We start from the raw sequence: 72089 nt of genomic DNA, 5'->3' as shown, positions 1-72089 counted from the left end.
GGTGCAAAGAAAGGTATGATCTTTCTGAAATGGCAACCTGCCATTCTCTTTTCAAATGTATTTGCTCGGGTAGAGTTTTGTAAAAGAACAAAACTTTTACTCGGATAACAATTCAAAGAGGGTTAGACACTAACTCAATAGTAAAAGAATTCATGACAACTGATCGATGGGAACTTAGTTCAGAAAATGATTTACCTTTAATCTGAACATTTTCTAATCTCTTTTTCATAAAACTTTATAAAGTTTTCTTCTTTGTCGAGATCTTTGATGACTTATATAGGAAGCGTCTTTGTAGATATTGCCGAAATTTCATCTGTAAATTGTGGTTTGCATCCTTTTCGAGTAGGAATATTATTCCTTGGAAATTCTCACTCTATCTCCAACTTTGATTTTTAGTTTCTCATACGTTGTTAGAGGTTTATTGTACAGAAATGAAAAGAAATTAGTTTTTTTGACATCTCTAGATGATTTCTCAATAGATCTATTGACGCAAAAATTCATTGTAGATAATTTATTGAGGAAACTTGTGATTGAGTTTTTCGCCATGATCTTCTATATAGCGGTAAATTATGTGTTTTAATGATTGAATGGCTCTCTATGCAAAAACAGCTTTTGTTTCATTAATTAATGAGTATTTTTTAAGGTCTTTCTCCTTGCAAAATTTTTTTAAAGTTCCCCAATATTCTGTTCCTTTATCAACCCAAATATTTTCATGAGTGTTTTTTTTTTTCGAGAAATCATTTTTTTGACATATTTTGTTTTCATTGTTTGAACTCTGACAAATCGTGGAAAAACCTTAACAGCAACCAATAAACATTTGACTCCATTGTTTTGACTCGCTAGTTTGTCCACAAAAGCCAAGTCCAAACACTAAACTTCATTGATATAATTTTAAAATAACTTGATGTCTTCGAAAACATCTGACTGGTGAACCAAATTTTGTACACGGTGTCTTGGTTTGTAAAAATTGTTCTACTTTATTTTTTGGCAAACCGCTTGCTTTAATCAAGTTTCGCAGTGAACCGAACGGAGTTCTAGCCCTAGAATACTTACCTTCAGACTTACCTTTTCAGATTTTGAAAGGGATCCAAGTTCCTCTGTCTTTCGCTTTGGCGTTCTTGTTGATAACCAGTTTGAGTTGCTCCAGTATTGGGTATTGGGAAGGTTTTTAATCAGTTCAAAGTCAACTCCTTGGATAAATTTAAGGTTTTGTCTTTGCATATGTCCGTAAAAAGGTTAATGATCTTGATAGAATTGGAAAAATTTGTCAAATTTGGGTTGAAATGTACCAATTTTTAGACAATCAAAAATAAAATGCGATTTTCCAGATACACTCGGACCAACTAGCAAAATAAAAACTCCTTTTTTTGGTAAAAATTATTTTATTCATAGCTTTGGAGAAGGTAAAATATAACGGATTTTACTTGATAAAACTGTTATTTCTTCACATGTAGTGGATAATATTATTCGAACAATTGCACATTCTAGTCTTAAAACTTTGACAAAAAATTGGCCTAGAAAAAGTAAAATAGAGATCTATTATACGTACGTCCAAAAAACGTCCATGATTTTCGTTCATGATTCTCTTCATCAAAAATAAAATTTCCTAAATTTATTTTCTTGTCACATTCATCACGCATCTCACTTTTGGAATAAAAAATTCTCATTGATTATTTTTCAAAAACACAAGCTAATACAATTTGATTTACAATTTACATAAAGAAGCATCGAGTCCATGTTCCGTATACAAATGCTTTTTTCTCTGCACAACGAAGAGTTTTTGCATGACGAAATATGAAGTTGCTATACGTCCAATCATACTCTTCATCTTTGAAAATCAAATTCTGTACTTTTGAGCAAAATTAATCTTCCAAATTTGTAACCTTTGTTTTGTATAAATTTCTGACAGAATTTTACAATTTTAATAGCTTTTTGTAAAAAACTAAGTTTTTTGTGCTTTTATTTTTTTCAAAACTTTTTCTGTTATGTGTGAAGCATGTTACACTTTTTAATCGGAATACTACGCGAAATTTTTTTTTATATCTGTCTCAGAAAAATCATCGTCACCCAAGACTACTGTGTATCTAACCATTCATCAATCTGCCCAGTGTAAAGTTGCAAGTTTCACTTAGTATTAATCGGATCATCGCTGGATCAAATTTTGCAAAGATTAGATAAATAACATTTCACTTACCAAATTATTGGCTCTATTTATACCATATACAAATACTAATTTGATTTAAATTTTACTTCATCAAAAGAAGAAGTTTTCAATCAATTGAATCATGCAGTCGAATACAAGTGGAACTGTAAATAATCGGAAAAAATAGCCAGTCATGATTCTCCTCATCAAAAACAAAATTTCCTAAATTTAGTTTCTTATCACATTCATCACCCATCTCACTTTTGGAACGAAAAAATTCTTATTGATTAATGTTTAGTTTTTAAAAACACAAGCTAATACAATTTGATTTACAATTTACATAAAGAAGCATCGAGTCCATGTTCCGTATACAAATGCTTTTCTCTCTGCACAACGAAGAGTTTTTGCATGACGAAATGGGTAGTTGCTATACGTGCAATCATGCTCTTCATCTTTGAAAATCAAATTCTGAATCTTTGAGCCTGCGTAGCTTTCCAAGTTTATAACCTTTGTTTCCTAAAATTCCGCAAACTTTTACATTTTTCATAATCTTTTGCAAAAAACTCCCCTTCTGGAGCTTTTTTTTTGTCAATATTTTTTCAAGCTCACTATATTTTTCATAACCACTGCTCCAAATGATTCCATGAAGATGCTTTGTACACCGAGCAGATTGAGATGTTACTTAGAATTTTTTGGGAGAAAGAAAGGAATAACCCCAGTTTGTCAATTTTTACAAAATCCTACTTCTTTCACTATTTTGTTTTACATTACACTCAATATCCAAAACAACCAGACTATTGATGATATCCTTTTTCGCTGAAACTTTTGGTTAAAATGTCTAACAATCGAACAATGAATTTGAAGCAAAAATTTCAATATCTAAACAGAAAAGCAGTCCAGTCACGTGACCAAGAAAATAAAAAGTCCATACAGGAACTTCCGTATTCAATTAGTCCCCCAAAAAAAATTCAAAGGAAAAACTAGTCCATACAGGAATTTCCGTAATCATTTAGTCATCCAAAACGAAACTTTTGATGGATTTTTTTCAAATTTCTCTTAAAGTCCGAAACAATACAGGCACAAAAAAAGTAATGAACTGATGAAAAGTCATGCTCAATCAAATCCAAATTACTGAAAACTTCATTCAATTTCTGAACGTTCATTTTCTACGCTGCAGTCGTAAATAATGATACTAATTTATTTAAATGATACTTCATAAGACAAAAGTGAGGGGATAAAATCAATCAGTTTATGATACTCCTGTTTTTCTGATTTGAATTTTTGATTTTTTTACAAAAATTTTCTTGCTTAGTTTTGAGACTCCAAAACTGTTAGCGGAATTTTCTGTGATTTTTGTACTAAAACGATATGAAAAATTCCCAATTCAATTTGAAGTTTTAAAACAAAATTTAAAACATGTTCCGCTCATAGCAATTTCAAATTTTTTTTCAAGAAGATGAAAGTTTGAATTACAACACTATGATAAAATCACTCAACAAAATGAATGAACTTTGCAGTTCTCAACAAACATAAAAACTCCCAAGACTTGGGCATGTTCTTTGACTTTGTTCAAAATAAATTTGACATGGGCAACTTGCTTCATCACTTCGTTCTCTTTTGCAGTGAAGAGTCGAATCTGAATGTAGGGTGGCTTGCTCACACTGTAATTCTTGATGGTGACACAAACCCTTCTCTTCTTGTACGTTGCTATGTCATACAATGCTTGACAGTTCGCAAGTTCTTGCTCAATGTTTGAATCTTTGTCAGAATAGGGTTCCAATAGAGGAACGATTCCAAGGTTTTCAGCATCTTGAAAAACAGTATTCTCATTGCTGATAACCTTTTTCCATCCTCTTCGCCAAAATAGACTTGCTGGGATTTTTCAATCTCTCACGATTCACTTTAATTTGGCAATTGGAGGCAAGGTTCGAAGTAAAATTTTCCGTTGTAGGGTTTTTGGAACCAAGAAAATCTTCCAATTTTTTTTTGATTTTTAGCAAATTCAATATAGTTGGGACGGATATCTTTTCGTGAACACCTTTTGATTTCAGACTCAGAGCCAACTGATCAATAGTAGATATTTCAATTAATCGATATTTGTAAATTTATGAGAAACTAGGAAATGTAGCTGACTCACTGTAAATTCCAAATAAGGTAGTATTACCCAATATGGAATAGCGAGTAATTGATCGTCCAAATATGGACATTCTGTACGTGCTAGAACTACTACATAAGGAATTTACGGTAGATGAAAATCAATTTCAGCAAATAATCGGTGATGGCATCTGCTCTGTGTCAAGTACGTTCCACTTTTTAATCGGATTACTAGGCGAAATCTGTCTCAGAAAATTCCTCGTCACCCAAGGCTACTGTTTATCTAACCATTCATCAATCTGCCCAGTGTAAAGTTGCAAGTTTCACTTAGTATTAAACGGATCATCGCTGGATCAAAATTTGCAAAGATTAGATAAATAACATTTCACTTACCAAATTATTGGCTCTATTTATACCATATACAAATACTAATTCATTTCAATTTTAATTCATCAAAAGAAGAAGTTTTCAATCAATTGAATCATGCAGTCGAATACAACTTGAATTGTAGATTATCGGAAAAATTAACCAGTGTTGCAAAGAAACGCTTGCTGCGAGAAAAAATCAGAAGACATCATCTCAATTCTGCTCAGAAGCTTGCGACCACTCAGACTCTTGCATCAGCTTTTTTGGAAAGAATTCGAAAAGTTCAAAACTCAAAGTCTGAGTCTGATTTGTTAAAAATTGTTGATTGTTTCATTGAAGGTTATGGTTCTGTAAAAAAAATTTTCTATTAATAATTGGTTATTTGTTTTTTCAATGACTGATATTGTAAACTTTAACACGTGTGCAAAAACTAACTCAGAGTTTTTTGCTAGATACTAATTTTGTTTTGATTTTTTCAACAAGTTAGCAAAAAAATAATTAAGTTTATTTACAAGATGCAAAAATTGTTTTGGCTTTTTTAACAATTGTGCAAAAATTTTCAAAAACTCTTCGTTTGAGATGCTGTTTTTGTTGTTTTTTAGAAAACTAATGCAAAAAGATACTTTTCTTAAACTTATGCATCTGCGTAAAACTCAAACTTTTATTTTCAAAAAATTATTAAAATATTGCTGAAAATTTTTCTTTATTGATGACTTTAAGCGCTCTTCCCTATCTGCTTACATTGTTTTTCTGATGTTTTCGATCAACATACCAGCAAAAAACGGATTTTTTAGCGACCAAAGTAAGAACAAAGAAATACGTAATTTTTTAGTTTTTAACAGTGCGAGAAAATCGTGTTACAATTTTCTTTAAAATGCGAGAAATTTTAAAGACTTTTCCGTAGAATGCGAATTTGTTTTTGATTTTTTTAACATGTGCGCTGAAATTGATGTGAAAGTTTTTGCATTGTGCAAAAATTATTGTTAAGTTTTAAACATGGTTGCAAAAATTGTAATGATTTTTCATCTTGTGTGCAAAAATGTCGTGAAGTTTTTACAAGATGTTAAAATTGATTTAATATTTTAATAGTTTCTGCAAAATTTACCAATCAATTACCAACTGCAAAATTAGTTTGATTTTAAGCAGAGTTTTGTTAAGAAATTTTTAACAAAAATTTGCTTGTGCAAAGTGTTTTTAACAAATATTTCTATGACCTCTTACCTTATCTTTTGTTTCTTTCTGTTTAAAACAAAATTACTAGGTGCAAAAAAAAATAAATTACAAAACTCAAGACAACAACCAAATTATTTACAAATCAAAGAGCTGTCAAGCAGTTGAGATTGAAAATTTTGGAAGTTCTCAATGGAGCGCAAAGCTGGTCTTGCCTCCATCGCCGGTGAGTGTCTTGGTGGTTTGCTGACTGGACTCCTTGGCTCAGAGAACCCCTCATCCTCTTCGATGGTAATTGGGTTCTCCACAGATTCCTCTTCCCAAGGAAAGAGTAAATCGCCGACTGGTTGAGCCATTTATCTAGAGTCAAGAGAGGAGCAGGAGTGTCAGGATAGTTCATTCGCACAAGCTCGGCCACTTTCTACTTCATTTGCATTTCTCCAAGTTGGTTCCCTGTCATGGGTACTTGCGTTGAATGATGATCGCTGAAATCCTTGCGCATCACTTCCACCATGTGCGAGACTTGGATTGGGATGTCTCTTCGTGCCAGAAAAACATCATAGGTTGTTTCTCGCACTCTGAATTGTACTAGATCAGGCGAAAAATCTACCGAGAACATAAGATTGCTGTTTTGCACTGAGAAGATTGTTTTGAGCAATAAATTGAGTATAAGATACATAGTAATAAGAACGATTGATTTACAGTTGATACGGAAGTAGTTGAGGGTAGTCAAGTTGAAATTAAAGTATTTAGAGCTAAGAGAGGAGGGAGTTGACGGTAGTGAAGTTGAGAAAAAAATGATTTTTTTGTTAAGAGAAAGGGGTGCCTTCAACTCGAATGTAAGGGTTTAACCAATCAGAATTCAATTTCCTCATTTGGATTGTAGTCGTGTCAAATCAAATTTTGGTTTCCTTTTATGGATTTCTTATATAAAAGTCGTGTCCAATCGGAAAAAAAATTCATTTTAATTACTTTCTACCCATTGTCGTTTCCAATCCCAAAATTTTTCACTTATCCTAGGTTCTCGTAATCAATCAAAAACAATTCAAGATGTAAATCTTCGAAATAGGTAAAAAAAGGAAATTGCAAAAAGGAACTTAGGTCGTTTGCTGTAAAAATGAGGAATGTCGGCGATATAAGTAACACAAAAAAGAAAAGTCTAACAAGTAGCATCTCTGCAAGTTTTCGCATCAAGTCAATTGAATCTTTTGAATATAATCAATGATAATTTGTTGATTTTTGAATAGATAGTCAAATTCTTTATTTTTGATGTAGATTTGAGAGGATAGCTCAAAATTGATTAGTTTTTCGAAGCACGTCTTTGGAAATCTTATACCAAACCTGATCATGCAGGATTTTGAACTTTGAAAATCTTTAAAGAAAGGAAAAAACAAAGAATTTTGCTGGTGAGTTTTGACAAATTTGTGAATTGGGTAAGAAATAAAAAGAGTCTTTGATATATTATCGTACGACTTTTTCTTCAATTTCAAATTTTTCAAAACAAAAAATGTTTCTTTTCTAGTCAGGTGTAATTCAGCAGTAAAATAAAAGCTTTGATACTCAACACTCGATTCGAAAGTAAACTCTTTGAATGAGTAAGTTTCCCTGAAGAGACCTTTGCTGAGTTGGAGAGTTTTTTTTTGGGACAACATAAACATCCAAAAAATTATGAAAAAAGTAAAAAACTAAATCTGTTTCATCAATAAGGAAAATGCACGGAGTAATTTTTTTCTTGAAGAGTAACTCGAGGAAGTTCAAACGTTTCTTAATTGACATTTTCTAAAAAGGATTAATTTTTATCCAAAGTTGTGTCTAGAAACTGCGGAGTTCTGATTGGTTGAAATTTTTTTCTAGAAAAGTCTAGAATTTTCTCCATAAATTAGAATAATGCGTGGGTGGTGACATCACTTCAATTAAAAGTATGACATCATCACCGAAAACGGAAAATTGCGTCGGTGGTGGCGTCACTTCTAATTGAAGAATTGTGTCATTGCCCTGAAAGGAAAATGCGTGGGCGGTGACGTCACTTCTATTCGAAGAGTGACGCCATGACCTTAAAAGTATAATTGTGTAGGCGATGACGCCATTGTTAGTATAAATACGCATGTTTTATTGGATTGAATCATTAAATTTGTTTGCCAATCAGTAACAGTGTATTGAATTTTATATCAAAGTTTACAGATAGTTCCCAGATTACTATCTCTGTTACAACAGTTACAAGTGACAACAACATCGGACAAAAGAACCTGGAGCTAAGCAACGGAAACCTAGTGATAGGGTGGCTGAACTGAACAAGATTGTGGAGGGAAGGGGAAAATGGAGAGAAACTCAAAGAGGGGTTAAGTGCTTGTCAACACTCAAAGAGGATACGGAGATGGAAAATGGGAGACATAAGGTATTTAACTTCCAAGTAACCAAAATAGATACTAAAATAATCAACGAAAAACTTGAAGAAGTCTTCAACAAGCTCGATTCCGCGGCAAAAATCATCATTGCCCTGGATTTTGGTCTTCAAAATATTGAGATGTGTGCAAAGCGAGACTTTAATGCCAATGAAAATAAAACTTTATTTGAAAAATCCGATTTGCTCTGTACTAAAGAAAACTTGATAACAATTCAAGGGAAAGAAAAGAAAAATTTGATATTGTGGAGCAATGTACCCAGGAACGTCAAAAGACAAAGTGGAGGTTCAAGGTGATTACTAACGTTAAAAATGTTGCTGCTTAGTTCAAAAATATCCCAATGGGATGTCCGGACTCTGTCTTACCAGAACCTTTACTACGACATACGCAAGTGAACTGTCTTTCATCCAACAAAGACAAGAATTCTTACAAAGATCATTTAGTTCTTTTCCGCGCATTGGCCATATACATGAACGGACACAATGATTTCGACTTTCACAATTCTAGATACTTTACTGAATTTCTATCAAAATCACGTCTTGAGCCTAAGAGTTTTCGTGGAGTTTCAGTAAAGGACTTACCTGTTGTCGAGGAAATTGTGCAAAGAAACATCTTTATATACGATTTCGATATCCAAGAAGGAGAACTTGTAGGAGAACTAGCTCGACGAAATTTTGGAAGATTTGATAAAACAGTCAAACTACTGAGCTTTAACAACCATATCATTCATAGAAATGATGTAGATAGCTTCTTCATCCGTTTTCGGTGTCCTAGTTGTGATACTTTTTTCATTAAACCCGAAAATTTTAACAAACATCTTCTGAGATGCAAGGAACGAGCGAGGAATATTTACCCAAAGAACGTGTAAGAACTTCGAGAAACATTGTTTGAAAAACTAGAGGGATTCAATCTTCCCGTTCTGAAGATATCAATTTTTCCAAAAATTTAGCAATTTTCAATTAGAGTTGATTTGTGCTCCTACTGAGGAATTAAAAGAAACACAAACTACAACCTGGATTGAAAAACGTGTCCCAATTGCAGTCTCCATATCATCGAATCTGATTGTTGAACCCATCTTTTTGTACAACAAGGATCCACAGAACTGGATAATTGATTTTGTAACCAACCTCGAGCTGTTGGCTGAGAAAAGTAAGCTGGAGATGAGAAAAAATTTCAAGATATTGAATTAGCTGTCACTGAAAGAATGAAAAAGATCTTTGATTAGCTGAACAAAAGGGGTAAAAACTATTCAAGTAACCAATGTGAGTACGAAGATGAAAGCATTGAATATTCGGAAGAAGCAGATATGTTAATCCAGTTTTTGAGAATTCAGAAAAATCAACTCATTGATTTGACACAATACCCGGAGAGATATGTAAATATTTTACCTCTTTTTGGATTTAACAGCGGCAGATATGATTTGAATTGGATCAAGTCCTACCTTATCCCTTATTTGATTCGCGATAAAGAACAAGAAATATCAGTCATCAAAAAAGCGAATGACTTTATATCTTTCAGGTTTGGAGTGTACCATTTCTTCGTACAATGAATTTTGTGGGTGGGGCAACTACTCTGGAATCTTTTCTCAAAGTCTGTAAAGCTAGACTTCATTGATTCTGAGAAACTGAGAAAAAGTGGACTTGACGAGCAGCAAGCACTGAAAAAGCTTCAAATCAAGACTGTGCCTCCATTTTTTGCATCACAATTACTTACGAGATAGTTGGCAGAAAAACGGAATGACTGTGCTCAAAGACTTTTTGAAGTGGTACAACAACAAGGATCATGTTCCAACCCTGGAAGCAATGCAAAAAATAATTCATTTTCATCATAACAAGGGGGTATATATGTTGAAACTTGGATGTACTCTACCAAATCTAGCAAACATATGTCGACACAAACCTGCAAACTACAAGTTTTTACCATTTTGCGTAAGTGATAAAGATTTGTGTGAACAAAATAGAGAAGACTGGTGGACCTTTCAATGTTTTCACTCGAAAAGCTGTAGTTGATAAAAAATTCATCAGAAGTTCATAAAAAGTTTGTAAATCAACCGTTGGAAATGATACAAGTCAACTTTACCTTTCCTCAATGGGTCAAGATATGCCAACAGGCCTGTATACGAAGTGGGAGTTTGACCCTGATATGCAGAAAATCAAGGCTAGACATAACCGATCTCGCAATTTTGAGAAAAATGGTTATGTCTTTCTAGCAGAAACAAAGAGCAAAACTGAGACCTTTTTCACATCTGGATAACAGCAAAAAAAATCGACTGTTTTAATGTTGACGGTTATTGTGATCACTGTAAAACAGTGTTCGAAGCAATGGGATGCTACTGCCCTTTCTCTTCTTGCCATAAAGCTCGTCACTCCTTAACAGATCGGGACAATTAACAATGAAACAAGAAGAGAAAGATGGTTAAAATGAGACGCGAATTCATAAAAGATAAAGGATAGAAAGTTAACAAAATATGGGAGTGTGAGTGGTGGGAAAGTTTCAAAACCATTGACAAGATCAAAAATCATAACAGAACCCATTTTCCCTAAAAAAGATCTCTTTCTACAGACCCTCTTATAGCAAAAAAGATGGCTCTCTTCTTGGATATGTTCAGTGCGATTTGGTTGTTCCAGATAAACTGAAATCACAATTTGCGAATTTTCTTCCAATTTTCAAAAAAAAAAACGAGGCTGGAAGAAACGATATTGGAGATTAAGTGAAGAATTATGCAACTGAAATCAAATTGTTAAAAAGTCCTCAGCGAATGCTGATATCTAGTGTCAAGCTAGAAAATGGAACAGTTATAACCCCTTTCTTCAGCTTTTATATGGAACTTGGATTGCCGTGCAGTCTTAATACCGTCTTGATACCGTCAATATACTGTTTTGATCAATATGCTCCTCGGAAATGCTATATTAAATTCGTTCAGTCAGTGGTTGATGCTAGAAGAGGATGAGATGAAAACCCTTTAGCTGTAGCAGAAACTATGAAACTTTTAGGCAATTCTTCTTATGGATATCAGATCATGGATAGATCCAGGCATATAATTACGAAGTATCTGAACGATAAAAAAAACTCGTAAAGCGATCAATGAGCCATTGTTCAAAAACTTGAATCATTTGAAAAAGACTTGTATGAGGTGGAGTTGTTGAAATCAACCATTGAATATCGAGAACCCAACATTATTGACTTTTTCATACTTCAGTATGCATAGCTGAGAATGTTGGAACTCTACTATAATTTTTTTGACAAATTCTGTGAAGTAAAAAATTTTGATGAGTTGGAGATGGACACAGACTCACTCTACATAGCACATGCTGAAAAAACTTATTGTATTTTATCCAAACAAAAAAGAGACATTTGGGAAAAATTGAGGGAAAATGACGGCAAAGACTCTTTCACGGCAGATGCATGATATAACTTCTTCCGTGGAACGTGTTCCCTGCAGCATACATGAATAACATGATAATCGGGAACCGGGACTTTTCAAAGAGAAACTAAGATGTACAGAAATGCTTGTTTGTGCTGCAAAACTTATTGTTGCTATGACAACAAATCAAATAAATTGAAATTCAGTAGTAAAGGTTTGAATAAACGAGTTCTAGAAGATTCTGGAGAAGGGCCCATGTCAAAATACAGGAGATTGCTCTAAGGAGCAGTTAACATTTTATCTACTAACAGAGGATTCAGAACAGTACACCAAATGGTGGCCACATATGAGCAAACAATGAAAAACTTATTTATTTTAACCAAAAAGATAAGTTCAAAATTATGGAATTCATACAAAATCATTGATCATTTAAGAACTGATGCAAGGTAGTAAAATAATAACAAGTGATCCATGTATTAATTTTTCTTTGTTGCAGTATTTTGCTGGTGTTTTATTATGAAGTTGCGGTAAATTTAAAACAGGATGCAGTTATATATTTTCTTTGTAATTTAATTTTTTTCTCAGAAAACTCAATTTTTTGAAGTTTCAGTAGGTTTCAGCATAGTTTCAGGTAGATAAAGCACTGTTTCAAAAAATAAGATCATCGAATAAAAAACAGTTAGTAGGTCGAATTATAACAAATCCTATCGTGTTTTGAAATTTCAATAAAAAATTTCAATTTTTTTGAAAAAAAAATGTCCATTTTTAAACTCTTACCATTGACTTACCATGTACCAAAAAACATCAATCCGCAGTCTACACGTAATGAATCAGTGGTAATTAACAATTACCGAACGCGCGCCCAGATTTTTGCGAAAAAACTAGACCTGTCCACGCAAAAATTTGAAAAAAATCGTTTTTCTTATCATTCTCTTATACTCACACAAACCATGAAACCTTACAATTGGTATTCGCAATCCTAGTACCTTGTACACTCTTTACCCAATGCTTAAACCTTGCATGGCGAACCGGAAATCTATCGCGTATCTTAATACATGGGGTCCGCCATGCTCCCGCCTCCCACTTTAGCTCCAACATCTACTACTATTTTTTCCTTCAGGTATGAAAAAGCAAGATTGCTCGCTTGATGTTGAAAGCTTGAATGGTATAATTGGTTTTTAAAAGCTATGAAAAAGTGATATTTCGAAAAATTGATGAAAAGAAAATTTCGGTTTACTTTTTAATTTTTGAAATAGTTATTTTTTTTAAAATTCGTTTTGCTATTTGAAGCAAGCTATGTAAAATACAATGTGATATATTTCGCCTATCGCAAAAAAAAAATTAGATTGCCTAAGGTCAATTTGGAATGTATTTCAATTAAATCTCCGCTTACGCTTTAACAGAACGAAACTGATTATTCAAAATTAGTCATTTAATATCCCAAATTGGCCGAATTGGCAATCTTAAAACATCATAATTTTACGTAAAATGATCACAAAGAAATTGTTCAAGTTTTGCTCAAGGCAACACAACTTTTCGAATGATTTAAGAAAATTTTCATCATCCGTCAATTTTGATAAGCGAACTGTTTATGTTTGATTTTTTTTCTGTGTAAAAGATTACCTGAAAAACCACAGGCAATATCAATCTGCTAAGTGAAGGAAAAAATTCCTCACAAAACAATGCTGACAATGCAAAATCAAAATATGAAGATTTGAATTTTTGCTTGCTTCATAAATTTTTGCTTGGCGCAGTGTATCGATATATTTAGAGTGCAAAAATTATCTCTCTAATGTGTTTTTTACAAAGATTGTCTGAGTGCACAAAACTAAAGCAGTCAAAGTTAGCAGCATTGCAATTTCAACGCATATGAAAGGGGGGCGTTCAACATTGCTGATAAAGGGAGGAAATTTTCAGAATAATTTGAACGCATTTTCTAACATTTTCTAAAGAGCGGGAAATTACTGACGCTAATTAACAAAGAAAATCACTCCAGTTTTGACGCCAAAATGTCTGCAACTGCAAACTAAACCATTATTTTGGCGCCGAAACGTCTAAATTGAAAATTTTCTTGCTCAAAATCTGAAAGTGGCACTTAAGATTTTAAACGTTCGCCGTTTAGTTTTTGATTACCGCACTTATTATGTTAAAATTTGTTCAAATTTTCGGCACTGTTGAACAAAGTTTTCATTCTGGGCACTGTTGAACTAATTTTTATTCGACACTGTTGTACTTCGGCACTGTTATACTGCCCCTATAAACGTGACAAAGAACTGCCTTAATTGAACTTTTTTCTAAATTTTGACGTGTATATTTGTAATTTGAAATGTCTTTCATCAGATCAGTTAGAAAAGGCGGTGAATAACAAGATAAACTCCTTATTGAAGTAAACGTGTCAATCATAAAATTGACTTTGTGATTATTCAAAAGGAACGAAATAATTTAAGACTGAATTATCACCGAGATATAATTGTCTTTTTCAGTTCCATTTTGATTAATCAACAAGTCAAATTAATCATGTGCACGTTCATATAAATCAAGAAGTCGTAAAAATTACTGTGAAAGTTTTTGAGAATTATTTTTCTGAATTATTTATTACAGTAAAATCAGCACAGGAAAAAGTTATCAAGTATGTTTACCAAGATCGAGCTACTCCACTTTCGTTTAGACATTATCGATCAAACTCTTGTGTGTATTTTGTGTATTTTTATTTTATTGACCAAAAAATGGTGTTTTGCTTTGACTGACCAAAGACAAACAGTACGAGGTTATGCTCGGCCTAACTCAGCTATGTTTTGACCAACTCAGCCCAAACTTTGCAAGGCTTTCTCAAACTCGACTTGCTCTTACCAATAATAAACTTGTACGTCCCGAGTAAAAAAAAAACACTTTGTTCCGACCAGAAAAATGAACTTTACTTTTTTCTGTGTTTTTCATTTCAAAGAAAATCAGGTGAAATATTTAATAGGACTAGGCTGAGTTTGTAGGACGCGTCCAATGCGCTCTCTGTGTTCTTTCAGCCTTTTGAAATTTTCTAGTGGCACTAGTTGGCAGTGGCGTATGGAGGACTTTCTCGAGGAAAGGCGGGTTTTCGAAAAAGTTTCGAAGATTTTGTCGACCCTTTTCTTAGGTGGACCAGAATGATGAACCTAAAAGACCCTGTTTTGATCAAATCTTATGCGCCGCAGATAAACTTTTGAAAAAATGGGCCAAAAAACGTCAAATTTTATTTGCCGCGGCAGCCAAAAAACAGGCTCAAAAAAAGCGTTTTTAGACAATTTAAGAGTTGCCATTTTCAGCCCTCGCTTCTCCCTCAAAACTATTAAATATAGGCGCCAAAGGCGCGCTTAGAAAAATTCAGGGTCCGTCATCCGAAAATAGATATCTCAAATTAGTACCTTTGGGTCGCAGGGGTCGAACCACTGAGGAAAGGGGTGCGTCCATCCCCCTCTAAATCCGCCCCTGCTAGTAGAATTGCAAAAAATGAAACATTTAAAAAGCCTGCTGATAAAGGTTTCCATTCAATCGAAAAAATCAGAAAAGACCGTCTCGAGATTGAGAATAGTTGGTCTGATTGTTTTTGTTTTTCCAAAGATATTTTTGACTGCGCTTTTTTCACTGCTCGGCGTATACTTTGATTGTGCTCGGCTTTTGTTGTCAGTACCCTTAGCCTGTGTTTGAGCTATTTTTTGACCAAGCTCGAACTATGTTTTGGCTGTGCGCGAACTATGCTTCGAGTTTCTGAACTTTCTAGAGTAGAAGAACTTTCTAGTCTTAGAATAGAATGATTTGTCATTTTTTCCTTTAGAAGATTTCAAAATCGTTTTATTGATTTTCCCTAAATTAGCAGCAAAATATAAAATTGATCAAAAACTTTTTAATATAACCTATCTAAAACCTCAGTTTGAACCAAAAACTAATTTCCGGACAAGCAAAATTGATTAGATTTCAGATTTTATTGACTTAGGAACGACGTCAATTGTTTTGCAAATTTTTTTTACCAGAATATATAAAAAAAACTACAATAAAAGCAATATAAACAACGGAGTGCGAAGCTCTAGAAAAGTTTGGTTTCGAGAACTAGTTAAAGAAGGAACTTCAAAATAAAAACGGAACTTGACAAAAACTCTGTTCGAAGGCTACAGAACAAAAACTCAGTCGAACTTTTGCAAAACTCATAATGAAAAGTGAAGTGTCCAATGCCATAGAAAAGTGCAGTGGTTGATAAAGCGTTAAGATAATCAAAAATTAGAAAACAGATTTGGCAAAGATTAACTTCTCCGCCTCACCACCATAAAACAAAGAGTATTGAAATATCACTGGTATATTTGAAGACTAGCTAGAGATAAAAGAAAACAAGACTGCCCGTATCAGGGCGAAGCCCTGAATGTTCCGACTGCCTTTTAAGGTTTATGGAGCAGTAATAACATTAAAAAAGTCAATGAAATAAAAAAAAAATGATAAAAAAGTTTCTGAAATTTGAAATTTTTTCAAATAAAAATCATCCCCCCACACGCCATATAGAGTACAAAAGGATAGATTTCGCTCCTTGTAACAAACCAATTATGGCAAATGGGCTTCTTTTAACCAATTTGGAACGATTTCTAAGATGGATTAACTCTCCTTTTAAGGTTTATGGAGCAGTAATAATCTTAAAAAATTGAATGTAATAAAAAATGAAGTTTTTTTTCTAAGATTTGAAATTTTTTGTGAAAATCATCCCCCCCACACGCCATATGTACAAAAGGATAGATTTCGCTCCTTCTAACAAATCAATTATGACATATAAACGTCTTTCAACCAATTTAGAACAATTTTTAAGGCGGATTAACTCTCCGCTTATGCGTTATATATCGCGCGTTAATTGTCCCAAATTGGCCGAAATGGCAATCTTTAAACCCCCTAACTTTACGAAAAATGATCACAGGTGAAATATCTTTTCAAAGTTGAGCTCAGGACAACAATACCTTTCGAATGATAAAAAAAATTCCGTCAAAAATGGCTAGTTAAAAAGTCGAAATTTGTCTGAAGAAAAAAAAACCCACCCCGAGCACAAATATTCCGTTACTTTCGTATCAAAAGTCGGAACAAAAAGAGAGATTTCGTGCCTTGTAACAAATCAATTATGGCAAATAAGCTTTGTTCAACTAATTTGGAACGATTTATAAGACGGATTAAATCTCCGCTTACGCGTTAATAGCGCGAGTTATATCGCGCGTTAATTGTCCCAAATAGGTCAAAATGGCCAACATGGCAATCTTTAAAACCTCATAACTTTAAGAAAAATGATCACAGGTAAAATATCTTTTCAAATTTAAGCTCAAGACAACAATACCTTTTGAATGATATCAAAAAATTCTGTCAAAAATGGCTAGTTAAAAAGTCGAAATTTGTCTGAAGAAAAAAAACCCACCCCGAGCACAAATATTCCGTTACTTTCGTATCGAAAGTCGGAACAAAAAGAGAAGTCTAATTGAATTAAATTTGAATCTTTTCTCTTCAGCTAGAAAATTGTCACAAAATCGACTGGTTATCAAACAGACAACAAATGGCAAGTTAGAATTGAGAAGAGAAGTCAAAATATTTTAGTTAAAAAATTCACAGCATTCTCCGAAGCAGGAAAAACATAAATCTGTCGAAACGAATAAGAGCTAAAATATCACGCATACTCCATTCCCTCTTCACCACACGAGTAACAGAAGTTTGAAACAGAAGTAGCCATTTTCCGATAATTAACATGGAGTTTATAGAAGATATTTTTACAATAAGTAATCAGAGTAGAGGTTTTGTGAACAAAATAGAAACTGACTATTTATACAGATACCTGCTGGGAACATTTACAGAATTGTATAAAATTAATGAAACAAAACTGCTCGTATCAAGGCGAAGCCCTGAAAGTTCCGACTACCTTTTAAGGTCTATGGAGCATTAATAAGATGAAAAATTTCAATGTAATAAAAAAAATAAAAAAAAATTTTTTTGAAAAAATTTGAGATTATATGTAAAAATATACCCCAACACGTCATATTAACTACAAAGTGATACATTTTGCGCCTATTAACAAATCAATTATGGCATATAAGCTTCCTTGAACCAATTTGGAACGATTTCGATTTCTAAGACGGATTAAATATCGCTTACGCGTTAATAGCGCGAAATTTATCGCGCGTTAATTGTCCCAAATTGGCCAAAATGGCAATCTTTAAATCCCAATAACTTTACGAAAAATGATCACAGGTAAAATATCTTTTCAAATTCAAGCTCAAGAAAACAATACCTTTTGAATGATATAAAAAAATTCCGTCAAAAATGGCTAGTTAAAAAGTCGAAATTTGTCTGAAGAAAAAAAACCCACCCCGAGCACAAATATTCCGTTACTTTCGTATCGAAAGTCGGAACAAAAAGAGAAGTCTAATTGAATTAAATTTGGATCTTTTCTATTCAGCTAGAGAAGTGTCACAAAATCGAATGGTTATCAAACAGACAACAAATGGCAAGTTAGAATTGAGAAAAGAAGTCAAAATATTTTAGTTAAAAAATTCACAGCATTCTCCGAAGCAGGAAAAACATAAATTTGTCGAAACGAATAAGAGCTAAAATATCACGCATACTCCATTTCCTCTTCACCACACGAGTAACAGAAGTTTGAAATAGAAGTAGCCATTTTCCGATAATTAACATGGAGTTTATAAAAGATATTTTTACAATAAGTAATCAGAGTAGAGGTTTTGTGAACAAAATAGAAACTGACTATTTATACAGATACCTGCTGGGAACATTTACAGAATTGTATAAAATGAATGAAACAAAACTGCTCGTATCAGGGCAAAGCCCTGAAAGTTCCGACTACCTTTTAAGGTCTATGGAGCATTAATAAGATGAAAAATTTCAATGTAATAAAAAAAATAAAAAAAATTTTTTTTTGAAAAAATTTGAGATTATATGTAAAAACATCCCCCAACACGTCATATTAAGTACAAAGTGATAGATTTTGCGCCTATTAACAAATCAATTATGGCATATAAGCTTCCTTGAACCAATTTGGAACGATTTCGATTTCTAAGACGGATTAAATATCGCTTACGCGTTAATAGCGCGAAATTTATCGCGCGTTAATTGTCCCAAATTGGCCAAAATGGCAATCTTTAAACCCCAATAACTTTACGAAAAATGATCACAGGTAAAATATCTTTTCAAATTCAATCTCAAGAAAACAATACCTTTTGAATGATATAAAAAAATTCCGTCAAAAATGGCTAGTTAAAAAGTCGAAATTGGTCTGAAGAAAAAAAACCCACCCCGAGCACAAATATTCCGTTACTTTCGTATCGAAAGTCGGAACAAAAAGAGAAGTCTAATTGAATTAAATTTGGATCTTTTCTATTCAGCTAGAAAATTGTCACAAAATCGACTGGTTATCAAACAGACAACAAATGGCAAGTTAGAATTGAGAAGAGAAGTCAAAATATTTTAGTTTAAAAATTCAAAGCATTCTCCGAAGCAGGAAAAACATAAATCTGTCGAAACGAATAAGAGCTAAAATATCACGCATACTCCATTCCCTCTTCACCACACGAGTAACAGAAGTTTGACATAGAAGTAGCCATTTTCCGATAATTAACATGGAGTTTATAAAAGATATTTTTACAATAAGTAACCAGAGTAGAGGTTTTGTGAACAAAATAGAAACTGACTATTTATACAGATACCTGCTGGGAACATTTACAGAATTGTATAAAATAAATGAAACAAGACTGCTCGTATCAGGGCGAAGCCCTGAAAGTTCCGACTACCTTTTAAGGTCTATGGAGCATTAATAAGATGAAAATTTTCAATGTAATAAAAAAAATAAAAAAAATTTTTTTTTGAAAAAATTTGGGATTATATGTAAAAACATCCCCCAACACGTCATATCAAGTACAAAGTGATAGATTTTGCGCCTATTAACAAATCAATTATGGCATATAAGCTTCCTTGAACCAATTTGGAACGATTTCTAAGACGGATTAAATATCGCTTACGCGTTAATAGCGCGAAATTTATCGCGCGTTAATTGTCCCAAATTGGCCAAAATGGCAATCTTTAAACCCCAATAACTTTACGAAAAATGATCACAGGTAAAATATCTTTTCAAATTCAAGCTCAGGAAAACAATATCTTTCGAATGATATAAGAAAAATTCCGTCAAAAACGGCTAGTTAAAAAGTCCAAATTTGTCTGAAGAAAAAAAACCCACCCCGAGCACAAATATTCCGTTACTTTCGTATCGAAAGTCGGAACAAAAAGAGAAGTCTAATTGAATTAAATTTGGATCTTTTCTATTCAGCTAGAAAAGTGTCACAAAATCGAATGGTTATCAAACAGACAACAAATGGCAAGTTAGAATTGAGAAGAGAAGTCAAAATATTTTAGTTAAAAAATTCACAGCATTCTCCGAAGCAGGAAAAACATAAATCTGTCGAAACGAATAAGAGCTAAAATATCACGCATACTCCATTCCCTCTTCACCACACGAGTAACAGAAGTTTGAAATAGAAGTAGCCATTTTCCGACAAATAGAATTAGCCCACAAAACGTTTTTCTCAAAGGTTTTTAGAGGTCCTCTTTAGCTTTGAGGTCTGGAGAATCTACCAGTTGAGACAAATGGAGCACTGAATTTCTGGATTTTTCTGAAGACCTCCCTTATATAATTTGCGTGAAAAATTAGCCCAGTGGTGTAACTGCAAGGAAGTTGAAGATGCGAAAGGAAAGGACAAATAACTTTTGGGCAGTTTGATAGAAAGGTCAGTTTGAAAAAAGCCTCAGACTCAACCCTTACAAAGGTCCTTTGTAAGGGTTGAGTCTGAGGCTTTTTTCAAACTGTCATTTTCTTCTTATTATTATTGGACAAATGGAGCAATCTTCACCACAATTGTGTATTTTTTCCCTCACATTCCATATTTTTTGATTAAATATACTTTTCAACAAAAAAAATCTTCCACTTTAAATTTGGATCGGCTTAAACAGGATGAGAAAAACGGTGATTTAAAAAAACCAGTGTTTCTATTTACAGTAAAATTTTTGATTAGTTGAAGAAATTGTCTCTGGGCTATTTCATTTACCTGTTTCGGTAAGTTATCTTTCCCCTGAATGCGAATTTCGTGATCAGAAAAAAAGGTGGGTTTTTTTACGCGTGCACCCATTGGATTGCAATCGAACCACAATTTTCCCAAAAAAACAATTGATTGTGTAAATGACCAAGCCACAATATACAAAACAGTTTCTTTGTCTGCTGGAATTATTTTCAACATTGATTTACTGAGTTTAAGTTAGTGGATATGGTTTTTGTTTAAAAAACTAACTGGCTGACCCCTTCTAGTGGAATATCCACGTTTACAATAGCGTTGCCTCCAAATTCAATTTTACCAGTTTCTTCGTTTGTAGGCCGTTTTCGTCGATGATCGTACTATTGCTCAATATAGATTGATCTTAATGGTCACTAATTCCCTCCTTTGAACATGCATGTATCACTCAACAAAATTTTTTTTCGTCGACCGTCAGTGGTTCCGATTGAAAAAACGAATAGTTTTGTATCTGTACATTTTTTTCTACAACCTCTACGGCAAGTTTTCGTTATTTAGACTTGCACTCTCTTCCAAAAAGCCCTTTGTTCTTAACCACGCTACATACTTTTTCCTTCGCCGTACATATGTTCAACTGACATTTGGTGAAGGCAGTTATTCATTTTCAAAATGGTCAAGCTGGGTTCTCTTCTTACTTATCCAAAATTTCTTTATCATTCACCACTTTTGTGTGATCGAGACATCTTAGTGAGTTTGAAACGGCTAACATATACCTTCTTAGTGAAATGTGTTTTTGCTTTACAGTGTACATGTACGTTGTGTTAAGCATTTCTGTTATGAGTCTATGTTGAGATTACAATTTTTATGTTAAAAATGAAGACGTCGCGTATCCAGTTTTGTTCAGATACTTTTTTGATATCAACTGACTTTGCCAAATCCAAAAACGCTCCCAAAATTGTTCATAGGATTGTCGATGTTATCGTTCGGGACTTTGTATTTTGTAACAGTCATATGTTGTGTTTAAACTTCTACAAAAGCCGTGTATATTATCGAAAACTTCATGTATAAAACTTGCTGTTTATTTTGCGAAAACGCTCTTTTGTCTGCGAAAACACCCAGCGCAAAGCACGGTACTGAAATTGTTTTTTCCCCGCAACTTTTCAAGACATCGGTTTTTCTTTTCGTTTTCGCTATTTTGTTTTCTTTTGCAAATTCATATGTTTGCATTAAATCTCTATTTTTGGCCTCACTTGCTTTCCTCGTTTTTTTTTCTGAATTATGAGTACCTTCCATTATAAGACTGTTGACATATGACTTTCAGACTGTTAATGTTTGAATTTTCCTTGGCAGCAACTGCTAAACGAAATTGGTCCATCCAGTTTATTCATCATTTGGGTGGTTCTAAAGTTTAGCTCGGCCAAAAGGCAGGGACTCCAAGCAGGCTCGAATCAGTTGAATGCGCCATGATAAATATTATTGAACTACTACTGGTAAACTTCAAGACTATTTAGATTTGAAATTAGAAAAAAATGGAAGTGTTTAATTTGAAATGTTTTTTTTTTTCAACTAGAAAACTGTCACAAGTCCGATGGACTTCGAATGTATTAAACTAGAAAACTGTCACAAATCCGATGGACTTCGAATAGACACACAAATGGCAAGTATCTAATTAAGAAGTTCTTTCGCCCCTTTTCGTTCTTTTCGAACTTTTTGTAGTTTGATAACTTTAAATTATACCCCAGCGATTAAAAAAAATTTAGTCGCTGTTTCTAGTCAGCGGTGAGCTTGGACCAAATTACGATCAACTGTGCCGTCTGTTCAAAAAGTTTTGCCAGGGAAATTTCCGCTCTTCGGATCTAATCTTCATTACATGGAAACATGCTTCTGCACTTCAAACAAAATTAGTCTCGTAAACAAAAAAGGACACTACTACATGGAAGCTGATTACTAAGATAACCAATCCGGTCGCTGCAAGCGTTCGCCATTTCTCGTCCAGTTAGAGTGAACTAAATTCCTGTTTTTGTCGCAATCAAGTCGGAGAGTTCATGAGGACAAAGTTTTCGAAGACTTTACTTTGAAAATTTTCTCTGGTTTGAATGTATGAAGGAAGCTGCCAAAAGAGGCAAGCTGCTGGCAACAAGCGTCTTTTGAACCAGTAGTGCTACCTCTCAATCATTTTTTTGTAAATGTCGCACCCGAACCAATTTTGTTGATGCGATCACTGCATTTAACTGGTTGAGCGAACACTTAATTCTAGTCAACACCTGTATAGAGTGTCCGGGTCTCCACTTTTCTTGCCTATCTTGGAAAAGTCTTAACTTCAAATGGAACAACAAACAGAGAAAACTTCATTTCCTGCTAAGTATGATGAAATAAATGTTATCCAACCAGAAACTAGTGTATCACAAATTTTAACAAATCCGAGAAATTACCAAAATTGTTCTGATAAAGTTACCATATTTTTGGTCTGATAAAGTTGACATAAGAGGAGTTGAAACCGGGCAAGAGAAAAACTCGAATTTTGAGGAACGAGCGAAATCGAAAAAAGATTTTATATCAGCTCTTACCAAACACTAAACAAGCTAGAGAATTCGTTCTAGCAAAGTATAAAGTCGCATGATAGTGGCCAATTACTCTCCCTATAGAAGAACGTAGTTTCGGTTTTAGCAAGTCGATGTTGGGGTGACGCTCTTTGGTTACAAGCTAATGGCGTACCTTTTCATTGTTCTTTTGCAAGATTATATTTTTCAATAGAACGTGGGTATTCGGGCTCCATCGCTCGTTCTTCCACAGTGCCACAAAGTAAAACACGAAACGCAGATTGTTTGACAGTAGTTTGTGCACACGTTGAAGTTGCGTCATGCGTGAAAAAAAGAATGGCAAAAGCATATCGCATACGACAGTGATAAGAGGAAAAGATCATTACCAGCCGGAATGTGGGTCAGGCAATTTGAGAGAGCATTTTTTGTTATTGAGATTTTTAATTTTGGTGCCAATTCTCTACTCTTTTTTAACAGAAAGCTTGGGCTTGAAAAGAAAAGATTTCGCAAACATCGCATTGGAGACGATGAGATCAATTGTTTTTTATCCTTCTTGTAATGTCTTGCATTTGATGAACGGGAAAGCTTGCTGCCATTATTTTGGAAACGGCTGGGCTCTATGGCAGAACAGAATCCGACATCTAGCAGGATTTTTGTTCCGACTTTCGTAACGAAAGTAACGGAATATTTGTGGTCGGGGTGGTTTTTTTTTCTTCAGACAAACTTCGACTTTTAACTAGCCATTTTTGACGTATTTTAAAAAAAAATCATTCAGAAGGTATTGTTGTCCTGAGCTTAATTTTGAAAACATATTTCACTTGTGATCATTTTTTTGACAAATTTATGGGGGCTTAAAGATTTATGGGGGTTTAAAGAAGATATATTTCGCGCTATTAACACGTAAGCGGAGAATTAATCCGTCTGAGAAATCATTCCAAATTGGTTGAAGGAAGCTTAATTGCCATAATTGATTTGTTAATAGGAGCGAAGTTTATTACTTTGTTCTTTATATGTCGTGTGGGGGTTGATTTTCACAAAAAATCTCATTTTTTCATGCTATACTACTCCAGAGATCTTAAAAGGCAGTCGGAACGTTTGGGCCTTTGCCCAGATACGATCGACCTTGTTGTAGTTAATACGTGCTTGCATTGGGTTTGCTTTAATCAGATCAGTTATCTTGTGTTTGGGAAGCTCGAATTTCACATAGAAAATAGCATTTGGAGCGGTGAAGTGGTTACGTCTCCGCCTCTAAATCGGAAGGTCGGATGTTCGAGGCCCACCATGATCCGTGCTCGTTGCTTGAGGGTGAAGCAACATTACCCAGCCCAGAAAAATGACCAAAAAATTGCATGTAGTTCTTAAACAGGGGCACAACAGCGGTTCGCCGTGATGAGTTGTACAGCTCTTGTGTTGGTCTTTTCCACCGTGGATAAATGGTCTTAATCTAGCATTTCAGTCAACATCCCGGACTACTATCCGCCAAACCTTTTTTGAAAACCACTAAGGTAACACTCAACTTCCGAATACTTCGTTGCATTCTAAGAATCATTATAGTTTCAGAACTTCATATAACTTTGAACTAGAATTATGGTTTTGATACTTTGATAATTTAGCTAAATCAATGAGCTGCAACAACAATGAACCATGAAGTTTGAAAAAAAAGTTGTGCTTAGATCGACATAAAGCCATTTTTTAGACCATTTTCACAAAAAAAAACTTTCCAAGGCCGCTCTAGATTATAGAATGAATCTTCAAAAAATGGTAAAATAGAATTTTGATGACAACACTTAGAAAAAACTTCAAAGCTTTTTTTGATCCCTTTTTTCTCAATTTAACACTTTTCGTGAATCTTAGAGTTCTTTTGGAAAAAAGTTTTGTAAGTAGTGATTTTTTGAAATTTTATTTTTCAAATTGTTGGGATAATAAATTCATATGTATTTGACTCACAACTTGTAAGCCTAAAAGCGCGCAGATAGCTTGCTTGGCTTTGATGCTAAAAGATTGGCTGAATTAATTTTTTGCTTGCTTCATAGATCACTCAGTATTATATAATGCCTCGGAATGGGAATGGGGTGTTATCAAAAATCAGCTCATTGTAAAGAAAAGATAAAGATCATTATCATTTTGGAAAGCATAAAAAGAACGAATTGACTATCCATCTAATCACCAAAAAAGTATAACTTCAAAAATTATTTCCGAATGGATCAAATTGAATTTCAGATGACGGTCATTTTTACGGTTCTGCCTTCTTCCCTATCAAAGGATCTCCACTTTACATTTTCAACTCTCATGCAAACATTCTTCGCTCTCAATATTGCAGCAACCGAGTTTTGACTTCGTATCCAACACTTAGTTTGATTAATCAGCACCATATCATTTTGCTTTCAGTTCAACTAGTAGTCTTTTCAAGGAAAAATTAAACTCTCAGTTCTCGTGCCAGAACGACATCCACGAAGTTCGACAGTATTGTAAAGGGAACGTGCAATTCTTGTCATGCTGATATTAAGTCCATTAAGTCATTTTTAAGTCCATTATTATTTGATAAAGTTTCCACCTGAAACCAAAGCTCTTCTTTTAATATTTAATTGGCGTAACATTTGGGGGTTTAATTGGACAAAAGTAGATTGCGAAAAATTGAGGTAAGTTGTCTGCAAACTTTACAAATTAAAGTGCATCCATGTTTTTTCCATCTTGAATTGACGCCAGCTGATTGCCCTCAAGTATCACCACAATCATCCAAATTTATCTCATTTAATTATTTTAAGGCTTTGAAGTGCTAAAAAATCAACAAAATTTCTTTAAAACACTCTCAATCTGATAAGATCTGTCTTGTTTAATTTTTAGTCGACAAGTTGCGTTCTCAATTGGATTCACCGCTTGCGCATGTTATAAGACCGCAATATAAAAACAATTTTTAGTGCCCAGTTTTTGTCTTATAAACAAGCACAGATGTATATATTTTCAAATTAAGCTATTTTAGCTATTGGACGGATAGTGATAGTCACCTGATAGTCAAAATTGATAAGGATCTAAATATTTTTTTTAAAGGAAATTGCCCGCACTGACAAAAATGGATTAGGATCGATTTTAGTATAAAAAAAGTATGTTGTATAACTTTAGATCGGTTTTAGTATGAAAAAAGTACAAAGGTTGAATGCAAAAGATAAAGATTGATTTGGATTGTTTTAAAATCAATTTAAATTGATCTTAAATCCCAGCTACAAAAATTGATTCAAATCGGTTTTAAATAGATTTAAATCCATTTTTCTAGTCCTTTTTATTTTTATTTTTCAGGGAATCAAAACGGATTTAAATCAATTTAAATCATTTTTTTTCATTCGATTTTCATCACTTTTGAATTTTTATTGCATTTATTCATTGCGTATCATTTTTTGTTCTAGACTTATAGCGTATTGTAGCATAAAAAAGACCAAATAAAAAGACAAGAATATCGATAAAGTTCTTACATTTCCTTACATATTTTGAGTTAAAAAACTGATCTATTTTGACCCTTTTTTCTATTCGTTTCATAAGTTTTTGCTCAAAATGTTAAGCTATGTAATTTTCTATGATTTAGCTTATTGTTGAGATCAAAATTTACTTTATTTTGACCCTTTTCTTTGTTACATTGAATTATGCCCATAATCTGATTAACAAAGGCTTTCTATAATTTCATTGCATATTTTCGAGCTTAAATCTGATTTACGTGAATCATTTTATTGAACTCATAACCTCCGGCACGTGTGTTTGCATTTTTTTTAAATCGAGAAAAAATTATTTCAATTTTTTTTCTAAATAGTGTTTTTTTGTCGTGTTAGCAAAAAAAATGATTTTGGTGAGTCTGAAAATCCATTCCAATCGATTTAAATAGAATTTTAAGACACTTAAATTGATCCAATATTTTCAGGAAAGATCAATTCAAATCAATTTAAAATGGATTTAAGTGAGTTTCGGATGCAATTTAGTGACTGCACCTCTTTTTCTGGTATTTTTGGGGAAGCGCCCTCTCCCACTTAGGGATTACTTAGGGATTCATCAGCGGATTCATCGGAATCATCAAACTAAAACAACGATTGTCAAAAAAAATGTTAACAAGTGACACTCTATTTTTTTTGTTTGCCTAATTCTTTCGTGCTTCATTTTTTCTTCAGTTTTTGCGTTCATTTTTGTGTTTCATTTTTGCTCTGCCTGATTAGCTGAATTTACAAGTTAGAAAAATTTGGTACTCTGAATTTTTTTGCCAAAATTTACAAACTTATCACTTTTGTTATAATATTTGTGTTTTTGTCATTTTTGTTTGGGTCTTTGTCATTTTTGTTTGGTTACGAACACATCCCAAAAGCTTGAGAAGAGAATGTTTTTTAAAATTACACTTGGAAACTAGCATGGAAAAATGCTAGTTTTCTCATGGAAACTAGTTTTTTCATGGAAACTAGCATAGAAAAATTTAAACTTTATATTTTCCTTTCAGCAAAACTCACCTATCGTAGACTTTTCATCCAGTTTTTTATCATTTTGAAATTTCATGAAATGTATATGATGAGCAAAAATTCATAAATGAAAAACATTAGGTATATCTCAGATTTCTTACCAACCCAGTCTTGCATGTGGTAGGATGACAGTGAAAAGGTATGTATTTTTGATTTTGATTTAGAATTTTAGAGTGATATCGGCTTTTAAGCTTCAGACTACAAAACAAAAGCCAGCAGATATGTTGAATTTTGAGCAATTTTATTTTTTTCAGAGTGAATTTTTCTGTTCTTTTCAGCAATTAAATCTGAAATGAACTGAAAGAAATTGTCGTTTTTTTCCAAAAAAATTAAGCGGAATTTTTTCTGGAATTTTTTTCTTCAAAAAAGTCAAAACATAGTTTTTGTGTGCCTTTAAAACGTTTTTTGTCACCGATTAAAGATTTTCACTTCGTCGATCAACACTCATTCAGTAACAATTTTGGATTAGTTCTGTTTCAGATTCTAACGCTTTAATTTTTCCCGATTAGATTTGAAAAAAGAACTTTGAATTCAGTCTGATTTTTTTTTACTAAAAAAAGTATGAAATTTTCCGGCAACGTTTTCCAATAAAACATTCGAAAAATCTAAAATTCTCTCTGATTTTGTGTGTAGGGTTTAGAAATAATAATTTGATTTGCAGTTATTTTGAATCGGACCTGACTTTTTCTTCTGAAAAACAATTCTCCATAGAATTAAAGTTTATGTATTTGCTTTAATTCAAATAGCGACAAGCAAAATTTCGGAAACAGTCTTGAAAAAAGCAGAAAACTGAAATATTGAATTGTTCTTCTACAGACTAGGAGGCCAAGCTAGAGAGAGAGAGTACATTGTAGTTATGTTTTAGAATGTGTAGTACTGATGCATGATGAAATGCATAAATTTCGTAATTTCAAAAATTGGGTTTAAATCAAAACCCCAGTGGTTTGGTTTCTCTCTTAATATAAGAGATTAGCCGTTTGTTTGTTTCTTCAATTGAACTTTATGTCAAATTTTGAAGGGTTATTTTTTGAAGGGATACGCTGACGCCGGATAATTTCTTGCAAACTTTTTGTCTCTCAGGTTTGACAGGTTAGTTTTTGAGAATAGTAAATAAAATCCAAGAAAAAAACAGTCTAAAACGCAAAAACGGGTCAATTTCTAAAACTTTTTTTGATTAAATAAATTTGAGAGCAGCAGCTTATGCAATTGACTTTCACATTACTTTCATTTGAGCCCATGAACTATAACATGGCAGGGTGAACAAAAATCCAAATACCCAAAACTCCCAAAGACCTTTTTTCACAAACGTAAAAAGTGTAGCCAGGTGTAGCAAGAGATTAAAAGAAAGTAGCCGGTAGCCGATCGTTCCATAGGTACTACTTTTTTATATTTTGAAAATTGGGCAATTGTTCATGAGAAACGTTTTTATTTTCAAAATACTTGTTGTTTTTTAAGCAGGATTTTTAAAAAACGATCTCGCAAAAATAGGCCCCTTTTATACTACTCCAATACCCATTTATTACTTTTTTTAGGTGTCTATGATACAAAATTATATTATAATTGAGGAAAAAGTACTCGTCTAACAGCGCAATTTTCTTGTCAATTTTTTTTTCAAAAACGCACAAAAACGGCATTTTGGCTATTTTTAGTCTTGAAGGACGAAATTATTAGGGGCGAAATGTCTGAGGGGCGAAATGTACGACTAGATTTAGGAGGGGTGACATGTGTGTGGGGCGAAACGTGGGACATTCCTCAACGAGACCTAACTTTGCCGGGTGGATAGAAAGTGTGAAAGAAACAACGATGACTTAATGTTGTATATGATGATGTATATGTCAATTATCAACTAACTAGCAAATATTTCAAATGGGACCGCGCGCTCGTTTCATTTGTGGGAGCTTCCAATCTCATGCAACCAAGAGTTCTCTAGATCGAAACTAGGAAGGATTCAACTGTCATTACATTTGAGCTAAACTTTAAAAAAAATTGATGCTGAAACTTTTTTCTGTTTGAATAATAATTATTTCAATTGTGTACTTGACCATTACATGAAAAAATAGGTTTTTTGGGAGAGATTTTGGGGAAAATTATAGCTTCATAAAAAAATTTAGCTACAAACTTTTTTAAAGAAAATCTGATTTTGGTTGCATTGCGAACGAAGCAGCCCCATTTCATATATACACAAATATCTAAGATAGGATCTCCATTTAGAATAGTTAGACAATTAGTAATAAACTATTCTTTTTCTGTACTAGAAGCTAGATGTACGAATGATCTGTCTCATTCAACTATAGGTCCAAAAAGCATTTCCGAGAAAAGTTGTTGTCCTCCTTTTTCCGATCACGTGATTCTGTTCTTCTTACAAACTACATATTGGATCTTCGGTTCCGGTTGTCGTAGGGGTAAACAGCACTAGCAGCGATAATACGTTCACGCTCACGCTCACGTTCACGCTCATGCTCACGCTCACGCTCGAGTTTCTCTTGTAGCTCAAGCTGTGCTCGCTCCGTTAATAGCCGGTTATTCGTCTTCCGTTCTGCTTCAGTCGGGAAGAGATACTTGTTGGCCAGTTCGAACATACCCGATACGACTACAAGTTTGATTCCACTGCAGCCTTCAGATGACGGGAGGTCTTCCATCGGGTATCCCCGAAGTCCCTCGTCGATGTCTAGGAGTTCGCATTTGTCGGTGGTGTAGTCGTTGCCATACCCTCCGACTACAATGAGTCGATTGTTGAGGGCGATCAGACCCATGTTGCTTCTGGGATTGGTCATCCTGGCTATTTCCTGCCACTCTTTCGACTTCGGCATGTACCTACAGAGATAATTAGTTTAAAGTCTCGAGAGATTAATTAATGAAATGTAGCAAAAAATAGCTGGAAAAGTTTCAACGATTTCAGATAGAGTTTTATTTTAAGAAAAAAATTCATATCGAGGCTTCATCAGTTTAAAGATAATTTCGACTTTTTAGACAGAGACTTTTAAGCATAGCTAACTAGTAAAATTTACATGGAAATTTTTCAAAAATTAAACTTGAGCAAGCATTTGGTAATTTTTTCTTTAATAGGACAACTATCAGACCGGTTGTCTTCGATATTTAGAAAATTTCTTATAATTTTTTTAGTAATTACCGTTTTACTCAATACTAAAGACTTTAATATGATATTTTTTGGCCCATCCTGATGATCTTGTGTCGCATCTGATTTTGCGAGGAAAACATAATAAATGAAACACACCGAAAGACAAAGTTTCTCCCCATTTCAAGGGTCGGAACAAAAATCATTCCGTATTTGTTTTTAAAGAGCATTATTTTTCTGTCTTTCCAGTTTCTCCGACAATAAGAAACAAGCAAAATCACACAAGAGTCGCGTTTTGTTCCAAAGGCTCTCAAAATGTGTCAAAGTCTCTCAAAATATTCTAAAGTGCCAATGAACAAAACAATATAAACATTCATCTACGTTGTCAGTTTTTTTTAATCAAAAAGTCTGAATCATTTTTCGCGCACATATTTGACTTTTGATTTCTGAACGCATAAATTTTGCTGAAAATTGACAGAGTGCGATTTGATATTCGTTTTCTCTGTTAGACTTTTTGGCAAATTTTCCATGGTCAAAATAGATTTTAATTAAAAAAAAAAAAAACGATTTTTTTCCATAAGTTTTTAGCGAGCTAAATATGAGACCAATTGAGCCATCTCCCCCATTCTTGCATGGGGGGATGATGGAGATCGTTCAATAGGTACTTAAGACATGTTTTGTTCCTCATTCCCCCACCTCACATATGCATCAGTTTTATGTTGTAACGAGGGGTTTTACAAGATTAAATTTGAAGACCAAATATGTTTGTCATGGCCTAATTAGTGTGCATACAAATTTGTAGCAATTAGATAATGTGATCGAAATTTTACTAGTAAAATTTCCCTGGAGGGAGGGGGAGGAAAAAGAGCCTATGTTTATAACCACTTGCAAATAGTTTGATTGATAAGAAATCATGAACCAGATTCTCGAACGGGCTCTTTTTCCTTTACCCCCCACCTCACATAAGCACCAACTTTATGGTGTAACGAGGGGTTTTACATACAAGGTTAAACATGAAGACCAAATATGTTTGTCTTGGCTTTATTAGTTCGCATGCCAATTTTCGTAACATTCGGAAGATGTGAACAAAATTTCACATGTAAAATTTTGCAGGTGGGGGGAGAGCCCTCGAACAAATGTCGAACCCCAAAATTTACAATATCAAACATCAAAAAAACATCCTTAGTGAAAAAAGAATCAATAAAACAGGCACATAGAGCGACTTTTTTCTTTCTTGAAAAAAAAAATAATTATTATGGTGCTACAGAGAATAGCTTTTGGTATCCATTCAGATACAAGGCTAGAGCATTAAACCTGGTAACTTGCTATCCTCGATTAGGCAACGATCGCCCAAACAAAAATTTGCAAAAAAAGTTCTAATAAATTCCGATTTTTATCTTTTTCAAAATATCTTTCGATACTCATATAAAATTAACTTCAGTCGATCAATTGATTGCGTGCTATGAACCCATCATCCATCTTCTTGCTTTTGCTTTTTTGTAACGCCTGACCGTTTTTGCTTAGGGGGAGGGAGATAGCTCAATTGGACCCTATGGGGGGGATAGAGATTTATCAATTGATCCTAAATATGTCAGTGTGACCGTGCGGACAAATTTTTAGGCCACTTTATATTATTGTTTTGAAATCACGGGGTGGTGGGAAACAGGAGAAGAACCAAAAAAACTCTACAATTACCTGACTTTATACAGCAATTAATCATAGTCTTCATAATAATGAATTATGTTTTAATCCCAACCTACTTACTAAAAATTTATAGCCCCCACTGTGATTTTACCTATTTGGAACTATTATTTGGTAGGGAGGTTGTCATTGGAATTACTTCAAAACCTAATATACAATGAGCAGCATTTCGAATGGCTGCTTGAAAAGTTTTATACAGTTTTGAGGTGCGGTTACTTTTCAGAATTGTATGGAATTGTGTTTTTCAAGGTGGGATTGGTGAATACCGTTCGATGGAGTCCAGCTGTATCTCCCCATTGTAGCCCCCGACAGCGTATATGATGCCATTGAACACCTCGCAGGACACCCCACTGCGCCTGCTCTTCATGCTGCTCACTTTGAACCAGTTGTTGTAGTCCTCCTTATACGGCAACACACCTGCACCACACCACACACAACACACTAACCTTCAGCTTTAACTTTCAGCCGTAACCTTCAACTTTACCTTCAACCTGCTCCCAACAACCCCTCAGCGCCCCCTTGCAGATTCATGAAATAATAATGATTTGACAAAAACCAATAATCGGATCGAGAACATTCGGTATCGTCACATTTTTCAGACCTGAATTTGTTTTTTGCCAGTTTTCACCACGAAAATAGAATTTAAAGAACTTCATTTCGAAAATTGCCATTTCCAGGCTTTCTCTTTATAGAAGAAAAACGACCAGGGTTTTTGCCTGGTGGAAGCATTTTCACAATTGACTGGATCGAGAAAAAAAAGCGCAACTGGTGTAAGCAATTGAAACTAACTGAAAGTTTTTTGAATGATGGTATGTTCACTGAATCGAGATCAAAGTAAAATATCGCCAACCAGAGACGTATAACGGGTTTTCGGAACGGATACAACCAAGTACGGTTATAGAAAATTTGTCGACCTCTTTCAAGCTGTTCAAACTGGTTTTGTGAGCTCTTCAAAAGCACTATAAAAATTTATTCGGCCAAAAAAAATCTACCATAGAAGCAAGAAACAGAAATTGGCCATTTTTTGGCTGCTTTTAAAACGTTTTGATCTCAAAGCGATTTTTGTGGCACGTGATTCCCCATATCTGCCCCTGAGTTGAACAAATTTCTCAGTCAAGCAAAGCTGAATTAAAACGCACATACTTCTGAACAGTCGCTGCGCTCGATTAAGTAGTTCAAGATTAGGTAGTGCACCCACCTGGATGTATGGCCTCGACTGAGTTGTGTATGGTCTCCCCCGTGAAGCCCCCGATGCAGTAGATGAAGTCCTCACACACCACTGCACCCGCATCTGACCTCACGTAATTCATGTCACAACATCGAGTCCATCTGTCTTTCACCGGACAGTACCTGTAGGGAATGAGAGAATAAAAACTAACCCATGAAGGCCTAATGTTCAGATGAAGTTCAGTAGAAATTGTTAACTGTTGTATTCATCTCGAGCAGGTTTGTCTGTCCAACAAAACATAAGGTTTTTATCTATTTTTCTAGCTGGCATCAAATGGTGTTTCATGCTCACTTGGTGAGTGAAAACCTTGCCGACGTTGACACCTTTCCAGTTTTATTCATCTATGTCAAGGCATGAAAAACAGTAAAATTTATGCTTTTTTCATTAGCCTTTCAGGATAATAAATTTCTGTTTTTTTTTTCAAATTTAGACGGATGTCGACGCCTGCCACTCACATTTCGACGGATTTGAACCTCTTGCCGGTGTACTCGATGTTGTAGGAGGAGTGGTCTATGTGTTCATCGTATCCACCCATCACTATGATCTTCCCATCATAGACCACAGAGGAGGCGTAGCACCTCGCCTCAAACATCGGCTCCTTCTCCGTCCACTTCTCACCTAAGTCACAGTCAGATGGCTAGTAAATTTAAGTAAGTCATAGAATTAGAACTCAAGTCAATATTATTTCAATACACTTTGCGCAAAAACTTCATCATAAAAAAGCGGTGTGATTGAAAAAAGTGGTGTGAATGTAAGAAATTTCATTCTCAAGCTTGTTTTTGTAATTAGCACAAAAATGCAGGATAATTGTTCTCGACACAGAGAATTTTCTAAAATATTTTTTTTCTTCCAAAATCCAAGTTTTTTTGGGCTTCTTAAATTACACTGAAAATCTCATACAATCTAAAAGTTCTTTCCCATTCCGTGAGTGTCTACAATCATAAAAACGTATTCGGCAAACTCACTTATGGGATCGAATGCCCACGTGCTTCTGAGGCCCCTAGACTCGTTGTCGAAACCTCCGATGATGTATATGATTCCGTCAATGGCGGCTGCCGCGTAATAGATGCGCATCTGGGGCAGTTTCCGCTTCGTAATTGTCCATTGGTAAGTAATCGGATTCAAAACCTATTGGAACAGTTTTTAATAGTTTTTCTTAAATTGAGATTTCTCAACTATTGCAACAACTTTAATAATATGTTCTCATATGTTCAACGGCTCTCAAGCTTGACTTTTAATTTCATAAACATAGCAAACAGACAGTTGGAAAAAAACCAATGAACGAATGAAACAGAAAAGACAATTTGACTTTGTGAGAAAACTGGATCAATGGATAATTTTTTCATTTCGCTGGGAAATCTCAAAAATCATTCCTCTTTCAAAACTAGAAGCCTTTCTTGTTTTTTCGCTCCAAGTACGCTTTCGTATTTGGAGAACGCATTTTTTGCGAATGAAGTTGAACTGAACTGAAAAATTGCACATAAAACTAAGAGCGTTCATAAAAGCATTATTATGTATACATGCACTTTCTGTAGTCATTAGAGCATTTCAGGACTTTTCCTGAAAAAATTGTCACGACCTATATAAGAATCTAAACTACTTTAATTGAAAGAAAAGTATAGTTAAAAAGGTCGCCCGCACCTAGCAAAAAGTTGCAAACCAGATCTGAGCATTTTAAAAAGTTGCATATTTCAGATCGTGTCAAGAAATGATGCAAATTTCGTTCAGACAGACATGTCCCAATCAGGACTGAGGCAGGTATGGATTCGGTCACAAGTTCAGACCTGATCAAGGCCTGATTCAGACCTGGAACATACATGGGTCAGATCCACTCAGATCTGACTCAGATGTCCGCAGATCTGACCCATGAATGTTCCAGGTCTGAATCAGGCCTTGAGCAGTTCTGAATTTGTGACAAAATCCATGCCTGCCTCATTCCTGATTCAGACATGTCCATGTCCAAACAAAACATGCACCATTGTCTGGACAAGATCTGAAATAGACAAATTTTTAAGACGCTCAGATCTGGTTTCCAAGTGTTTCGATTTGGATGGATTTTCGACGCTCAGATCTGGTTTTCAAGTGTTTTGATTTGAATGGATTTTCGACTCACTAAAATCCAACCGAATTGCACTTAAATCCGTCTGAATTTCTTACAAGTTCTTTGAGCAGATCAATTCAAGGGTCTAAAAAATCAATTTTTAATCATTTTTTTTTTTGCTAAATAGTCGTAAAAAGCAGGCTATTAAAAAGAATTATTGAAATGCTTTATTTACAATTTATTAAACAATAAAACGTGCCAGATGTTATAGAATTCAAGAAAATAGTCCACATGAATTAGATTTTGAGCTCATAGCAATGAGACCATAGAAAATTATCATTTTATATCAGGTATTGTGTAAAAATTCTTGGTAAAAACATTTCTAGAGGCCTTGGGGAATCTATTTTGTAATATCAGAAAAAATTTGAAAAATTTCGCAGGTTTTTATTTTCAGCCAACTGACCTTTCAGCCTAGAGTTTTTACAATTACTTTAGTCAAAAGCTCTACGTCTGTAGAATTTATTCACACACGTGCTTATCAGAAACGGAAAAAATGGTGTAGTTTTTAACGAAAAAAAAAAACAAAACACGTATGAAAACTTGAAAATTCGAAGTTTTCAAAAATAAAAATTATTGCTTGTTATTATTACTTCAACCAAAAAGGGTTTCTTAATAAGTAGTAAGTAGTTTAACTAGTTAAAACTAATGGATTAACACTGGCATATCTGTATTTTTTTCATTTCTGTAAAATTTTGTAATATGTATGTTGCAGCTCAGGACAGATATGCCGGGGGTGAAAACAGAATGAATTAACCGTGGGCATATCTGTATTTTTCTTTTAATTCTGTACGGGTGAGTTATTGTTTTTAATTTTCAGATGAACTAGTTTGGTTTTGAATTTACATGCCCTGCTTTTTTGACTTTATTGCATGTACCTAAGGGTGATTCGAAAAGAGTAACAAATATCAGTTCAAATATAATATATTGCATATGCATGTAGTGACCCACACATACTTGTATGACATTGGAGGGTTCCTTTCCACTCCAGCCTCCGAATACGAATATGAGTTCATTCATTGTCCTTGGTTGCAACATGCGGGAGAACCAGGCCCTCTCCATCGCCTCCTCGCTTCCACTCACCCACCAGTGCACCGTGCACTCCTTCACACACGAGTTCACGCCACACTTGCCACACTTATTCTTGTCACGATTCTAAACACGATTTTAAAAAAAAAAGAGAACACAAGAAACTAGCGTCATCGCGCTATGATTCAATCCTACTTGAACTATGATTTGATCCTGTACAACCCAGTGATTCAACTTCAGTTCCAACGAAAACTAAGTTCGACTTTCTCTGTACATCTTTCGACTATTTCAACCAAATCATAATTCGAGCACCTCGCCTCGTGAAAAGGTAAATAGTCAGGTAATTGGGATGACAATTTAGAACATTTATACGAGAATTTATTTTCGTGGAACCACAGGTTAAAAAAACGCTGAGGCTCAATTTTTTTTGGCTGTTTTTGCCAAAAAATAGATTATTCGAAAAAATCAATTTAAAGTCGTGTGTTGCAATTGAAAGGCGTTCAGTTCACAATAAAAAATCACAAAGAGAAGTTACGAGGTTTGAGGTAACCAGTATTGATTTATTTGGTTTTGGAAGCCCCAAGAGACAATTCCAAATTTGAGAAACAGTCGGTCGACCCTGAAGAAAAAAACATGAATTTAAACAGGAAATTTGCTCAGTGGAATGCACACACAGGTTAAATCTAATTCATTTTTATAGTTATGGCTATCAACTGAAAACTTTTGTCGTAAACATTTTGCTTTGCCTGATATTGTGTAATATCTGCCTTTTTTCATGTTAAAAGTCTCGTCTTTAAATTTAAAAAATACCCTAAAGCTCATTGACTTTCAAGAACAATTTATGCTGTTATTTTTCTAAAAAATAATAATTTGAGAAAACTGGATCAAATAGTAATGTTTTTACTCAGCAGTTGAAATTTGAAGTTTAAATTCGACTTTCGAAACTAGAAATCGATCACGTTTTTCGTGATCTTTACATTTTGCTGTTAAATTAAGGAGTTTGCCTACCTTTTAAAAAAGGGAAGAATCTGAACTTTCAAAAATCAATACTTAAACCGCGAAAAAATAAATTCAAGTGTGAAAATTTCCTAAAAAAACGAGTTGATACTCATATACAACTTTGAGACACTTCGCATAATACACAAAAATTTTGCTGATGTTCAATGGGTTGGCGTGGAGGTTGGGGGAGTGGGGTTTGTGAGAGTTACAGCAAGAAAGGATCACTTTCAACTCACCACTATCTTCATGGCCTTGCATTGGACTGTGCGACTACGCTCAGTGCAGCTCATGTGGCTCTTGAGCACAGACACAACCTTCTTGTCTATTGTATCCTGGACGGCACACAGCCTCGGATCCATCACTATCTTCTGCACATCCTTCACAATGGTGTCAAACTTGGCAATCAGGTTCTTGAAACCAATCCTGCGGCAGGCCCACTCACAATTATACCACTCAATTACTTCCCACAAAAATTAAGTATTGTATCTATTAAGAAAAAGAAAAGAATAAAAATTGGGGGACAGGTTATTTTATACCCGTAATTAATCTTAGTATGAGAAAAATCGAATCAATCTAAACGTGACTGTGCTTCCTTGATAAATTAAAATGACACAAATAGCGAAAAAAAACATAGGTTTAGCAAAAAAGAAGTTGCACTTAATTCACGTTATTTAAAGGCAGAAAATGGGTTTAATATTAAATCGTAAGAGTTACACTGGTAACTTTTTGAATAAAACTGGTGTTTAAAAAGCTCAAAAATTATTGTTTCACGATTTCATGAATGACCCTGACTTGAAGTCCGCCAATTGTTCCGAGTAACATTTATCAAAGTTCTCACGTCTCGGGTACTTGTAGCGAAGCGAAAATAACAGCCAAGAAGCCGGCGTAATGCGACCGCTGTAATCTTGACTTGCCCATCTGCAAATCACAGCTAAAAGATCTTTCTCACTTTGACAATTAATTTCCTGGAAATTCAAGAGATCTTCCACATCCGCGTCGCTTAAGGCTCTAAACTCTGCGCGGTGAGAGTACTCAATAATAGACTGACAAATAAACTTCTTGCAAAACTCGATAAGTTCGAATAAGTTGAAATAATTTGCAAATTGATAGACTTTAAAGACATTCTTAGGTGTAGTCATGGCCGCTCTTCGTTTTGTCAGCTTACTAACGAGGGTCCGAATGCCGAAATAGTCTGCGAGTACCAACAGTTCGTCAATGTTCTGCTCTGTTGTTTCGACTTGCTGGCCGTAAACCTCTCTGAGAAGAGGCGCGATTTCCTCATGACTCAAGTCTGTGAAATGCACTCGGTTAAGTTTACTTTCGACAAAATCACCGCTGAAAAGACTGTAAAAATAAGAGCTGCAGTGCCCCAACACACATCGATGCACCTCGACTGTCCAAAGGTCACTAGTGACAATGCTGAAGTCGCTGAAGCTCTTCCGATTCTGCTGGTTCTGTTGGGGGTCGGAAGAAACGATGACGCTACTGCTATTACTGCTGTGATCACCAGCTGTGCTTGGAAAGTGAAGGTTGACGACCTTTGACGATGGCGGCTGGGGAGTCAATTTGTCCCTATTGTTGATGTTGTGAGACTGACCTTGAACCCGTTGACCTTCAGACAAAAGGTCGAATCGAAGATCCATCATTCATTATTAGGAATAATTTTTCCTCGTGCGACAACAAAAATGCGTGTTAAATGAACTTTGTAGATAACGAAGATGACTTTTACTGAAATTGACAATTTAATCACGCTCTCTTCGAATTGATTCCGAAAATTGCCGCGCGTTTTGAGACTAAGCAAGATTCGATCAAAAAGTCGCTGCTTTATAATCTCCATACAAAGCCATCCGCTTCTTTGTTTTTCTCCTTCGAAAAACAAAACGTTCATTATGTGAATAACTTAATAATCTCAAAAATATAACGGAATCATTAATCAGATGTTCCAAACATATACTTCATAAAATTAACCGGTACTCCATCATATAAACCCATAAAGTCCAGTTTTTCTCATCGCATTCGAACTTTGTAGTTACAGATAGCACGTTTTAAAATTTTTTTTTTTTCAATTTTTTAAGGCATATAACTGCCCGAGTACCTGTTAAGCACGTCTTGTGTGTGTGTTTATCAAGTATTATCTTGACTAAACTGGTGCTGTTGTGGGCCTCTCTTTGCGTCTCTCTTTCAAGAGGGGGGTCATAGACGGGACATGCCGGGTTACGCCAACGCACTGGCCAGGTACTTCAGCAGTCTCTTCGGCGGAGGGGGGCAGAATGGGGGGCAGAAGCTGCAGAAGAACGGGGAGACGAACGGGTCAAATATCAGTGTCCGCAAACGGTCAGGCGCAAACAGGTGTGTATTTAAGTATGCAGTATATCTTTTTTACAGTATATCAACCCTCGTAAAAATACAACAAACAATTATTGAAAAATTGTTCATTCGACAATTTGCATGACAGAAATGTAATTTGGGCCCCCCCTTGATTTTTTTTGGAAATTTAATATGTGAAAACGTATTAAAAATGACTTTTCATTTTATTAATTGCATTAAAACGTGTCAGCGTGAACAGGCGAACAAATTTTCACAACATTTCTCACTTGCAAAATGCCGTGTGAACAAGCTTTATTATGAAATTTTACGAGGGGGTGGGAAATAGGAAAGAGCCGTAATTTGTTCACTTGTTGACGCTTGCATGCACGTTTTGTCAGAATTAAAATGTCAAAATTCATTTCGAAATTACTTTTGTACATTGAGTTTCAGAAAAAAAACCGTCGCCTTTCCTCTTTCCCTACCATTTCTAGCAGAATTTTAGCATTATAATAATGTTAAAAAATTTCTTCGAATTTGAGTTTCATATGTTGTGGGAAAATTGGAAAAGAGCCAAAAGATCAGTATTTAGTGATGTTCTACGTGTAAGGTGAAATCAAAGAAAAAGGCAGTGGGAAGTTTCAAATTTTTGGCACTTTTCCACTCCTAAAATTTTTGTTTTTATTGTTTTTTACTTGTAATTATGGCTCAACGCGGTAAGTTTTCATTTAGGGTAGGAAGAGAAAATTTGCTCACAATAGTTAGTTTTTAAGTAAGGTTCATTGCACTATTATAATGTTAAAATATTTAATCGAATTTGAGTTTCTACCTGTGGTTCAACCAAAAGAATTGATTAAGGAAAGCTCTGTGTAAGCGGCTACGCTCAAGTTTTCTCTCACAAAAAGTAAAATTTTCTATTTATTTATATTTTTTTGGAACTAGTTGATTTTTCTCAAAAACTGCCCTTCCAAATCTGAGGTTTAAGGTGAAATCAAAGAAAAGGGTTGTGGGAAGTTTCACTGCTTGAGTGGCTGCGTCTATTTTTCTACGCAAATTTGTATGGCCCTCGAAACAATCAAAATTTTGATTTTTTTTCACTGTGGGTTTTATTATTTTTTGAATATTCTCGAAAAATATCCTCTCTGATCTGAGGTTTTGGGATGAAAAAAATGTGCTCTGGAACGCTCCCTTGAAAAGCATTTGATTTTATGATAGTTTTTTGACACTTTTCCTTATTTCTTTAAAACAGGGCTCCCAAATCTAAGATTTTGGAATTAATTGAACGAACGGATTGTTCGGAGATCTCCTTTCCAAGCGGCACACCAAGTTTCTTACACAAAAATCATGAGACTCGGAAATCTCAAATTATTAATTTTTTGGCTCTTTTCCAGATTCCCCCCTTTCAAAATACCGAGTTTTATGTTTGTTTTACGTGTTATTACGGCTAAATGCGTGATGTTACGCTGTAAAGTATGAAGAACAAATTTGTTCACAATTGTCGATTTGTTCACTACACCAAATTTCATTGCAATATGTCAATGTTAAATAAGCTTTTCAAAATTGAATTTGAAAGGGGGGAACTGGAAAAGAGCCAATTTTTTGACTGTTTTTTTGACCTTTTGCTGATTCTTCTCAAAACTACTACATTCCAAATCCCCCCCCCCCGCCTCACACGAGCTTCAATATATTAGTGTAACGAGTGGTTTTATGAGGATGAGTATGAAGAACAAATATGTTTGTCGTGGCCTTATTTGTCTCTATGCAAATTTTCATAACAATCGGACAATGTGGTCAACATTCTTACATGTAGGAAAAAGAGCCGCTTCTTTGAGTTAGCGACTAGACTTTAAGTTCCTTTGGAAAAAAGTGATAGACTTCGAAAAGTCAAATTGATGAATATTAAACCATTTTAAATTTTTTTTGATTTCATTAAATACTAGCCGGCCATTTCTCAGATTATTTAAATAGTTATTAAACATAAAAAATAGTTTTTATTTCTTGTTATAACTTAAATAACTAGTTATAAATTAGTTATGTAAGTTCTTGGAAAAGTCCATAGCAAAAATCCAATGTATGAAAGTTAACCATTTTCTTCAACGATAGCAACAATTTTTTTCTGTTTTTTTTTAAACATAACCGGCTAACTTTGAGATTTAGAGTTTATTCGAAAAAAGTTATGGGTGTCTTCCCAGCATAAACAGCTCCACAGCAGATGAAATTGTTCGAAGATAAATTTTTATGAGCTTAGGACAAATCAAAATTTGTAGAGGCTTTTGGTTCTTTTGAGAGAACATGGTGCAAAACGTTTCTCTGCATACACGCTTACAATCTTGTTACTGTAGAAAACCTGATATGGCCTCAGGAAGTATCTGGTGTTTGAAGTTTTTAATTTTGAAGTGAAAAATCTCATTTTTAAAAAACAGCTCTGCCAAATTTCATACTGAGTTCAGTTTAAAAACCGGCAGTAGGCACAATTCTTGTCTCCCCTATGTAGTCTGCTACACCCCGATTTTATAAGAGAAACCACTAAAGTTTTGGGTACATTCCAATGTTTGAATTATCGAAACTTCCACATTTCATCCTGCGTTAAATCAGCAAAATCTAAAGACTGGTTCCCTAGCTTACGTATAAAACATTGCATAAGGAGGGAACGATAGATGAGCCGTGAACAGGAGTTTCATTATAAAAGTTTGCAAATGGTGGAAAGAAAAAAGAGCCCAAAAAATCTCTTCTCGAAATTCCCCCCTAGAAAAGCCTCTTTTAAACGAATTTTGTTGTTCTGATTTGAATAAAACATGTCTGTTTGAACATATTTGTTCAAATTTTCGCTCACGTTTGCAAACTACCGTGTAACATTTTTTGAATCGCTTCCTCTGTGCATATCTTGCAAGATTTTAATAGGAGCTTGTGGGAACTTTTTCATCTTGCTTATCTTCTGCAAGAATCTGGCAAGTTTCATATTGATTTTGCAAATTTCTTGAAAAACTTGCAATTCTTTTGTAGAAAATTAATAAGATTTTGCTTTCTACTGGGCAAAAAAGGCTCTTTTACTCCCCCCCCCCCCCCCTCACGTGCCCAATTTTAGATATTAAACGTTGTAACGACTAGTTCTACGAAATTGTTAATGACAATTGAATTTAGCGGACAAAATAGAAACACAGAAAATGGTATCTTGTCTTGGGGGGGGGGGGGGGTAGAAGAAGAGTTAATTAAATTAAGATCATTTATCCACGGGGGAAAGGACCAACACAAGAGCTGTACAGCTCATCACGGCGAACCGCTGTTGTGCCCCTGCTTAAGAACTACATGCAATTTTTTTTGGTTATTTTTTCTGGGCTGGGTAATGTTGCTTCACCCTCAAGCAACGAGCACGGATCATGGTGGCCCTCGAACATCCGACCTTTCGATTGAGAGGCGGAGACGTAACCACTTCACCACCGCTCACCGAGTTGAACACAAACTTACTATTAAGAACACATTTTTTCAAATAGTTCGTAACATAAAGAGTTCAGTCATAATAACACTCAAAACAATTATAAAACTCATCACCTCTCTTTCTGAAACTGCTTTTTTTCAACTAAAATTTGCTCATTTTCCAATTTACTTGGAACTTGATTCAGGTCTGGAAGCAGTTTCGCCACAGCCAGTCAGGGTGACGCCGCTTATTACGGAGACGGGGGTTCATCTCCTACTGGGGGTAACGGAAGCAGTGGTGGTCAGGGTGGGGGCAAGTCGCAAAAGAAGAAGCAGCTTCTCTCCTCGGCCAATCGCAGTCACTCACAGAATGATAGGACAGTTACAGGGACGGGGGCGGGCACAACTCCAGTAAACAAAGCACAGCAGCCGCATCTACCTCAAGTCCCATTCCAGGGCTAGTGTCTTTTCCTCAAAAACCTAATAACTTTGTTTTCTTTGACTAAGAGGTTTTTAAAAATTGCTTCAATAAAACGTATAATAATGATAATATATTCATTACGAGGCCAAACTGTGCATTCTGTGCATTGTATGCGGATTCCACAACAGGCCAAAATCAGATTTGTTGTGGGGAATCCACATGGTTGCTACTTTTCTTTGATATTCTTTGTTGTTATGGATTCCACAAACAAATACTTAAAATACTGTTCCGCTCAAAATCGCTCCAAAAACAGACGATTTTACGGAATCCGCAACCGTATTTGCGGAATCCAAAACAGTTTTTGGAGTCCACAAACAAACAATAAGACATGTGTATATTTAAATTGAGCTGATGCGGAATCCGCAACTGTAAGCGGAATCCGCGAAGTGTAAGTGGGATCCGCATTTTGTTTGCAGGTTCCGTTTCCATTTATGTATAAATGTAGTAGCGCTTAAAGTTATATCTTTTAATTAGATGATTTCATTCCACTAAAATAAGTAATTACTAGATCAGTGTTTGGGATCGATGAAACCCCAAACACTGAACTAATTCGACGATTTGCTATGCGTTGGGTTTCTAATCACTCTCAGCCCAATGACTCCAAATATTGAATTTAATCCATATTAATTCCATAATATTCCAGTTTTTGGGTTTTGGGATTCCGTCAATCCCAAAAACTGACCAGTGTTTGGGATCGATAGAATCCGAGATACCGATCTAATTTGGCGATATGCTGTGTGTTGTATTTCTACATACTCTCAACTCAATGACTCCAAATTTTGAAATTATTCGGTGTTGTGTTTCCAAAACACTAAGAGATGACATGTTTTAAGACTTGCTGGTGGATTCCGCTAACAATGGTTAATTCATTGCTTTTAATTTCCGCATTGTAAGAGATAAGAATTCCAGCTCTAGCTTTTAATTGTTCATATGCAAGTTCAGTATTGAATCTACTCACAGTTTGCGGAATCGGGTTACGTTTGCGGATTCCGCTTAAATTTTGCGGAATCCACTTTTAATGGCGAAATCCAAAACAACTAGCTATATTCGCTTGTTGCGGAATCCGCGACAAAACAAATGTGCCGACAAAACAAATGTGCCGACAAAATTTACGTTACACTCAGGGAAGTTTTGTAAGTGGAATCCCCGTACATTTTGGAACATGTTTAAAGATTAGTTTTTGGAATCCAGGAACATACAGACACAAAATTGTGCGCCTATCCAGTGCACAGTTTGGCCTCGTAATGTTGTTTCCAAGTGAAGGTCGCGTGATGACTTCACTTGGAAACAATTTATCATGATTATTATTATAGACACCATCATTTGGCTATGCTCGAAATCAACAGTAAGACCAAATATAATACATTTGACGAGAACAAAATTTAGCTGAATAATTATACTTTCTAAAAATTGAGAGACTGTTTTTGTTTAAGTGTCGTAGTAAGAGGCGTAGTTCAGATGGTTTTTTTTTCAGAAAAAAGCTTTGAATGTTGTGCAGGCTCATATTAACTTTTTCGCTGTTTGACTTCTGATTTCTTTTGTAGCTTCAGTTCATTTTCTTTGTTGAAGAGAAGGCAAACTCCATTATCGAACAGCAAAAGTAAAAAGGTCGGATCAAGTGGGGGCTATTTTCCAGTCTCCTTCTTTGATTTTCTCTGAATATCAATATATGAAATCTAAATAAAATTATAAATTAAAATTATAAACTGCAATAAAACATGTCAGCGTGAACAGGTGAACAATCTTCTACAACATTTCTTGCATGCAAAATGCCGTGTGAATAGTTTTTGAAAAGTTTAATTTTATAAATTTTCGAGGGGGGTGGGAAAATGAAAAAGAGCCCAATTGAGCAATCTGCTCCCATTCTGTCATGTTGAGGGGGGGGGGGGGGAGATAGCTCAATAGGTGTTCAAGACATGTTTATAGCCATTTGAAAGTAGTTTGAATGATATAAAAGTTTGTACCTGATTCTCCAACGAATGTGGAACGCCAGAGTTTACAATATCAACTATCAAAAGTAAAAGTAATTAATAAAAGTGAGGCACACAGAGCGGATTTTTCTTTCCTAAATGAAAAAAGCTATTCCGAATTTTATTGAGGTGCTGCTGAGAACAATTTTTGGTTTTTAGATACAATGCTAGAGAACCAACCACGGTAACTCGCTTTTCTCGACAAGGCAATTGTCGCCCAGACGAAAATTTGAAAAAATTTTTTAATACATTTTGATTTTTTGTCTAATTCAAAGTTTTTTTTCGATAGTCCTATAGAATAAACTTCAGTCGGTTAATTGATTGCTTGCTCTGAGCATATCAACCATCTAATTGCATTTGTTGTCGTCTTTTTGTAGCATCTTACCGTTTTTGCTTAGGTGGAGATAGCTCAATTGGTCATTACGGTGGGGGGCGGGTGTGTGTGTGTGGGGGGGGGGGGGATTTGCTCAATTGATCCAAATGGTCAAACGCGATCGAATAAATGCGATCGACTGCGCTCTTTTCCGTTTTTCCCCAAGTTTTCAATCATTTGATTTTTTAGTTGTTTCACGGGGTATTATGGCTGAATGCGTGACGTTACGATGTAAGCTATGAAGAACAAATGTGTTCACAATAGTTAAATTGTTTCTAGCAAAATGTAATTACATTATGTTAACGTAAAAATACTTTTGCATAGTTAAAAGCAAAAAGGGGAATGGTGAAAATGCTCCTATTTTTCTTTAAGTTTTGAAAGTTCGAAAAACAAATCAGTGTTTTTTTCTGTTGACTTGCGTTCATTGACACTTTTCTAACAGTCAGTTGCCTATGTTTTTTTCATAAAATAGCCTTCGCATGTTCAACTCTGCTGCAATTTTTATATTTTCAGAACACTTTGCATTTCTACTATGCCTGAAGGAATTGTGTTACGGTGTCAGATATGCGAAACGTTTGGGCTCAGTTTAAAAAATTCTAAAACAACAATTACATCAAAGAATTGTTGTTTTTGTTTCTAAGAGAAAAACTTTATCAGATATTAGGTTTTTTATATTTTTTTTGTTTTCAGAACAAAATATAAAACTTCGATTGTTACCAAATTTTAATTTACTTGGTTTAAGTGGAGATTTTTTTTGAGTTTAATCCAATTACGCTCTCCATTAACAAGAACAAAAATGGCCGAAAAACGTCTATTATTTTGTTTTGAAAGTGAATTTTAATTTTCAAAAATATTTGTGGATTGAAAAACGTGCCAAATGACATAAAGTTTTATAAATTTGTAAAATTTTTCGAAAGAAGTTCAATCGTAAAAAATTAAAAGTCAACAAACTTTGTATTGATAATTTTTTCTCTGAGATAGGAAAACGACAAAGGTTTATTTTTGGTTTCCTTGAGTTCATTGACACGTTTTCATTGTGTAGCAAAAAAATCGGTGTTTCAAAAGTATTACGGAATAATTAAGGTTGATCTGGGTTGGGTTCAATACTTGATCCGAATAGTGTTTCACTAAAAACAAACAAGACTGCTCTTGTATCAGTGCAAACACATACATGAACTTTGTCTAAAACGATAGGAGGTAAAAGTTTATTTGATTTTGATGCGTCAATATCTTCAATGGGTGTAATGATTTTTGTCAAAACTATTTTTCCGATTGTCTAAAATTGACCGAATAAAAAAATAACTCCCAGCATAAACATTCCGCCTTCTTCGAAAAACAGTACAAATACTAACGCTTTGTACTATGAATTGGGTTGAAAGAAGATTTTCAAAACAGGTTAATCAATTGCATGAAAGTTTTATAACAAAAGTTATTACTAAAAGACCGTAATGCGATAACTCTTAACCGGCGATTGTTTGTAAAAAGCGACAATTCGTAACAGTAGATTAAGTGGGGAACAATGTATTTATTTCTGGCCTGCTCTCGTGCAGTTTTTCTCTCGTGCAGTTTTTCTCTCGTGCGGAGTGAAGCGGAGCAAGCGTACTCTACTTATCAATGCCTTGTTAGGAATTGTCGCTTGTTAAGAATTATCGCCTGTTGCGAATTTTTGCCCTGCCCTGAAAGACACTAAAATACACTTGAAACATTCAAAGTTTTGTCCTGATACGTGCTGTTTTGTTATTTGACCTGCTTTTCAAACAGTTGACACACCATCTATTAAACTTCGAAAACAATAATTATTAAAGTTCTAATAGCAGTTTTTTTAAAAGAAAAAAGACTTGTGCCCAGACGAGAAAATGAAAATGTTTTTTTTTGACAAACAACTATAGAAATGCATTGCTTGCTATAGAACAATAATAGCAAAACATGCTCAGACTTGATTTTTGAGTATAGATTTCTAGCGAGTGACTTGAAAGAATGACAAAGTTTATTTGAAGTATCTTGATCAACCCTAGGCTAGTTTTTGTATAATTGGACGTTTGCGCCAAAGTTCTTCAAGTATAAAACTGTATTTGAGGAAAAAGTGTCACCATTTGTAATATAACAAAAAAAATTTTTGATTGTTATAAAACAAATTATCAAAATTATCTTTATACATGGAAAAACCGTAGGACAAAAGTTCGATCATTGATAAACTGTCACAAAAAGTAGCCTCAAGTTTTTTTGGTGTTTCAGGTCTTCAAATTTCTATAACTAAAACAAAGTGATCATATTTTACAGCTTAAACTATTTTCTTAGCAACCATATCTGAGTACTGCTTGACCTTTTTTCCTTGATTCAATCAAAATGAAACTGATTTAGTTTGGTTTTTCTGTGAATTGAAGTCAATACAATCAAATATACTTTTTAAAAAAATTTCAGCCAAATTTGTACATTTAATATACATCGGTTGAGTACAATTTTGTCAAAACATAGTAACGGGACATAGAAGTTTCTGCCGCTTTTTCTACAACTATGGTTAAATAAGGACTGAAATAAAAATTCAAGATAAAGGAAACTGTTTATTAAAATACATCCTAAAAATGGAAATAAAAAATTAATTCAGGGCTTCGTTTAGCCATTTACTTGGAGAGCAACAGAGAACTCTGCCCACGCCCAGCCCTCTCTACATCGAAGAACAGATTTTATTTGTACCGAACTAAATGAAAAACGAATTAAACACTTTCATGGACAACTAGCCATCTGAGTGAAATTTTTGGGGGTTATAGATTGCCAATTTAGCCGATTTGGGACAACGAACACGCTATATATTTCGCTATACACGCTATAGATTTAATACAGATTTAATACGAGGCCATACATATTTAAATTATCCGGATGAACCAAGCAGCAATGGAAACTTTAAACGTTTTTTTTTCTCAAGGTGGGTCGAGATTGGACAAAAAAGGAATAATAAATGCTTAGAAGTCTACCAAAATTATCACAGTGCAATTTATTTTGCGCAATTCAAACCAAAGTTTTACCCCAAAAATTGGTCAAATCAAATTTGCTTAGTTAAGCAAAAATAACGCTAAAACTACCGACTTCAAGGATCAGAAATTGTTATCAATCAAAAATAAGTTATCTTATATAGATTTTTGGAAATTATAAGACATTCTAGAATTTGTTGGTTTGTGTAGAAGGTTTCTTCTAATCTAGTTTTCTATCAACCGAAAATTGGTTGTCTTATGCAGATTTTGATTTGGTGGCCTGGTAGGAGGCTTCTTTTGATCTAATTTTCTTATCATTTAGGTCATTAGGTATTGTTGGAAGGCTAAGAATTGGAAGTCTTTAACTTTATCTCTCCTGCTGCAAAAGGGCGGAATCGTTCCTGGGTATAAAATTCTGATGTGCTTAACCGTTGATTTCTTTCTGTTTAGGGAGGACATTTGTTACTGGGTACCCGAGGGGGTAATATAGTTAAAGAGATCCTAACGATCTCAGCTAGGCCCTCTTAGAGGTTTCTTTTTCATGAAAAAAATGCCTCATCTTTTTTTAAAAAAATCAATGTTTGCATATATATTGAATTTTTTGACAATTTGAAATTCTCACTTAAAGATGAGAACATGGAATTTTTTAATACCTTTACTGCTTTTGAAAATTGTTTTCTCATTTTGTGTGTTTGTAGGGGATTTGGATGCTAACTTGAACAGAACCGAGCTTCGAATCGACGATAGAAGAGTGTACCTCAAGTCACCATCCGAGAACAGGACGTTCGTGGATCTCGGCATCTTCCTGGACTTCGATCTTCGCTATGTCAAGTTCCTCGGGTCTGGAGGTCAAGGCGAAGTTCATCAGGTTGCTGATGGAAATACAAGGTCACAGTATGCGCTGAAGATCATCAAGCAAAACTCAGCTGCGAAGAAATATGAAAAAGAGGCTTTAGAAGTTATAAAGCAACACAGTCACTCTGGAATTATTCATCTAGAATGCGCACTTGAAGATGAAGATTTTCTCTATCTATTGACACAGTTTGTTGAAGGCCTTACAGTGCGTGATATTATTCCATATATGGAACAGTTTTCATGGGACCGGAAACGGGAGTTTGTCATTCCACTTTTGGCTGAATTATGCTTAGCAATTGACTATTTGCATCAATTAGGCTATGTTCACAGAGACATAAAAGCTAGTAACTGTTTTCTTGACATGTGTGGTCACGTGACAATTGGTGATTTTGGATCTTGTATACAGAAAAGTTTGATCAAAGCCAGGGTTATTTTCGGAACTGTGCCTTATACAATTTCGCCCGAGATGTTTTGCAAAGTGCCTTACGGAACTGAAGCGGACTATTGGGGTATTGGGGTTCTGGCGTGCGAACTCTTGCTTGGGTTTTTCCCGTTTGACTGGTTCACGAGAGATGAAATCAAGTCACGTGAGACCGTAAATGACGTCATTCAGACCATCCGGTCTCCTCAAATCCCTGCGGACGTTCCAGAAGATGTGCAACAGGTACTTTATGCGTTCCTCGCCGCGGATCCGAAACGCCGTCTCGGAAGTCCGACAATAGGTGGAATCGAAAGCATCGAGCGACATCCGTTTTTCAACGGGATCCACTGGAACAGATTCCGGGATCCTACTTATAGGAAACATTCGCTTCCTGTTCTAAAACTCATGAAAGCAATTCAGAGAAAGAAAGCAGCCAAAGCTGCCCAAGCTGCTCAGCAAGCTGCCAATTCGACCCAAAACGAGAACCCACCAAATATTCCGAATATACCCAGTCAGCATCCAGTGTATGATCGGGCGCTGGCTAATCACAACTTGGTTAAAAACGAAAACCCGAATCACAATTTCCGACCTGTTAATCACCAATCAGGCGGAGACATCGGGTAGTCCAGAAACGAAGTTTTATCTTCTCGTTTTTCTTCGTTTCATTCGTTCTCGAGTTCGGCTGAAGTACTTTAAACATACACCTTCAACATTTCTTAGAAAACTGTGCAATACAACGTAATTATTCAACATTCGTTTCAAGACCGCGCTTAAATTATTATATGTAAAACGGGCAGTTTATTTCAAAATTTAGCATAGGTATCTTGAACATGAAAACTGCTATCTGATATTATTATACCAGCAATACTGTGGTTATATATTAGTCTATATATATCTAATGTTGAGCGGCTATAGTTTGCAGTAAATTTGACCCAATTGAAACTAACCGGAACGAAGAATTCATTTTTGCACACCAACTTTTCATGCAAAAAACGGTGTAACGTTCAATTAAAGGTTTTTTTTCCAAACTAGCATGCAACAAAACTATTGGTGGTAGCGCATCGTAAAAATTCATAATGAGCTCATAGAATTGAATGATTCAGTCGTTGCACCATTTTCGGATAACTTTAGCAGAGTCTATTTCGTCATGACCTGAAGACGATCCAAAAGTTGAAATGTAACATCATAACATCACATGACTGTATTTGTCATTTTGTCTTATCTCGAAACCCAAACAAAGCGCCTCACATCATTAAAGCTAGTAAGCTCTAGGAGATTAAGAACGCTACATTTTGAAGACTCTAAATGGTCAAAAATAATTTGATACAGAAAAATACATTTAAAAGTTTAGAACTGCTTTATTGCAAAAAATTCTAACCAATTTTTACGACGATTTAAATTTTTAGTTGATAGCGAAAAGTTCTTCTCAAATTTCGGTTCCCTTTTGAAACTGATTGAGTAAAACTTGATCAGATGATAAGAGCTATTTTTTTGGTGTTTTTGATAGAGGGTCTTCTTTTTGGCCCCCAAACGTCGTACAGTCGTATGTACGAGCACGAGGGTGGGAGGTACAAGGAAGGACTGACCTATCTGGTGAAACTGAACCTGAGGGATGCGTGGGATGAGTCCACTGTAGTTCTGGACGACATTCAGTATAAACTGAAGGCAGCCATGGATGCGAGTGATTCTCATTTTGGTGCAATGACTCACAAAGCTGAAAGAGTAAGTTATTGTACCAAGTTTTTGGTAGGAAAAAATTATCTCTCAGGTAAGAAAACTACAATTAATATTTTGTTTTAATATAATTTAATGCTCATGCAATACAGTTACTGTTTCGGTCCAAAATTTACTGACAAATCACTTTTTCAGCGCTTATGATTGATAAAAAATAATTGACTTAAGTTTTCCATGGCGAGAAAAATTTATCTTTAATAAATAATGAATCATCGATTAAATTGTTAATATTAATTAATTTTTTTAAGGAATCAGCGATGATTATTTCTGAGAGGTCATAATATGCTCGTTATGTTTTGTTTTCAGATTGTGCAGGAACATGATGCACTCGCTAGTGGCTTGAATTCTACCAATATTGAGGATAGCAAAACTAACCTCACTGAAAGCGTTCAAAAATATTGCGAAAAAATCACTGACAGCTGCACAGATGAGAAGGGCCGCCGCGACGACGTCAAAGACTGGGCTAAGAAACTCGATCTTTCAACAGTCCTCGATGAAATAAGGAAAAACATTACAGATTATAAACACAAAAAAGAAGGAATGGACAAAACTATCGGAATACTGAAAGCTGAAATTGAAACAGCGTCTAAAACGTTGAAGCATTTAGTTGACGCCGCAACAAACCAAAAACATATTTCAAAGATCATCAATGAAAACGCGATTTCATTCGATCAAGTTCTAAAGTCGATTGAAAATGCTGACATTCGCAAACTAGTGCTGCAGACGGACATTGAGCAAACTATCCAAGAAATACAAAAATCTGCTGACGCTGCTTCGTCTTTTTTGAAAAAGGTACAGATTTTTCAAATATCAGATTTACTATTAAATGTATTTGACTCCAGAATTTCTCAGCAATTTTATTTGTTTAAGTTTTGATCAAATAAGGATCAGATAGTGCCAATAAGATCGGTAAATTATTAGGGAATTATAACCACCGTTTTTTGTGTTAGAACCAACAAAATACACCTGGAAGCAGTTTGGCTTGTCTTATGTTTCAAAATGGCGACATTTTAGTTGGAATCGGGCTTGGGACTGAGTAGACGTCGCCGTTCTTCTGAATCTCACACGGAATGGGACTGCAAAGGAAACTGGAAAGATTTCTGCAATAAGAATGCAGTGGAAATACCAACAAAAGATTTCAATGACACATTCCGCACAGTCAGTCATAATCCTTTACAGACTTTTGGTTGTTTTTCTGTTAATTTCATTCTGCATTCCTGGGGACCAAACAGATCTCATGGCCTGTTAATATCAGGTCTGTTTTTTTACTGCTCCGACTAAGAAGTGGTAGGAATAATTTTCTCTGGGTGTGTCCACGCAAAATCAGGTGTCACAAAGATTGTCAGATGGGAGCAAGTTATATATTGTTTGAAGCAACTTCGACCGTTATTCTATCGCTGTTAACAAATCATAAGAATTTTTCAGAAAATACAATTAGAAACAATACAATTTGAGCTCAACTTAGAACAAATAATGCGACCTGGTATAGCTAAAATATGTTAATTTACCTATTAAAAATTTTTGTTAGTTGCAAAACATAATTCTGTTATCATTCGATTGCTATCATTCGAAAAACATCTAATTTTATTGTCACATCTTAATAAAAAAGGACTAAAATAAGAATTTCTGTATTTTTTTTTGATCGAAATGATAAAAGAGGTACAATCAAACGACTCAAACTACAATAGTTTTTTCTGAACTAACTAAAAAGTGAATTTTATAATCATCATTTTTTGCTGAAAATTTCAATCATAAGGCAGTAATATTAAAACTTAAAAGTTACTTTTGGGTGGATACACAATACAGCTAACACAAGATTTGATTTGGCTCAAAAAATACTTGTCGTGTTTTCAATTTTTTCTTTCACAATTTTTCTCATAAAATGTTAGTTTCTCTAGGTTTTTTGCTGGTCTTTAATTTCTCTCCCGAATCCAATTTATCTCTCCTTCTGTCTTCCCTTGTCGTCCCATCGGAGGCGGGGTAATGGGCGGGAGTTGGGTTAACGGGAGATGGGTGGCAACTGGGGTGGGTCAACGGGGAGAACTTAGTCACAAGGTAGGGGGGGGGGGGGTTGGGTAAAACATCATGGGGAAGCATAGACTGAAGGAGTTGGTGAAAGTTGAAAGTGTACGGAGAAAATAGATGGCAGGGGGTTTAATTGCTTAGATGGGCTTTCTAAAAATGAAGTTTAAAATTCGAGTAGGCCGTAATGGATTGTAAATGGATTATAATCCATTATAATGGATTTTGCTGGATTGAAGTTTTACGAAATTAATCATTTATATTGACAAAATAACCGAGTTTGTGGTCTAAAATTGCAACAAGGATGGATTATAATTCCAATTTTTAAGACAACTTTGCTTTTATCCATGAAAGTCCGGTGCGGGACAACACTTCGCCCATGAGCTCTCTTAAGCTCTCTCAAAATCGATACAAAACAATACTTGTGCCATAGTTCTTTCTTTACCATTGGGATTTTCAGAACAAAAAACTTTGATATAAGGCTCAAGCGAAACGGAACTGAACACTCAAAACTACTGAATCTGGAAAATTTCTTTAACAAAAATTTTCTTTTTAATTTTTTGAACCAAGCACTAAAAAATTGAAAAAAAAACAAACAGCCGAACATACTGTTCAAATTCTTTGAAACATTTTGAAATTTCAACCAAATCAAAAACTCAAAAATCAGAGAAAATGAATCATAAAATAAATAAACCAATTAAAAATAAACATAGGAGGCCAAAAAATATCTGAAATTTTTTCTTAACCATAGTTTTTTCAACAACGTTCTGTTTTCTTGAAGATAAAAATGAATATTTTTTTTCAGTAAATTTTGCGGTCGAATTTATCGAAGCCATTTATACAGCTCCTGTTTTAATTGTAGCAACCCAAAAAAAAGAAAAAATGACTGTCTTTTTCTTAACGTCGAAGTGGTTGAAAGGTGAAAATCAAGCAACTCTTTTAATTGTTTTTTAGTCTGAACTACCTAAATACAGCTGGAATTGATTACTAGCTTTATAGAAGTATCAAAATTTAATGCAAACACTTCAAGAAACAGCTAAACTCTCTTTATTACTAAATTTTTTGATCATTCCTCGATTGAATTAGGGAAAAATTTACAGATTATACACACAAAAATAAAGGAATGAAGAAAACAATCAGAATAATGGATGCTGAAAATTAAATAGCGTCTGAGACATTGAAGCTTTCAGTTGACGCCGCTACCAGCCAAACGCATTTTTCAAAGATTATCAATGACATCGCAAGTTCATTTCGTGAAGTCGACTAAAACCGATGACTTTTGCAAACAGATCCTGCAGAGGGACATCGAGAATACAATCTAAGATTTACAAAAATCTGATGGCGCAGCTTCGTTTCTTTTTTGAAAAAAGTACAGATTTTTCAGAAAAATTCAAATTTATTTTGAATTCCGAATTTTCCCTGCAACTTAACTTGTTCCCACAAGTTTTGTAGCATTTTGATCAAACAAGGACCAGACAATGCCATTAAGTTTGGTACATTATGATGAATTTAATGTTCAGGTCTAGGCCAAGATCTTTACTAGGTTTTAATTTGGTCCGTATTGCGTCATACCTTTTTCATACAAATTAAAGTATTTGATTTTCAAACAATTTCATACACACCAAACTAAAACAAAAATTTGAACATCGCAATCAAAACCAGTAGTGGTACTTTAGGTTATTTCATACATTCTGATCCTTTAGTTTTTTTACAACTATTGGTTGATTTTGTGTGGTCATTTTATTTTGCTAGAAAATGTAAATCACGCAAATCATGCAAAGAAAGATATGTATTTTAACAGACCATTCATTGATCCAATCATCTATACAATTCATTGAGATATGTTTCAAAACGTATCAAGTTTTTCGCCCAAGAAAATGTTACGGGGTATCATGGAAGAGTAATTAACTTTGCATTCGAAGAAAAACTCATGCTAAAGCTTATGAAGCAAATGATCATTAGAAATTGAAACTTCTAAGACACACAATTGTAAATATCTGATTACATTTGTATCAAAAAATTGATTGAAACGTTAAAAAAATTCAAATTTAAGAAAAACTCATCAAATCAGTTTTAATTTCATTTGTTTTCACATTGAAATGACAAATTTTGTAGCTTCCACGGGCAACCAAAGAACTAAATTTAGGCTTGGTAAAGTCAGTTTAGGTTTGTGGTGCGACTAGGGAGTCCCACAGGTTTTTGTCATCAGGTGTTTTCAGTTCGTTCACATATTTTTTGGCCGAATTCTCAAAAAAATGTGAGATGAGAAAGTGATTTATCAGAATAAAAAGGTAATTATATTGATTAAAAAGTCAAAAAGTTTCAAAAAATTGGTTTGAAATTTTAGTGTGCAATGCGATAGAGAAGATTAAACACCAATTACTTAAGCAGCAAGAAAACATTAAATGTAGTTATATAAACTAATTATAGATTCTTTTTTGGCCTTTCCAAAAAAGGGAATGTTCCAAAAAATACAAAAATATTTTAAAGAATGATGGTAGAATTTTTTTGGGCTTTTTTTGTATTTACACAACTAAAAAAAGCATAATTTTGTACGTATTGTCAATTATCAGTTTCTTACATTTTTAATTACTTGATTTGTTATATTTTAAATACTTTAATTTTATATCTTTCATTTTTTTGAGATATTTCAAAAACTCGATCAAGCAAATAGTGGCAATGAAAGTAATTTTATACGTTTGGATTTTTCTTACAAAAGTAATTTGGCCGAATTTAAATGGTCAAAATTAAAGAGGTCAAATTATTGTTTGCTTTTTTATACAACTTATTTTGCTAATAGAGTGCAATTTACGCTCTTTGAAATCAAACACAGAATCATTGACAGATTAAAAAAAAAGCATGATTTTTAACGAATAAGACAACCGCAACGAGAAAGATTGAAATTTACAATTTTTTTATGAAACTTGTTTAACGCGAGTTATTGAAGCCATTTGAACTGCTCTTGCTCTATGTTTGTATATTCAAAGAGTGAAAAAAAAAATTTCCATCACAACCGTTCTCTTATTTTTTTTCAGCTCATTGGGTATCGGCGTTTTACTCTGTAGAATTATTTGCCTGATTTTTTTTTCAATTAATGTTATGGTTTTTCTGTAGGTTCAAAACAAGACAACCACTGTATCGACGTCTTTGGGAAAAAATTCAAAAACTGTTCTTGTTCTCTGCCTTTTTCTATCATCTCCGGATGCAAAAAAAATACATTTTGAGTTCGTTTCAGTTTATATCATCCCCGGATGTAATTTATTGCACTATTTTTATCGCGGTGTTATTTTATCTTTTTGCGAACCGATTAAAATTTCTGCTAGTACATGGATCCTTTCAATAAAGCTTGGCACTGCTTGGTGCATAAATAACGGTTGCGTTGCACTTTTAGACCTTTTAGGGTTGATTAGCTTTTGGTGTAACTTAATTACTTTCGCAGTTTTAAGCAAAATCTGAATCTGCTAATGATATAAACTGAAGCGTGATATAACAGTAACAAAAAGTGAATTTTGCCGAAAGTAGTGCAAAAGGGTAGCAGCGACAAGAGATACACCGTGGCTTTGACATCATAGGAATGCAGTACTTGCTCCTAACAGTTTTTTGCCTTATTATGGATGGTTATAGCGCACGATGAAAAATTTAACTCTTAGTAAAGGGTTAATTTTATAGACCGTCTCCAAAATTTCGCATTGGGTTTTTTTTCTATACGCGGATGATCATGGTTTTTTTGTTGCCTAAGAAATATTTCAAACATACCGCTCGTCAAGAAAAAAAAAATTTTGTTTTCTGGCTTTCTAAACTGTGATTGCACTCTAGACTGCCCGGAACTTTAACCATTCTTTAAGTCCTTTCTGATTAAGACCAATAATCGAACTGAAACTTCTTGCCCTAAACTGTTATTCCGTTTTTAGAATCTGAGGTTTTTAGTATCTGATCAAAGTTTTTTTAGACTAGGGATAACTTTGATTGGAAAAAACAGTCTTAACTTTGTAGAGTCCTTCGTGTCCACTTTAAAAAACTTCAACAAAAGAATATGTGCAAAAAAATTGTTTCAAAACAAACGTTCAATTTTCTTTTGTTTTGAAAAATACGTCTAATTATAAAACTGCAGAGAATGGCTTGAAAAAATGCTTTGGCTTCTGCATTATTTGTTTTCTGAAATGCAACGTATAAGAAACCGAAACCGTTGACTGTGATTAATTTATCTATTGTTTTTAGTGAACAGCTTCTGTTTAGCATGAAATACGATCATTGAATTTTGTCAAGTATTTTTTCTTTAATTTTTACAGGAATTTGTCTACCCTTGCACTAAGCGAAGGTTATATGATCTGACATTAGAACTTTTTCTCATAAAAATTTTCGTCACAGGATAGCTAAAATTAGGAAAAGTAAAATTTGAATGCACCATCATAACAGTACTGCCTAAGTAAGGACCAAGCTTGCATTGTATTTGGTGCAAAAAAAAAACATTTTACAAGGTGATTTTTCTGCAAAAAACTGGTTGGTTTATAGTTGACCCATTGTCGGTTTTATTTCTGTCGGCTTACTTAACTAACGTTTAACGTTAATCACGCTTTTTGATATTTATTTGAAGCCTCTTTAGTCGTGATTCAAGAAAATTTGAATTTGAATTTTTTTCTGGTTTTGAGAAAAATGGTTTTCGTTTTTCCTCTGTTTTCGATCAAGTACAGCAATCGAGTAACCTTTGTTGTATATTAAAATTAGCAATTTTGACTAAAACACCTAATTTTATCTGAGGAAAATTAGTTTTTGAAGTTCCATTTAGCTCTTTTCTGGCAAAAAAAAACATTCAATTTTACTTAGAACTTTTGGTGCAAAAAATTGAACATTACTAGGCCAATTCGTGCACTGGATAGGCGCACAGTTTTATGTCTGCATGTTCCTCGTTTCCAGAGACACTTCTTTAAATTTGCTCCGAAATAAAAATGGATTCCAATGACAAAATTGCCTTGGGATTCCGCGCACAAATACTGGTAACGTAAATTTTATCGGCACAGTAGTTTTGTTGCGGATTACGCAACGAGGGGTTATAGGTAGTTGTTCCCGATTCCGTAAATGTAAGCATTTCGCAAATGTAAGTGGAATCTCCACTTACAGTTGCGGATTCCACGACAGCTCAGATTTACCGAGCACATATAAAGTTATTTGTTTATGGATTCCACGAACTGATTCGGATTCGGCAAACTATGTTGCGGATTCCACAAGTTTTGTTGCGGATTCCGCAAAGTTGACTGTTTTTGGAGCGATTTTGTGCTAAGCAGTGTTTTAGCTATTTGTCCGTGGAATCCAAAACAGCGAAAAAGTTCAAAGAAATATTGCAAAGCTAGGGATTCTGCAACAAATCTGATTTTTTCGGCCTGTTTTTGAATCCGCCGACAGTTCACAAAATGCACAATTCGGGCTCGTAGTGCAAAAATTGAAAAAAGTTTGACGCAAAAAATAAACTATTTTGAATATATATTTTTTGAGAATGTGGTCGGAACATTCTGTGCTACTTGCACAGCAACAGTCTATCCTTGTTTGTTTATGAGTTTTGTTAATTAAAAAAACCTTACTGAGAAATAAAAACCGGGACTTGTGTTTTGAGTGCGCTGGAAATGTTTAAAAATCTATCGAAATATCATTGCCAAAACGCCTAGTTGTCGCCAAGATATTTGTTTAGCGTTAAAGGTGTCTTCGGTTCAAAAGGTTTCGGTTTGACTTATCAAATTATTTAATCATTTTACGTCCTGTTAAGAGCGAGTTTAGACATTTATCCGTTGTTGTGCATCAGAGATAAGATAAAAAAGGAATTTCAAAAACAATCAAATTTTTTAAGTTCCTAATGACCATTCTATCTATTCAAAAGGCGTCTCCCAAGTTTCGCCCGCATATTTCGATAAATTTCTTAAAGTTGTTGCCAATTTAGCGCCGGCAATCCTGCTCTGCTACAGGTTTTCATCAACTGAGTAGAAAATAAGATAAACGTATGAATTAACTTTTTGGTGATGTTTTTTCGTTTTTTTTTCATTTAAACAGGCTAGAAGCTATTCTAAGTTGGTTTTGTACCGAAAATTGTACTCGGCTTTGACTTTAATTTTAAAATAATGCAGAATTTTTGCCCAGCCTATGACAACCTTGAAGCTTCAGATCATTAAGGAAGCTCATTTGCCTTTAATATCGGGCAGGGGCGGATTTAGGGGGGGAGGGCGGGGGGCGGACGCCCCCCCTCCCCCTCAGGGATTCGACCCCTGCCGACCCAAAGGGTCCCCCCTTTGATACTTTTTCAGAAATCCATTTTTGGCGGACCGACCCTAAAATTTTTCTAAAGGCGCCTTGGGCGCCAATATATACTAACTTTGAGGGGGAGCGCGCGCCAAAAAAAAACGCAATTTTTTTTGTCAAAATTTTTCAAAAAGTGCCCAAAAATAGGCGCAAAACAATGCTTTGGGAGAGCTCGAAAAATCAATTTGGTCGACCTAAAAAAAAAAAAAGGTCGTCAAAATTTTGGAAAATCCGCCCCCCCCCCCTCGAGAAAATCCTAGATCCGCTCCTGATATCGGGTGCATGACATGGGTTAAAGGGATCGAACGACTCCCAATTAAAGTAAGTTGCTGTTTCGAAAAAAAACTAACTAAAGGATCTCTTTGGACGCTGAATGGCCCAAAATTTGTGTATTTTTGTACACGATGTTTGTTTAGGTTTTCGAGGAATTCCAAAGCTTGTATGCGTCGTTTTCGGACGATTCTAATAGCTACATCGACATTTTTTCCAACTTTTCCCACGCTTCGAATCTCTACGATACAATTCTTTGCAACTACACTGAGAAAATAATGTGGTTGGAAATGCTCAAATTTGACAACACAGACAAACCCAATCTGAACATTTCATCCGTCAAATTCGATCCTTCAAAATATTCAATCGACTCTAAAACAAAAAACCTTCTGTACAGAAACGTGGAAGTCAAAATCGAAGGCCTCAAATACGTCGATTCACTCACAATTCCTGCAGTGAATGTTCACAGGTATGGAGAGATTGACGCTGTGATTGGTGAACATATTCGAAAAGAGTTGGAGAAAGCAGCTTGCGGAGACGAATCTTTTGAGCTGTTGAAAATGGTGGTCAAGGAAAGCGACGCTTGCCCAGAGTTATGCAAAAAATAACTTTTTGTGGACTTCAAAACCCGTTCTAATTTTTTATTTATTGATTGATCATCACAATGTGTAGCAAGGGTAACTACACTAGAAAGGTACAGAATATGCAAAGTACAAAAAGGAATTTATGATTACATATTAGTTACCGTTATCAAAATTGTGTATACTACTGAATAAACGTATTAAACAAAACTGTTTCAAAATTTACTTTTCAACTGCGTCATTGAACCATCCATGATTTTACCTGCCGATAAACAACTAAGGCCAAGTAATATATCATATCGAAGCCTATTCAACCTGATTTGTTTTTTTCTTTAAATAGTGAAACTTTTTTGATGATGTCAAGAAAAAGCGGTCTGAAAAAATTTCAAATTAACATGACTTAGTTGAAGAGGCATTTAATTATTATCAAATAGGCAGGCATATTCATTATATTCAGGTATAACCTTTCAAAGCCTAGGCTTATTCTATCTTCACATTGCTCTCCGATGGTTCAATTTTTAAAATTTGTTCTTTCGTTTTTAATTAATAAAACAAACGAAATGAAGGTAACTTTTAGGTCATGTTAATTTTTTTTCAATGAATATAGTTTTTAAGTGGTTTGACTTTGATTTATTTTTAATTTTTCATTGAAAATTGTTCGCCAAAAGGTAGAGATATTACGATGTGCACTGACAAAAATTCAAATCAAGCAAAAACGTGGTTGACATTTTGGTGCGAAAGTGAACGTTTATTTCTCAACGAAACAGAAATCTTTTCATGTTTTCCAGCTCACTTAACAAGATGCAAACCGAATTTTTTTTTTTCAATTTTAATGAACTTTAGGCTGAGATGTTTCTTCTTTGTGTCTCCTTGAGTCCATTGATATTTGTCTTAATGTTTTATGGACGATTTAATTTTCTTCTCATAAAATTTATATTCACAAAACTTTGTGCTTTTTTGTATAGAAGCCAGCAACTTTTTCTGTTTTTTTAGTTCGTAAAGGTTTTTTTTCAGTTTTTTTTTAAAGTTTTTTTCAACTTTTTCCGCCGTTTGATTATTAAAAAAAATTGTGGTTTGGAATTAGCAAAATTTAACAAATCAAAACAACCGGTTACTGTGCAAGTGGCACAGAATGCTCCGATCATATCCTTAAAAAGCGACAAATTTTTTAAAAAATTTTTCAATTTTTTGTGCGTGGTATGAAGAAAAGACTAGACATAAGGCTTTTCCGATGTTCAAAGTAATATGCACCTATTGGATGCTAGTTCGTTTTTTGAAAAATGACTAATAAAAAGAACAAAAAAATTCAAATTTTTCAAGTGTTATCTTTTTCAAAGTTTTTCTTCATAAAGATGTTTTTTTTATTTTCAAAATCTTTTAAGTGCTTGAATAAAAAAATGCATGACCTAGTTTATTTCTATTCTGCGTCTATCTTTCAAAAAAATGCCACATTTTATTCGCTCTAAATGAGACGAAAAATCAAAAATTTTAAAGCGGTTTTTCTTGGCAGAGGGAAACTTTTTTTTTCTAATTTTTTTGAGGTCGTTCGAATCATCAACAAAAAGACTTTAATGTTATATATCACTCTATCTGATGATTGTTTGTGGTACCTGATTTCGGTTGGGAACCAAATGAAGTAAAAAAAGAAAAAAAATCAAAACACACCCGAACAGAAAATTCCTCCCCATTTTCATTGGTCGAAATAACAAAGCTTTTTTTTCCAGGTTATCCGAACTACTAAATGAGTCCTTGAACATACTCGTCAAAAAAAATTTCAGTTCATTTGGTCAAGTAAGATACAAACTCTTTTGAAGTTTGTGTTTTGAAATAACTGTAAAAAAATAGATTTTGTGCTTCTGTAATCAGAGTATATCATTTTATTTTTGCGAAACATTTTGAAAGCTTGAGCTGTTTCGGTTTTCGTTTCATTAACTTGACCACCGCAAATTGTGTCATTTCAAGAGCAAAAATTTTCTTTTGAATGCATGTTCGAGAGTTTTATTATTTTGAAGTTGTTTCGAGGTTCAAAGATTATTGGAAAGTTTTCGAAAAACACAGTAATCTTATTGAAAAAATTTCTCTTAATTGACTTTCGAAAATAGATGCTTTTTGTTTATACATCATTCATCAAAGAACTGTGATTAAAGTTGTACTTGATAGTCGTAGCTCAAGGATCATGATACACGGCCCAAACGACACTTTTTGTAACTTTTTTCTAACAGATAAATTAAAAACAGAAATTTTTTAGAGGTAAAGTAACAGCATTAATCAGACAATAAGCTAGGATTTTTTCCGAGGATTTAAATTTTTGAATGGCTTTCAAGGTTTTGTCAACATCTTTTCAAATCAATTTACAAAAGCAAAACAGATTTTTCTAGTTTTAAGAATACACTGAAAATCTTATAGAATTAATTTTTTGTCTTCTCTTTCAAATTTTAAAAAAGATAAATACAGCACGAAAAGCTTTGATTACAAAATTTCTGATTTCTAATCCGTATGCTGTGTGATTAGATTCCACCTGACATATACGTCGGACTGCAAGTCCGACCTCTAAATATAACCTCTTTCATCCTTCTGATTTTCAACAAATCGCACTTTTCCAAAAAAAAAATTAAAAAACCAGATAATTTATACATTTCATTTTTGTTTGCAAAAATGCTAAATGTTTAACAAGACTATTTTGGGCTCAGTAAATTTACTATGACTGCTTCTGGTTGTTAAAAACCGGCGTTTTTTAAAAAGATATTTTGAAAGCAAAACATTTTTTCCATACTTTTATATGATTCTTTTTATTCAAGTCCTTCACACATAAAGGCTACTTAGTTTTTGTGCTAGGTTGTTCAATTCACTTGTGTTGTCTCTTACGATGAGTGAAAAAAGAAAGTAATAGAAAAATTTTGAAGTAGAACATGCAGTTAATCGTTTTTTTAAATCATTGCTTACTATTGTATTTCAAATTATCCTTGGTAAGCAAAATTAAGGCTTAGATTATGCCATCTCTGTATACCCATCACTGCTGAGTTGACTAACCGACTTGACGAGTTTCAACTGATGTGACTACAAAATGGGCAAGTTTTGATCGCCTGAACTTTCTACATAAAAATTTTTTTCCGAGTTCCGAGTTGACTCAGATGTTTACCTCTGCAATTTGTTCAAACAAAAAATTTTGTCAGAAATTTTGGGAGTCCTCGACCTCTATTTTGAATGTGTTCGACCTATGGTTTGACTGTGCACGACCTTTTTTCAACTTTATTCACAAAAAAAGGAGATGCTTCGACTGTGCTTGACCTATGTTTTGACTTTTTCGACAATTAAATCAGTTGTTTAAATTGAAAAACCTTTTTTGTTTGCTTTTCAGCTAAACTTTTGCAATAATGATTGAATTGAATATAAACTATCAAAATCAGCAAAATGTGAAGTTCCGCCATCGCAAAAAAGTTTTGATTGAAAAATTTGCTTTTCTTTTACATTACAAAACCGGACTAAAACTGTTGATCTGAAACTGGTATTAAAAAAAAAACATTATTGTAGACATTTTACTTCTTCTTGCCGCATGAACCCTGAAATCTCGAAAACGTTAAGGATTCCATCTGAAACTTAGTTTTGCGGGAAGCAGATCACCTCAATGCTTGTGGCTGATTGCAGCTTTCTGTCAGATGTTTTTCTGAGCAGATTAATTTTTTGCTCAGTTTCCAACTTAAATTTAGCAAGGGTAATTAAAATTTTCAAAATATTTTTTAAAATTTAAAATTATGAATCGGGTGCTTCGGTTTTGTGCTTGATTTAAAATAGTTTCGTGACCGCATATTTTCAGCCGAAAAACTGCACCGTCTCATCTTTTAAAATCGAAACATAAGTGGAGCACCTCGACACCGGAAAAAAAATGATTATATCCTATATTTTGGCTAATATAATCATCACACAAATAAACATTTTTTAAGAAAACTGCAGTCCTGAACCTAGGTCAATCCGTAATTCAAAACAAATTCAAGCTTTACTTCTTAGCCAGAGATGATGGAAAAGACATGGTGAAATGGTGATACTTATTTTGAGCACGCTCTTCTCAGCAAGCCTCTTGCCTTAATCTTTTCTTTTCGTTATTTCCAAAATTGGCGATGAGCTTTGAGTACTTGATTATTTACTCAAGTTTCACCAAAAATTAACAAGACTGCTCGAATCAGAGCGAAGCTCGGAACGTTCCGACTGCCTTTTAAGGTCTATGTAGCAGTAATAACAAAAAAAAATTAAATGTTAAAAAAACTATTTTCTATAAAATTTGAGATCTTTCGTGAAAATCATCCCTCCACATACCATATAAAGTACAAATTGATAAATTTCGCTCCTATTAACAAATCAGTTATGAAAATTACGCTTCGTTCAACCAATTTCAACTCTTTCTAAGACGGATTAAGTCTCCGCCAACGCATTAAAAGCGCGAAATTGATCGCGCGTTAATTGTCACAAATTGGCCACAATCGCAATGTTTAAGCCCATATAACTTTATAAAAAGGGATCACAGGTGAAATATCTTTTCAAATTTAAGCTCAGGGCAACAATACTTTTTCAATGATTATATTAAAAAGTTCTGTCAAAAATGGCTAGTTAAAAAGTCGATTTTTCTCTGAAAAAAAACACCCACCACAAGCACAAACATTCCGTTACTTTCGTTACGAAAGTCGGAACAAAAAACGCTGCGGATGCATGATTAAAATGTTGCTTATTGGTAATTTTGATAAATGTATTATCGAAAATAGAAAAATATTTTATCTAGATCGTTTTCTGAAAAAAAAAATACAAACTAGAGAATCGCAGTTCATATTTTCGCAACAGACTAGCTGACTTCCGATAGTCTTCGAAAGTGAACCAAAAAAATACGTCCTAAAAAGATATTCGAACTGGTTTCGCCAATCGTTTTCGGATCTTCCCCGATAGAAGATATCGCACCATTTTGAAAATATCTGACCATATACAACGTCTTAAAGCATCGGTAAATTTAACTTGAATATAAATCGTTGTAGTTTTATATATATCTATCGAAATTTCATTCTATTTTTTTTCAGAACTGCCCTTAATCAAAGTGCGAAACACTGATTTTATTTTCAAAAACTGATGAAACTAACACTGATTAAACCAGATTGAGCTTTTGGATCGGACTTTAATAAAACCTCTTTGTCATCCAAAGAAGCACCTTTGATTTTATACGCACCTCAGGTAACTGTCCTTTTGAGGGCACCAATCTAATTAAATTGAAACCAGATCTAAACTAGTATTTATCATTGGTTATTATTATGATATTTTATCTCCATAAAATATTAATTACTAAACAATCATACTCCATCAAACTAAAAACCTATTTATTTGTAAAGTGTTGAAACTACTTGTAGTTTCAACACCAGAACAATTTGAATTAAACTTAGAATACAGTTGTTCTCATTCTGGAACCAACTCGCGCAAACCGGTGTACACTAGATCTATTGAGACTAGGAGATATAAGAGTAAGATTAAGATTGGTATTAGACCAAGAAGTTGCACGAATCTATTCGGCCGAAAATAAGATAGCGTGATGAGCAGACGGTGTACCTTATCTGAAATTACTCTATGAGTATTGTATTCCATACATAACTCATCTGGTGCGACCAAAAGTCTCGAACAGACCTTAACTAACCTAGAACTAGACAAAATTTAGATTAGATTAGACAAATACAACATTTCAAAAATGTTATGTGACAAAAACTTAGAAGATATGTATCTACGCCTCAATAGATCAGATCCAATATTCCGAACAATACGAGAACTACCCGGTATTGGAAGAAGACGTCGAACAAGAGACGACATACGACTAGGAAGAAATCTACCAGTACGGCAAAGACGAGATCAAACTTTTTGATTTTGGGAAACTACCAGCAGTAAATTTAAATTTTCATTTACTGACATAACAATAGAAGAATTATCTTCAATAACCTTTCGTGGCGCTGAACCTAATAACTGTACAATAACGACTGATAAAAACAACACTTGTCGTTTTCCTTAAATCAGCTGTAAATTAAATTACATCTTAAAAAAATATTTATTAAATATAAAAATACAAAAAATAGCTAGATACATCATAAATTGTTACTATATATAAATCATCTCATCATCCCAGCTTCATCACCTAAAAAATAACAGCAAATTTCAAAAAACTAACAATCGTCAAGACCAAACTTAACCTTAATCCTTTATTTTAAAGTATCAAGGCTTATCCTTACTTTCATTTAAATTAACTTCATTTAAATAACAGATCATCATCAACGCATTAAAAGCGCGAAATTGATTGCGCGTTAATTGTCACAAATTGACCAAAATCGCAATGTTTAAGCCCATATAACTTTATAAAAAGGGATCACAGGTGAAATATCTTTCCAAATTTAAGCTCAGGGCAACAATACTTTTTCAATGATTATATTAAAAAGTTCTGTCAAAAATGGCTAGTTAAAAAGTCGATTTTTCTCTGAAAAAAAAACACCCACCACAAGCACAAACATTCCGTTACTTTCGTTACGAAAGTCGGAACAAAAAACGCTGCGGATGCATGATTAAAATGTTGCTTATTGGTAATTTTGATAAATGTATTATCGAAAATAGAAAAATATTTTATCTAGATCGTTTTCTGAAAAAAAAAAATACAAACTAGAGAATCGCAGTTCATATTTTCGCAACAGACTAGCTGACTTCCGATAGTCTTCGAAAGTGAACCAAAAAAATACGTCCTAAAAAGATATTCGAACTGGTTTCGCCAATCGTTTTCGGATCTTCCCCGATAGAAGATATCGCACCATTTTGAAAATATCTGACCATATACAACGTCTTAAAGCATCGGTAAATTTAACTTGAATATAAATCGTTGTAGTTTTCTATATATCTATCGAAATTTCATTCTATTTTTTTTTCAGAACTGCCCTTAATCAAAGTGCGAAACACTGATTTTATTTTCAAAAACTGATGAAACTAACACTGATTAAACCAGATTGAGCTTTTGGATCGGACTTTAATAAAACCTCTTTGTCATCCAAAGAAGCACCTTTGATTTTATACGCACCTCAGGTAACTGTCCTTTTGAGGGCACCAATCTAATTAAATTGAAACCAGATCTAAACTAGTATTTATCATTGGTTATTATTATGATATTTTATCTCCATAAAATATTAATTACTAAACAATCATACTCCATCAAACTAAAAACCTATTTATTTGTAAAGTGTTGAAACTACTTGTAGTTTCAACACCAGAACAATTTGAATTAAACTTAGAATACAGTTGTTCTCATTCTGGAACCAACTCGCGCAAACCGGTGTACACTAGATCTATTGAGACTAGGAGATATAAGAGTAAGATTAAGATTGGTATTAGACCAAGAAGTTGCACGAATCTATTCGGCCGAAAATAAGATAGCGTGATGAGCAGACGGTGTACCTTATCTGAAATTACTCTATGAGTATTGTATTCCATACATAACTCATCTGGTGCGACCAAAAGTCTCGAACAGACCTTAACTAACCTAGAACTAGACAAAATTTAGATTAGATTAGACAAATACAACATTTCAAAAATGTTATGTGACAAAAACTTAGAAGATATGTATCTACGCCTCAATAGATCAGATCCAATATTCCGAACAATACGAGAACTACCCGGTATTGGAAGAAGACGTCGAACAAGAGACGACATACGACTAGGAAGAAATCTACCAGTACGGCAAAGACGAGATCAAACTTTTTGATTTTGGGAAACTACCAGCAGTAAATTTAAATTTTCATTTACTGACATAACAATAGAAGAATTATCTTCAATAACCTTTCGTGGCGCTGAACCTAATAACTGTACAATAACGACTGATAAAAACAATACTTGTCGTTTTCCTTAAATCAGCTGTAAATTAAATTACATCTTAAAAAAATATTTATTAAATATAAAAATACAAAAAATAGCTAGATACATCATAAATTGTTAGTATATATAAATCATCTCATCATCCCAGCTTCATCACCTAAAAAATAACAGCAAATTTCAAAAAACTAACAATCGTCAAGACCAAACTTAACCTTAATCCTTTATTTTAAAGTATCAAGGCTTATCCTTACTTTCATTTAAATTAACTTCATTTAAATAACAGATCATCAAGGCTTTCCTTGGATCTTTAAACTAAACTATATCTTAGTTTTTAAATTTCTAAATCTCTGAACCTCTGATCATCGAGGCCTATCCTTGGATCAAATAGAACAATTTTGTTCTCCCCCTCCCAATTTAATTAGTGTCTAACGACCTCAAACGTCGATTCACTACCCAACCCTTATCAACGTCAGGAATTAACAGAAATTTTTTAAGAAACTAACAATTTTAATTAAGATAAACAGTGAAGAACTTCGGTTACTTATCCTTCACTTGATCCCCCTCCTCTTAGATGACCCAGGCTAAAATACTTAAACTTAGTAAGTCATAAAATAGGATCTAACGAACTACTTGCGTTCTATTTATACCTGAACCTTGTGGATCGATTTACTATTCTCCATTCCTTGATCACAAATGACAGCCCCTAAGTAAGATTAGGTAGGTCTATCTTAGCTTGGAGTTAGTCACGAGAAAGTAGAAATCATTCTCAGGAACCGATATACGCTTTTCTCTCCAACCCAAATATACGACCCAAGTTAAGCTAACCACAAAAAATTGTAAGAACTAACAGTTTAAGGCATTAGAATCATTAATCCAGATTTTGCACCCATCATCCTAAACCTTATGTCAAGAGACAATTTAGGAAACAAACAAACAATCATAATACACAATTGTCTAATTAACGACGACAAATACGATCTCGTAATTACACCACACAGACAACCAGTAGGGTACATAAAAACAAAAAGTCAAGCACTAAGAAAGAAAATAATTAACAAACAAAAACAAATTATTAGAAAAACTTTCAAAACAAAGAAACGCTGCCTCAGAATCAGAAACAACCGCAATACAAGAACTTCACAATTTAAAAGACTCAAAAAACAAAAACCATCAACTTGACGATCAATTATATTCCACTGATTCAGAAACTACGTCACCAGCATCAATAAAATGGAAACGTAGAATAAAAAATTGCTACATAAACAAACCAATACGTTTGTACAATTGAAATCAACCAATAAGACTAATTGGAAAACGACCTCAAACGTCGATTCACTACCCAACCCTTATCAACCACAGGAATTAACAAAAAATTTTCAAAAAACTAACCATTTTAATTAAGATAAACAGTGAAGAACTTCGGTTACTTATCCTTCACTTGGAAACGTAGAATGGACAGTAATACAACACAAAAAAGATTCAAAACGAAGATAACCCAGAAAATTTAGTACTTCCATTTTTAATATCTTCATTAACTGAAGCTCGAGGACAGGTAAAATTTTGTCAAAATTTAATTGCAAACTTACTCGAAAAAGGAGAAAATCCGTGCATAAGAGAATTTCCTGATGTAAAAATCAAAAGACAACTTCTTGATCACTATCTCAAAGGTATATGTAGTCTCACATCACAATATGGAATGTACACAATAGAAATCAGATCACCAAATGCATTTCATGACAGATATCTCCTTCAAAGTGATGATGTAGATATTGAACTTTCAAAAGTTTTTACACAATACATCAAAAGCATAGAACACCAAAACTCACAAAGAGCAAACTCGATTTTCACAAATGATGTATTCTCACTTATCTATAGCTATTTATCTATATTAGAATTGAATGCACCTCATGGCGATTCACCAACTCAAACATCTCGACATAAAATTGTACTACAGGAATTAACCATTTTTTCAAAATTTTTAAATGCAATCCGAGAAAATCTAACAAAAAATGAAATAGCACAACAAGTTAAAGTTAGACACGATTTACAAAAAATATTAGCATGGTTCATAATCGATTATTTTAGTCACAACTTGATCTTATTGAAAAAGCAAGAAAAAATGTTAGACTACAAAATACAGATGACAAAACTGTACTAGCAGAACAATAAGATTATGTTTGGGACCCTGAATGGTCTCATGAATCCTTTAATAATATACCAACAGATATATGAAGTCACGCAATTAGCACTATCTCTATTAATAAAGATTATGTTAGAGTATACCCACTAACAGTTGACGCAACACCTTTAAACTATAATTCATTCTTCCCTGAAAGAACAGGAAACAATCATATAAATTCTACATTTATAAATAATGATAACTTAAATGGAACAAGAAATCTTACTTAAGAAGCTATACAAACCCCATCACATTTTGTATGCGGAGAAATTGTTCAAACAATAACAACAACAGAAGCACAACGTAGCATTTCACCTATTCAACCCAATTTTACAACTCCAAAATTAAAAAACCCAACGCTACAACAAACATTCATACAATCCAGATGAAAAACCTATGTTGCACAAAATTATTCGCAAATGGATTATCCAACGTTCCGACCAGTAACAAACCATCATACAAACAACAAACATCACATAGAAACAATTTTGCAGAACATAATTACAACTATGTAAATGGACCAAAAACAACAAAACCTTTTAAAACAAATACTCAAAATTCCTTCTTTTCACAAAGTCAAAAAATACCACAACCGAATTC

The 72089-nt window shown here is 34.2% G+C and overlaps 3 protein-coding genes across 3 annotated transcripts; 2 read left to right on the top strand and 1 right to left on the bottom strand.

The window, feature by feature from the left end:
• Window positions 1-29997: 29997 nt before the first annotated feature.
• LOC134846700 (kelch-like protein 3) lies at window positions 29998-39405 on the bottom strand. Its single transcript, XM_063864085.1, has 8 exons — window positions 38555-39405; window positions 37999-38185; window positions 36692-36889; window positions 34602-34764; window positions 34092-34254; window positions 33607-33758; window positions 32675-32825; window positions 29998-30445 (listed from the first exon to the last, which is right to left on the bottom strand). The coding sequence occupies exons 1-8, from the start codon at window positions 39403-39405 to the stop codon at window positions 29998-30000; spliced, it is 2313 nt and encodes a 770-aa protein (XP_063720155.1).
• Window positions 39406-39968: 563 nt separating this feature from the next.
• On the top strand, window positions 39969-51173 carry LOC134846699 (uncharacterized). Its single transcript, XM_063864084.1, has 3 exons — window positions 39969-40111; window positions 43687-43937; window positions 49972-51173. The coding sequence occupies exons 1-3, from the start codon at window positions 39969-39971 to the stop codon at window positions 51171-51173; spliced, it is 1596 nt and encodes a 531-aa protein (XP_063720154.1).
• Window positions 51174-51769: 596 nt separating this feature from the next.
• LOC134845824 (uncharacterized) lies at window positions 51770-61646 on the top strand. The gene is made up of 4 exons (XM_063862911.1): window positions 51770-52271; window positions 52590-53075; window positions 53298-53441; window positions 61007-61646. Exons 1-4 carry the CDS (start codon window positions 52023-52025, stop codon window positions 61466-61468), a joined length of 1341 nt encoding a protein of 446 aa, XP_063718981.1. The 5' UTR covers window positions 51770-52022; the 3' UTR covers window positions 61469-61646.
• The last annotated feature ends 10443 nt before the right edge of the window (window positions 61647-72089 follow it).

The sequence above is a fragment of the Symsagittifera roscoffensis genome, chromosome 5 (assembly GCF_963678635.1).
Source record: "Symsagittifera roscoffensis chromosome 5, txSymRosc1.1, whole genome shotgun sequence".
NCBI lineage: Eukaryota > Metazoa > Xenacoelomorpha > Acoela > Convolutidae > Symsagittifera > Symsagittifera roscoffensis.
Note: the sequence above shows the minus strand (reverse complement) of the source record. Positions and strands in the feature narration are given on the sequence as shown.

What these genes read in the sequence shown, in the direction of transcription:
- LOC134846700 (XM_063864085.1), bottom strand. Translation starts at nt 39,405, where the DNA reads ATGGATCTTCGATTCGACCTTTTGTCTGAAGGTCAACGGGTTCAAGGT. An exon ending in GAACAATTGGCGGACTTCAA is followed by an intron (nt 38,186 to 38,554) that starts GTCAGGGTCATT and finishes GGCCTGCCGCAG; the next exon opens with GATTGGTTTCAAGAACCTGA. An exon ending in AGTCGAGGCCATACATCCAG is followed by an intron (nt 32,826 to 33,606) that starts GTGGGTGCACTA and finishes GGTGTGGTGCAG; the next exon opens with GTGTGTTGCCGTATAAGGAG.
- LOC134846699 (XM_063864084.1), top strand. Translation starts at nt 39,969, where the DNA reads ATGCCGGGTTACGCCAACGCACTGGCCAGGTACTTCAGCAGTCTCTTC. An exon ending in AAACGGTCAGGCGCAAACAG is followed by an intron (nt 40,112 to 43,686) that starts GTGTGTATTTAA and finishes AACTTGATTCAG; the next exon opens with GTCTGGAAGCAGTTTCGCCA. An exon ending in ACCTCAAGTCCCATTCCAGG is followed by an intron (nt 43,938 to 49,971) that starts GCTAGTGTCTTT and finishes GTGTGTTTGTAG; the next exon opens with GGGATTTGGATGCTAACTTG.
- LOC134845824 (XM_063862911.1), top strand. Translation starts at nt 52,023, where the DNA reads ATGATAAGAGCTATTTTTTTGGTGTTTTTGATAGAGGGTCTTCTTTTT. An exon ending in CTTCGTCTTTTTTGAAAAAG is followed by an intron (nt 53,076 to 53,297) that starts GTACAGATTTTT and finishes GCGACATTTTAG; the next exon opens with TTGGAATCGGGCTTGGGACT. An exon ending in TCAATGACACATTCCGCACA is followed by an intron (nt 53,442 to 61,006) that starts GTCAGTCATAAT and finishes ATGTTTGTTTAG; the next exon opens with GTTTTCGAGGAATTCCAAAG.